The sequence below is a fragment of the Desmodus rotundus genome, chromosome 13, assembly GCF_022682495.2.
Source record: "Desmodus rotundus isolate HL8 chromosome 13, HLdesRot8A.1, whole genome shotgun sequence".
NCBI classification, from domain to species: Eukaryota; Metazoa; Chordata; class Mammalia; order Chiroptera; family Phyllostomidae; genus Desmodus; species Desmodus rotundus.
Window position 1 is genome coordinate 11,355,263 of NC_071399.1, and position 72,089 is coordinate 11,427,351.

The window sequence follows — 72,089 nt, forward strand, 5'->3', positions numbered from 1 at the left end:
AATTTTTAATTATTTAGTTTCTTATTTATTTTTGAAGAACTTAGTTATCTAGTTGGTTTTTCTTTCTCTTAATGTCATTACTGGAGTCAGATTTCAGGGCTTTGTAACCTCCCTTCTTAAAAGCTGTGTTAGTTTAGTTTGGCTCCTTTGTAGATTAATGGACTATCTACCATACATTTTTTTGAGTATTTAACATTCCCGGCACAGTATTCTTTGCGCAGAGCCCACAGAAGCTGTCACTAGAACAGAACGTGTAGGGACAGAAACTCGAGAGACGCCGCAGGATGGAGGGAAAACAACAGAGGTCTGAGAATCGGAGAGAACAGAGAGAATTCCAGTTTTTCCGTGTGTTAGCTTTGAGAAAATGGGAAGATTTCATCTCCCTACTGTCTTCTTCCTCATCTCCAAAATGGACTTCAAATACCTAATTTGGAGGTTTTAAAAATAATAGGTGGGGATAAAGTTTGCTAAATACTGAACTCAGAGCCTGGCACATATAGTTTGTGAATACATTAAATGCTACCATTTTAATAATTAAGCTATCAGTACTGCTTCAATGATAGTATTAACAATAAGCCAGTATAATATCAGTTAAGAACAGAGATTCTGCCTGGGTTGAAATGCCGGATCAATTATTTGCTAACTGCGACCTTGGGAAAGGTTCTCTGTGCCTCAACTCCTTACCTATAAAATGAAAACAAAAATAGTAATGGATACTTTATAGACTCCTTTTGAGGATTAAATGCATCAGTGTAAGTATTTTGGGTAGTGTCTATTGCATAGCAATCCTGAATAACTGTTTTCTATTATTATTAAGTAGCTAAGACTATTTTAATTATGACATGTTAGATTGTCAATAGACTAAGTTTGAATCCCAGCTCTTTCTTCCACTAACTGAGTGGGTGACCTTAAGCAAAAAAAAAAAAAAAAACCCACACATACACACACACTAAGAGAATTCCTGGTAATAAGAAGTATTAAATAAGTGTCAGCTATTATTATGAAAATAAAGACATAATTTTATCTGTGGAAACATTAAAGTCATAATATATATAAATTGAATCTCTCCCACAAACTTAAAGAAAATAAATTGCTTTATTAATGATAATTATAACAATGAAGTAGATAATTTGGCTTGTTTTTTGAAGCAGAGCCTTAGCTTCCTTATTTTTCTCCATGGGAAAATGTATTAAAAATTTAAATACAAATTTACATTCAAATAATTCCTTATGTTCAAGAGCAAATTCTCCCAGACGCTTGACAGGAATTAAGAGCACAGGAAAAAATGATTTCTTTAGGCTTAGCCCAAGTTTAAGTTCTGCCTGATTAGCGCACTGACAGCTGAATCCACATCGTCAGGTTGGAAAGCCAAGGTAAGCGTGGGGATTAGGAAACCGGGCTGACTGCCCAGCCTGCCCAGGAACCCCTCTCCCCAGGGAAAGACTCCGTCCTGCTCTGTGACAAATACCATACGCCTGAAGAGCATTAGCATAAGAAATACTGGATCAGGTTTCATTAATCCTAGGAGATTCCGGGGTTTTTTCTGAACATCAGAGGCAACCATGGCCCTAGTCCTTAGGACACAGCTCTGAACTAGACGGTGAAGAACAGGTAGGTAAAAGCCAGCACTCTGGAATTCAAGCCAAAACACTCATCCCGTGAGACAGGAAGCGGGACAGCAACCACCCTCCTGGCCTCGCTTGCTGAATCCAGTCCGAGAGTCTGAAGCTCTCAAATCTGAACAAGGATGGGTTTCTTCCATTGCTTGCTGTAAGTCAAAGTTTTAATCTTCCTTTCTTTAGCTTTTTAAATTTCTTACCTGAATTCTTATTTTGGGAACTCTAAGCAGGTTCAAAAATAGTTCTTTCTGGTAACAAGAACCTAAGAATAGAGACACTCAATGTGCCTGGAGCATCGTTACTACCTGGAGTGCAAATTATACCTGTAACTGCTCTGAAATGTGTATTCTTTTATAGAGATATGACTCAAAGCCCATCAGGTAATTGCTTTACTGGAGTAATTTTAAAATGCACAATAGTTGCCTCACAGACCTATTAAGACTTTTATGTTTTATTCTGACAACATAAATTATTATAATAAATTTTTAAAGCCTAATATATAATATCATCAAAAAGAATGCAATCCAACAACTAAATAGTTCAATAGATTTCATTCCTTTCAAAACTAATTGAACCGCCTTATTTTTTAACCACTTGATAAATATCATGATTCAATTTTGACATGAAAAGTTCTCCTCAAGCATCTTAAACTCAGTAGGTGTATGGAAGCTTTCATTTTGAAGTAAAAATTTCTAATATTTTTTTAATGGTGAATAATGATGGAAGATACAAAGTAAAAATATCTTAGCCTAAAAAGCTAAGAAACCCTAATAATGTCCTGTATCCTGCCTTAAAGATAATCTGACGTTTTCATGTCCAACAGGACCAGCAAGAACTCTGAGCTATAGGTTAAGATTGTAAAAGCGTAACTTCCCCAAATCCGGACAGGATACTAGTGATAGATTATTTAAATGGATGACAGGCAAATGGAGAGGATAGATGATAGATAGATAGATAGATAGATAGATAGATAGACAGACAGATAGATAGACAGACAGACGTACTGACAACAAGCTGCACCAGGGAACCTCTCCAGCTTTGATTCTGAGAAACGGTTTGCAGGGCAGACCTTCCCCAGTGTACCCGCGTGAAGGCCAGGCACATGGAAGGCTTCCTCCATGAGTCTCTGGGCTCTAGGAGGGTTACAAACACTGAGATGATACGAATTGGCTCTGGTTCTCTGATTCATGTTAGTTTGTATTTCTATGTGGTAACTATGGGAACAGTGTGAGCAGTAAGGACAGAAGTAGGCCCTTTTCAAAAGTCTGAATCTGGGTACCTGGGACAGAAGAGCACAGGCCCATGGTTGATCAGAGTAGAGAAGCCGGCCGTGAGAACAGAGACAAGGAATACAATTCTGCATGGGAGCAAACAGGAAATGTCAGATCTGGGCGTTTCAATCGGAATACAAGATATTTGCCTGGTGGCCCTATGTGGCCAAGGAGAACTACCGTGGCTTCATGCAGTGAAGGCGGTTGTGAGGGAACAGAGGGCAAGCGAAGCAGAAGCCTGGGTTCTCAACGAGCTTTAACAGGACCACCTGAGACTCAGTCTAAGGATCTGAAGGTTTGCAAAGGTGGAGGAGGAGCACTTATCAGACAAAGCTTAGGACAAAAACAAAAGTTACAAAAAGGGTTTAGGAGTGGACAAGTCTTCTGGAATAGATATGCAAGTTAGTAAAATTTTTTTCAGAATCCAGCAGAGCTTTAGGCAGTGACCTGGACTTTTTGCAAGCCTAAATTTGTCTTTAATCTTATTTTTATTTACCTGAATCAGAACACATTGTTTCTCCCTACCGAAATTTCTAGAAGAGGTACCCTCAAATCTATGAAACTCTTTATCTACAATGAGAACTTTCATGAGATAGTTACCTAGAGCTCAGAAATGTGAGCATATCCGAGCTGTCTTTTTTTGCACCGTCACTATTTCCTAGGAGAAATGAAACTAATTTCAGGGAAGGCTGCTGAGCCCTTACAACTCAAGATAAACGCTCAAGGAAAGATAGAATCTGATCTAACCTATAGGTGGTAGAAACAAACTAACAAAGCCTTGGGAGTTGTACTTTGTGTTCGTTTGTTTTCTAAAAGTCCCTAAAATAGATTTAACACCTAGGAAAAATGGTTTAAAATTATGGAGAAAGCATAATTGGTTCTCATTTCCCCTGCACATGCACAACACTGTATTTGGCATTTTCTCTGCATTAGTGCAGGACTGACCTGGAATCCATACATAGTCAAATATAGTCCAAATGGAATCATTTCCGTGTAGACTGTAATACACATACTTGCCATTTTCACAAAAAAAATTGGGGCTTCATCGTCATGTACATAGTCCTAAGTTTACCTTGAGATTTTTCTCAAAATCTGTTGTATAAATTATTTATCTTTTAAAGGAAGAAAATCTGAAGGACCTGGTGGAACAGACAATCTTTATGAGAAAGAAAAGGATTTGGCTCTTTTTGGTCCATAGTTTCGAAGTCCTCCGCACGACACATGGTTCTCGTTGTTCTGAACTCGGCTAACGGCACCCACACTCAAAAATGTAACAACTCCCTCCACATGGCAGGGAATACTCAGCAAGCCTATGTGCAAAAACGCTGTGTCAAACTACCGCTGACACCTCGTTAGCACGCCAGGCAGAAGGTAGAGTTGCCTCCTGACTCAAGCAAATGAAGTGCCCTTGGTAAAGCAGATACTCACTAAAAATGTGACTCATCGTGTGCCTTTTCCATTCTTTAATTGAATTCTCTTGGGAATCTGCCCTTTGTTTCATATAGAAGATACGAAATATTCAAGTGGAAAGAGCCCTGTTTGTATACTTCAGTTTTCCGTGTCACATCGACAAGCTTCTTAACCTCATATGTGAAAAGGGTAGTTAGAATGTGATCGGGACATCTGCTGTGTTGCCTGATCAGCACCCCTTTCCTTCCTTTTGGGTTGGTTGGGGCTGACCTTCACTCCTGACTGGTGGGAGTTCTTCCTGCTCCTGGCCAAAGAGACTAATGAGTCACACCTTGGACCTTTGCTGAAGCTCTCGGAGAAGAAGGGTTTTCTTTGCATCTCCAAGCTAGGTTTGCAAAGTGGAGAGGGTTGAGAGCCTAAAGTACTGGTAACCAGGCTTGCTACCACACAGAGCACATCACTGAGAATAAATGCAGAGGAGAAAACAAGAGGAGGAGGGAGGAGAGAGGGAGGGAGGGAGAGGGAGGAAGAGAAAGAGGGAAACTATGGCCTGGTGGTATTATTTAGCCTCTGAATCCACTCTGCCTGAAATTAGAAAATTCTCAGATTCTTGTAAAATTACATAAATTTCTCTTGACTTGAGCTGGATTTTCTTTCATTTGCAATATAATCATCTTCAGGCTAAAACTGATATCTACCACAACATATCATCATGAATGCAAATAATCTTTCTAAACTCTAAAGTGCTATAAAAAAGTGAGGGATCACTTCTCTAAAACAGAACAACTCCTGCTGCAGGAAACGGTAAATCCTGCCCCAGATACACGTTCCCAGTAGTAAGTATCACACAGTGGCAAACTCTGGCTTTGCATACAAGTGAGCAACTTTGTTCTGTTTTTCTTGAAATACTGTGTAATGCAAAATCCTAGTACTTTGCAATGGGCAGGTTTCTGTAGTTGTAGAATCGCAATAACGTTTCCTGGAGTGTTCCATCAAAGATCTTTTTTTTACAAAACTGACTCTTGTCAATCTCAGCTCTAATGTCTCCTCCTTAAAACATTCCTTCGAAGGGTTCTCTCCTGATGCGTCTCTCCCGCATTAGTGGGCTATGATTTTCCTTAGCACTTACCTCAACCTGAAATTCCCATGCTATCTATTTAGTTGTTCATTGTCTTCATCGTACAAAAGCTTCAAGAAAGCACTTAACAAATATTTGAAAAATAAATAAATATACTGTCAGACATACTTTTATCTGCACATATAGGGATCCCAGAAGTAAATCACCTAAACCTCCAGACCGGAAGAGTCCACACCACCAACGTGCAATTCTATTTTTAATTTTTTGAGGAACCACGGTATAAATGAATGCTCCTTTTACATTCCCAATAGCAACACCCAAGGGTTGTAATTTTTCCACCTCTTCATCAACAATTCATGTTTATTTTGGTTTTTTGATAGTAGCTATTGTAATATATGTGAGGTGACTGTCACATTATTTCAATCACTGGTGGTCTGGCACTAACTTCCTTCCAGACAGAGAACCAGGCCTTTTAATCTTTATGTTGCTAATGTCTAATCATGTGCCTAGAACATAACATATTTTCAAAAACTTCTCAAAGAACAAATGCTGCTACTGGTAACAACTGCTACAAAACCTCCAAAGAGCCTTAGTCTTCTTCAGGAATGGAAGGAGGAGAGGTGACTCACTGCCTCCTTTCCTCCAGCAAGTCAAGGAGCAGAGAGGTCACGGCTGAAAGCTGAAGAAGGCAGTGGTTAAATGAGGAGCAGGCAAGCCAGTCCCATGACCTGTTGGAGAAAAGTAGGACAAACACAGGGAGCTGACGCAGAACTGAGCAAAAGCCCTGAGAGTTTTTATGGGAAGAGAATCTTATCTGCCCATACTTCTCAGGCCCTCACTTTCAGGCGTCTCCATCGCCGCTCACCTGGGCATGCTGCAGGTGCTCCCACCTCTGGCCGTGGGCACCACTCACTATGTAGGAAGTGCGAACTTCGGTGTTCCTGGCACCCCAGGTCAGAGTACAACCAGAGAAACTCCACACAATTCCCTTTATTTAGATTTCAGGATCCAAACCATCTCGGAACATGGCCCAGGGGCAAAGTAGAGAACGCCGTGAACTTTGTTATAATTTTACATCCAGTAAAACCAAGATTCATTATGAATATAAACAATGGTGCCAGATCAAAGACTATATCCCAGTGGTCCTGATCTCTGCTCAATTAATTATCAAGCTCGGCCTTGCAAACTTTTTCAGCAATGTAAAGACCTGTTTTGCATATTTCATTGTCAAGCTGTTAATATATTCCTTTTCTGCAGGTTGGTTTTTCTCGGGGAGCCTAATTCCTTGCTTTATATTCCTTCTCTTATTTATTACTATAGAGCATGAGTTGTTCTGGGACTTCCTATTGCTCAGCGTTCCACGCTTTCAAAGCCCACTCTTCCATTCAGTATCTTCTTTAAATAATTACAGGTCTTTTTTTTTATAATAAACTCTTCCCAACTTGTTACCAGTCTACATTTTTATCTGCTTTTGGCTCTGCCTTTAAAGTTATTTCAGCAATACTAATTATAAAGAGAAAGATATGGTTAAATGGCTTTTCTTCCCACTCACAGCAGTTCGGAAAATGAATTGCAGCTTTCTACTTTCTTATTTGCGCAGGTAATGATGTATTCATCGTGGCAGTCTTCACAGATAATAAAAATTACATGCTTTTTTGTGGATGTGCTAATTATCTCTTCTTGATCAAGGAAAAAATTATTGAATCCGCTTCCAACTACAGTTTATAATCTACACCCATATATAATGTTGGCAAGAAGTGTGGGCTATTTGGTGCTACTTCATTTTTTTTTTTGGCAAGAAAAATAAAAGTATTCTGGAAAACTATTATTAAGACATGCTTAAAGCAACTAACATTTATAGCTGATTGTGGAAGGTCCCCACCAGTGAAGTTGGAATGTAAATACAGAGAACTGGTGAGGAGATGGAAGGACAGACAGGATGGATGGTTTGCCGCATCCAGTTGAAGCAATGAGGACCAATCCAATCTGCTCTGGACATGCAGAGATACTTCTGTTATTTAGTGATTATTTCCACCAGGAGGGAGCAACCTATATATTTTTCAGACATAAAAACCACACCATGTCCTGGTGACAGAAAGGGGCTAACATTTTCGTGGCACTCTATTCATTTATTTATTTACACTTGTACATCACTAAGACTAGAAGTGTTTACAATCACAGACTACGTTTACCAGATTCTGCTCTTTCTGATTACAGTTCATTATAATTTTAAGACAACCTATTTAGTTTTGAAATTTCCATAAGACCACAGTCTTGAAGGAAAAAGAAACCTTGGCTTTAACCTTAATTTACACATTTCAACCTCAAAGTAATCACTCAAGAAGATTTATTTCTATAATAATATCTTCAATATCATGGACTATTGCAACTTAAAAACCAAAATTATTTTCACTATCAAAAGAGAGAAGATGAGAGAAGGAAGAACTTTCTTTATATGTTTCATTTTGCTTTGCTTTGCTTTGCTTTGCTTTGCTTTGCTTTACTTTAGGGGGAACCAGATCCTCTTTAATTTGAACCAATGGATATTTTCAAAATAAACAGACAAAACTGGCTTGCCTTTGCTTCTAACTCATAAAAGTCATAAGCCAAGTAATCCACACTTCTCTCACTCCCTTTCTCTCCTCACCTTATCTGCGCAGACACACAGGCTTCCGTAAACTGTTGGCGGATGCTTACGATGAGCCCACTGCGAAAGTCCAAGGACTGCTGAGCCCGTCACTCCAGCTCAGTCTGCATATCGGTGCCCCTGGGTTAAAAAAAAAGATTAACATGAAAGTAAGATATGATGTTTGAATTAAAAATCGAGTCATTTGATTTCTGATGGAAAGTTCTTTTTACCAAAACACACTAGCTCCATGACCTTTGATAAGACTTTCAACTTTCCTGAGTTTCTGTGTCAATATCAAAATTAATATAATAACACTGACCAAACCTCTTCGTTGGGTTGTTTTGACATAACACTCACATTTACATGAAAGTACAACATAAAATATAAGTATATAATACTCTGCCCTTGAAAACAATAAATAGCACAATATCAAAACATTATAAATATGCCACTCATCCTGGAATGTGGACCAGACTTCCCTCTGAACTGATAATAGTAATAACTTAGGACAACTTCTATGGGGAAAGAAAAGTCACAGACTCATTCATGTGACTCAACATCCTTATATGTGGAACCCAAACATGTGAGGGGCATGATGTCCAATGGGGTGACACCTGACCCACAGATGATCACTAGCAGGTAAGTTCAGGTACCTTCCACTCTCTGGATGGACGCTTTTCCTGATGATATCCTGTGGGATGTGGCTGTGCCCAGCTCAGTGACAATACCAGTGTATTTCTATTCCCTCTGCCCTGCCTCACTCACTTTCCCCTAAGCTTTACATTCCTCTGATTGCATTCAAAATGAAGTGTAGCCCCTAATATTTGCCTCACACACTATTTTATAGGAAACTCAGGCAGAGACACTATCCAACTAGGAATAATAAAAAAGATTAATAACTCACGAAGGGCCTGGTTGAAGATAGAAATTATGGTTTATATTTAATAAGTAAAGCAATATGATTATTTCCCCAGCATCCCAGGAACAAAAGTAGAGAAACAAGGGGTGAATCTCATTTATTCATTTAAAAATTGAGTTTCTCCTAAGTGTCAGTCATTAAATTTCAAGTCAAGATAATTCAAGATGTTGGTGTAACAGCATTTGGGAAGAATCAAGAGGGAAGTAAAAAATGTTGAAACATTAGAAGACAAGGAGGGGTGAGGCCACTGAAGGTCCAGGTGAGATCGGAGGACAGCTCAGTAAGGAGGGGAACAGAGGCAACAGAAGTCAGTGGGAAAAATGTGGGAAAACATTTCAGATATTACCGTATTTTGCTGTGTGTAATGCACACCTACGTTTTTGGCCCAAACTTTCAGGAAAAAAATCTTTTGTTTTAATTTTTTAATTCAATTTTTATTACTTATATTTAGATACTTGTTTTCTGTATTATAAAGGAATTTTAGCATTCTTTTTTTAACATATTATGGTACAAGGAATTTTATGTAACACATAATTACAAAAAAAAAGAACAGAGTGCAAGGTGTTTTAGGTACTAGCCATGTAGGATGTGCATCCTTATTTTTCCCTCAAAAATTTGGGCAAAAAGTGCGCATTATACACAGCAAAACCTGGTAAGTTATTCCAGGGGACAGCAAAGCCCAGAGTATAAGCATGAGTGGTGATAATAGAGTGGAGAGGAAAACTATGCAGGCAGAGGAATTCGCAGACCTGTAAGACAGATGTCGTGTGTGATTCCTCAGTGTGAAATGAAAATTGATAGGCAAACAGAAGCTGTTATACTCCACCTTAGTCGTCACTCTCTCCTAAACTTTGCTGAGATAGGAACAACCTACAGCTGAGAAGAAAAAGTGCCAACCTCACCAATTGTTCAAATAAAACAATCTGCCTCCATCCAGTAATGGATTAAATATGATTTCACAAGCTCATTCTGGACGTAAATATCTTAACCATTTCCCTGCTGCTCAGCTGATTCCCATGGTGAGAAGTGATACAAATAAGAAAAACTGCAGGTGGGAGTGAAAAAAAGGAAGGAGGACAAAATGAGGAAACAGAACAGAAAGTGTATACCTGTATAACAAGTGCAATGAATGTGCTGGGAAGTGGAATCAGAGTGGGGAGGATCCCATGAAAAGCAGTTTTCAGAACACGGCCTTCTTCAGGTGACGAGAAAGTCAGCTGAGGGCCACCCCTGGGAAAATGGTAGGCGGGCCTTCCCATTCCAACTAAATTACACTAGGAACGTGGTACCATGCAGGGTTTAAGGTTATTGCTTTCTTTAATTATGCCATTTCCTTCTGTAAGCAATGCGAAATCCTTCAGACTGAGAGATACTTGACTTTATGAGAAGACTCAAGAGTACTCAGAATAAACCACACTGTGACTTCTTCCCTTGTGACCACACAGCACTGCCCTGCCCCCGGGCAGCTGCCCAGCACAAGTGCTGAAGCCTGGGAACTGCCTTCACCGGCATCTCCAGCTGGCAGAGGCCCATAATAGGCTCCCATGAAGGCTTTGGAATGGAGAAGGAGGGCAGATGCCTCTGGGCGTGGCAGGCAAACGTGGGCATATGTGAGGTTTTCGTGGCAGACACAACATTCTCCTGAAAATGACCTTCCTAAATGTCGGAGGAAAATATCATCGTTGGCATCTCTTTGCTGGGCCTATGACCCTTTGATTCTCCAAAAGCTTACAACACACCAGACAGTTCACACGGTTAGCCTGCCCTTCACTTTCCCGGCACCTCCTAAAGTTCTCAAGCATCTGATTCCCTGGACCACATGCCATCCTGTCTTAAAAACCTAGAGTGATTTCTGTTTTTCAGACAGTTCAGATTGATATGCCTTTTTTCTTCTTTACACTGCATGTCTTAATATGAAAACTGGCCATTTTTAGTGCAATAGTATTTTTTAAGACTATTTTATATATCCTAGAGTTATTTTTTACTACTTCCAGGGAAAGTACCAGAGAATAAACATTAAATATCTCTGAAATATTACACAGATCATATTATTAGAATGTACTGATATGCTATTCTTGCTATCACACAGTGAAATGAATTAATAATATACTTATCTTCTTGGGCTTCGTCCAACTTTACAAGTTTTGAACCTGATTTCCTCACTGTGTAACTTAATAGAAGACATGAATTTCAAGAACTGGTTCTTTTGTAATAGGGGAGAAGAAAGAAGTTAATGACTGTGCTGGCGTAGAAGAACACTTCCCACCTTCCTAGGGAGGACTGTTGGATTCAGGAGAAAATTGCTCAGTCACCTGATAAAGGCCATAGTGAAAAATCTTAGTTAATGTTATAATGTTATAATCTTTGTAATTTTAGGCACAATTTTACTCATTGCCATTACGTAAGTTGAAAAGTCCCAAATTATTCTTTAAGCATTTCTTTATATTTCTCACTTTTCTATTAGAAAAAAAAAGTTTAGCTAAATCACCATTTCTGATATTAAATAAAAAAGAGCAGTGATTTTTTTTCATTTCATAGCATCTTTAAAGCTTCAGACCAGATGAATCGTTCTACCCCATTCAAACAAGTGCAGTTCATTCCTTACAAAGATGTGAGCCGTTCACACGTAACAGAAACAGGGCCAGTCTTCAGCCTCTGGACTAGCGGTTGCCAAAGTAGACCCCCGGGGTGGAGGAGGCGCGGCTAAGAAAAACTCCGAGCTGCCTCCTGATTTCATGCTCCTGCTTGCATGACCGTCAGATCTCGTTATAATAGTCATTCAGCTTTCTGTGAAATAGTAAGAAAACCTTAAAGAACAAAGTGGCACAATGGGAATGGGGGAGAGACTGCAATAACCCTTATTTCATTTCTGAAGTTGAATCCATGAAATTCTGGAGACGGAACAAATGAGAAAGCAGCATGCTGACCGGCCATGGATATAACAGCCCTGACGCTGCCACAGCTGCTTCTATGAAAATGGTCAGGGCTCCCCACTGAGAAAATGAACCAGGGATTCTTGTGACTAGTTTTGTGTGCAATGCTGCAACCTGCAAAACTCTAAAAATTATCACGGGCTAAATTCAGTAAAAAAGGGAGAAGGGCTAATCACACAAGCGCATAATGGAAAAATTTCACCATCACTGTGTGTGGACACCTCTTCCCACCTCAAGGAACAGTCACTATGAGAGCGCTGTCATAGCAACGCCACTAGCATCAGTGAGCCGACCTCCCGGAGGTACGCTGTGCAACCAGACCAAGTGTCCAGAGTGAGGGTTTTCTGATACATGTTGTTGGGTTCAGGGTTCACCGAAGCGTCTGGGGATCAAAGATGGAAGGCAAACTTGAGGCAGGATCCTTTCTATGTTACTTAATCCATTATCAACCAAATTATACATTCCAAATTATATATATATTCGGTTGATTTAATATCAACCAAATTAAAACTATACAAAGGTAGTTTTAAAAGAGAATCACATTAACAATCGGATGCTCACTACCTTGGCTAAAGTAATCTCTAAAAGAATAAAAATATCCTGTAGAGACAGAAGCAAAGGGCTACCCCCCCAAAAAAGCAAACAACAGCATTCCATTTATGAGGTCCTTTTTTATTAAAAAAAAAAAGTCATGTGTAAACAATAATTCATCTTTTCACATTATGTAATTTCTATTCCGAAGTTAACAAGTCCCGGCTCTATGATACCAGCCTCCATCCCATGTGAAGCTGGTGGGTGGAGCTGAGCTGAAGGGCACCACCCACAAGCACAGAGGCGTATTCTAGAACACAGGAAGTTCTTGAAACTTACCATACAAGGTAGGGCAAAAGAAGGTTTACAGTCATGAGTTCATGAAGCACAGTTTATTCTTGTATTATTACGTATTAATTATTGCATACTTTCTACAGGAACAACTGTAAGCCTACTTTTGCCCTGCCCTGTATAAAGTACCTTTTCTAAAAGGTTGAGTAGGATAAAGGAGAGACAAGCTACAGAGAGTTCCTTAGGGTCTTAGTGAGTTTAGACACATGCAAGATTTTGCTCTCCTAAGTGATTAAAGGGATTAACTCAGTGGCTATTATCAGGAAGATAGAAGAAACTTCAGGAAACCAAGTATCAAAGGATATGGAGATTTTTCTTCCCTTAACTCTGTTTCAACATGAAGTCTCCCCCCCATAGCACAATAAACCATAAAAATATACATGCCTATAGTTTCATATTGTGCATTTATATTTAATTTACCTATGTTTTGCTCATGGGTTTTACCGTTGATTAAAATTCCTATAAAACTAGGATAAGATCTATTTTATTAAAATGGAACTCAGTACCTCCTAAAGATGAGCATCCAGAAAACATATTTGACTATGACTAAGAATATTACCCTGTGAGGTTTATAGATCATACTCAGCCTACTTGTCATCCCTGTCCTCAGCCCCCAGTCTAATTACCCAGCTCAGGCCCTCCTTTTCCTTAGCCCCTATTTCAACAAGTGTTAAATAGATAGAGAACTAGATGAATGAACAGCGATGTCCGCATTTTCCAATCCCATCCTATCCAAGCACTTTTTCTTAGACTGTTTATTTCTATGTTTAATCTGATATCCTGAAATAATTTTTGCTCCAATACCAAGGATATAAAACAGAAGTCTCCTATCTCTCAAAAGATACCCTAGACTTGTCTGAGATATCTTGTACTCACCATGCCTAAGCTCAGACCACCTCAAGCCATCACAGCACACTCCACTACATATTTTAATCTGGTTATTAGCTGGTAGTAAATCCCAAGCCCATAATAAACTTATTTTTTACAACTTCTATATCTGAAATATAAAAATTTTATGATTCTATTGCCTGACATTGTACTAATGAAGTTTATTAAACTAGTTCAACTTGCCTTTCCTTTAGAAGGATTGACAACAAATGAAGTTGGGTACACTTCTTTTCAATTCAGTGTTTAGCTGTCAGATCTGCTTGGCTTTCTGTATCTATTACTCTTACTGGGTACTACTCCATTTTGATTAGGTTCTTACATTTCAGTAGACTATATTAATTTAGAATATAAAATAGTTGATCCTATCTGAAAGATACAGATAAGAGTAAATATATAATTAGCCTCTTTAAACCAGTAGGACATCAACAGGCCATATTTCTAGGGTGACAGAGCAATTAAAGAATTTCAAAGATGAATAGGGAAGGCCAAAGTTAGCTAATAAATGATATTCACTCATTAGCAAATGGTATTTACAAATCATTCAAAATATTTCTCTTCCTGAATAAGTCACGGGCTATGTTCTTCTCTGGTACCGGTCTAAGACAAGGTGATGAAATCCAGATAAAGAGTTGCACCAAATCACGGTGATTCGGCACACATCTTTAGAAGGCTGAGAATGAGAAAGATAAAGAGAATTAATACCTGATTTACATATTCTGCTAACAAAGTGACAAGGTCTATGGAACAAACACACAGCTGCAAATTATGTAATTATGTATCTGTATGCAAATTTGCAGGCATCTCATAAATGCTGGAACATAATTTGCAATGCTGATTAAGTGGCTTTTATTGCCGCTGCATAATTTCTACATGTGATTCGGTTCCAGATGTCCCTGTAGCTTGTGAAACCTTTATTGCCAGGTTCGCTGAGGTAGCACACATTCACACCTCTCATAAAAACTCAATTTATAATTAAATTACTTGCAGTGACTTCGTGATTTTTCATCTTCCTCCTGCCCGACTCTATTACTCATACAATATGTAGACTGAGTTGCAACTGGAAGCTTGGGCCAAAAGAAATTTCTCTGTATCTACATTCCACATAACTGGCTAATATATTTAATCTCATTCACATAAACCAAGTTCAAGTGTCTAATGAGGGTGGGAAAGTTCAGATAGTAGACTGAAGCCACTATGGATTGTTGGCAGATGCCATAAGGTTTTATTTTAGCTTTTACAGCTGTAAGAAGTCTCTGCTATACAAGGTGTGTCCGGAAAATGTCTGGCCATTGTTAATATAAAGAGAATGGTTTGTGTGGCATCGATGTAACCTGCAGCCAAGGAGAGTGGACTGGAATGCACATGTGTGAACAATGATGACTTCACTGTACTACTCAGTGGGGGTGGTAGATGCCATTGAGTGAGCATGTGTACTGTGTGGCCGTCACATTCAAAATGGCCAAGTGAGTAAAGCAACAAATCTGCATCAAATTTTGCTTTAAGCTTGACCATTCCTCCACACAAACTATTCAGATGATTCGGAAGCTTTTGGGGATGATGAGATGAATGCTGCACAAACTGAAGTGTGGCACAAACGCTTCAAAGGTGGTCCAGAATCTGTTGAAAGTGATACCTGTTCTGGAAGACCTGCAACAAGCAGAACACCTGAGAATGTTGACCGTGTATGGGCTGCAATCAACAAAGATCAGCGACTGACAGTGTGAGAACTAGAAGCTGATCTGGGGATTCCAAAAACTATTATGTCTGAGATTGTGACACAGGATCTTGGCATGAAACATGTCGTGACAAAATGCGTTACGTGGCTTCTGCTCCCAGGGTGCAAGAAACATCGTGCTGCAGTTGCTAATCACTTGATTCAAACTGTTACCAATGAACCAGATCTCCTCAAGGTCGTAACGCTGAAGGGAACTGAGACATCATTGTCCTATGTACAATGTTGCTTGTATCTTTTATCTTCTTCAGTAAATGTCTCTATTGTTCATGGTGCATGGCTGGATATTTTCTGGACATACCTTGTGTTCTAATATCAGTATTTTAATAATCTGAAGAATTATTATTTCTTCATAATAATACAAAACATTTTGAAAATCATACAGTAGGGAATTGGTACTCTAAGTATGAAGAAAAGGACCATAAGAAAAATTGTATACTGAGCACAAACTATGTGCACAGCATTATGGGAGTTTCACAGAAGCATAATACATGGACTTTCAAATGGCTCATAAATAGTTGGGAAGGTAAGATATTAAAATATTTACAGTATAATACAGGAATATGAGACCTGATGGTTCACCTGGAACTAAAACATATAAATGAAATCAGAGATAATCCGCATAACTGTTTTAATTTAGTAAAATTTTTTGGCCTTTTTCCCTACCAAAACTTTCATCAGATAATGTCAGAGAGACAAACTGGTATTTGCAACTGCTCCTTTCTACTTCTTCTAAGAAGAATCAAAGAAATTATATAAGCAGCCTCTGATGTTTACAAAGCTTTTTTTCAGATGCCGACATTATGAACATCGTACATTCTAAACTGTTGTAAGCAGAACTACCCTACATGACAAGGTGCTAAGTGGGAACTTTCCTGGTTCCTGGAGATGTGGGTAAGGCCCAGAGTAAAACTAAGTCACTAATTAATGCCCTACTCTACAGAGGAGTGCCTGATAGGAGTGCCTTACTAGGAAGCAGCAGAACTGGTGGTCCTACACAGGACTCTCCCCAGACTACAAAAGGAAATGAGTGGGGTGGTGACTTTATGCATTGTTCCCTTGGAGAGCAGCATTCTCACTCCTGGTTTGGAGGAAGGGCTGGAGATCCAGGGACTGTGCACACATGGGAATGTGAGACATCAGTCTTGATACTGCACAGCTGGAGAAGTGCAGGGAGATCGAAGCTCTAGTTGCAAGAGGAATGAGTTTAACTCGTGTGTGAGCATGAGCTTCATGCGCTCTCTAAATTAACCTCAATTAAATTTTTATTTCAATGAACAAAAGTGAACAGACTCTTGAATATGTTGTGGAGGGTACAGGGGAGCAGATTTAATATGGGTTGTTGGAAAATATTAATGGAAAAACAATCATTTTATTTTATACTCCAATGATAGGAGAATCAAGAACACTGGACCTCCTAATTTTATACCTTCTGTTCTTTTCTAAACCTACTTCATCGCTGCCTTTCAAATGATCTGTATTCAAGCATAGCAGCAGTGCCCCAGCACTAGAAACCAAGAGAAAGCTTTGAAAACCAAAAGGCCAGTATACTTTTCTAAATAAAATTATCATGATATACTTCACATACTATAAAAATGACTCATTTAAATCTCACTGGTTTCACGTGGAATTGATGCCGATGGCCTGTGTTCATACCAAGATGTCTACACAGGGCATATTCAGGTTTTTCTCTGGCCGGTGTTCAACTTCAACTTGGCCATATCTCAGTGAAGAGAGAACAGCCTAGTTTTCCTTTGGCACCAGAAGTGAGTGGTTCATGTCACTAAGTCCTTGTCCCTGGATTGGAAGCTCCCTAGTTGGCAGCACTAGAGAAATACAGAATTCAGCGGTTTCAATACACTCACAGAGTGGTACAACCATCAACACCACAATCAGTTTAGAACATTTTTATCACCCACCAGAAGAAAGTCACACCCATCTGTAGTCACTGTTTTCCCCAATTCCCCACCCTCCACTTAGGGCTCCAGGCAACCTCTAATCTACTTTCTGTCTCTGTGAATTTGCCCATTCTGCACATTTTGTATCAGTGAAGTCATACTTTGTGCCTGCTTTCTCTCCCTTAGTATAATCTTTCAGGATTCATACTTACTGTAGCATATATCAATATTTTATGCTTTTATATTGACAAATAACATTCCACTGCATGTATAGATCACATTTATTCATTCATCCGTTAATAGATATTAGAGTTATTGCCACTTTCTGACTCTTCTGAATAATGACACTATGACTATTCATGTACAAATCTTTATATGGATATATGTTTTCATTCCTCTTGGGTATAAACCTAGGAGTAGAATTCCTGGATTACATGGTAATGGTGCTTAACATTTTGAGAAACTGTTAAGCTGCTTTTCAGAGTGGCTGTACTGTTGTGCATTTCCATCAGCAATGTATGAGGGTTTCCATTTCTCCAAATCTTCACCAACATTTATTGTATATTTTTGGCCATAGCCATCCTAGTAGGGATGAGGTGATATCTGATTGTAATTTTAATTTGCATTCCACTAATGAATAATGATACTGAACATCTTTTCACATGCTTATTTGTGATTTGTTTTCCTTCTTATGAAAAACATGTACTAAATATTTGCTCATTTTTAATTGAATTAGTTGTTCGATTACTAAATCACCAAGTGACAAATTAATATCCAATTTATATAAACTTTCATTTCTTTTTTGGACTCGTAGTATCATATCTAAGAAACTACTCCCTAACTTGAAGTAAACTGAAAGAAAACTTCCTCCTATGTTTTCTCCTACAAGCTTCATAGATTTAGCTCTTAAATTGAGGTCTCTGATTTTTCTTCTTTTTTGTATGGTGTAAGTTAGGGCTCAATTTCATTTGTTTGCGTGTGGGTATCAGTTGCTCCTGCATCATTTGTTAAAATGATTACTCTTTTCCAACAGTCTTAAAACCCTTGTCAAAAATCAATTCACCACCAATGTAAAGAAGTATTTCTATATTCCCTTTTGCATTCTATTCTATTCAACTATTTCTTTATGCCAGCACCATACTATCTTAAATAATATAGACTGCTTTAAGTTTCAAAATCAGAAAATGTGAGTAATCAAAATTTTTGTCATTTTTTAAAGATTGCTTTGGCTGAATCTCTTACATATCCACATGAATTTAAAGATCAGCTTCTTGATTTCTACAAAATAGCCAGATGAGATTTTGACGGAGTTTGCATTGAGTCTGTAGATCAATTTGGGGATTATGTTCATTTAAATAATATCATTCTCTAATCCATGAGTTTGGAATGTCTTTCCATTTATTTAGAAATTCTTTAACTTTTTAACAAGAACTTTTTAGTTTTCAGTGTGCAAACTTTGTATCTCTTTATTAAGTTTATTTCTAGGTATTTTATCCTTTTAATATTAATATAAGTGGACTTATTTTCATTAATTAATTTTCAAATTTTGTTGCTAGTATATACAAATGAGATTTATTTTATTAATAATGTTATGCAATATCACTGTGCTCACATATTAGGTCTAAGAGCTTTTTAGTGGATTACTTAGGGTTTTCTATATGCAAGATCAAGTCATCTACAATTAAGGATAGTTTCAATTTTTCCTTTCTAATGTGACAACTCAATTGCTTGTTTGTTGTTTTCTAAATGTTCTGAACTTTATGTTTCTAAAACTGCTATAATGTCGAATAGAAATGGCAAGAGCAGATACCCTTGTCTTGCCCTGATCTGGGGGGAAAAGCATCCAATCTTTCACTAAACGTTTGGTGTTAGTTGTGTGTTTTTCATAAATGCCCTTTATCAAGTTGAGAAGGCTCCCTTTTATTCCTAGTTGTTGAGTATTTTTTATTATGAAAGGGTTCTGGCTTTTGTCAAAGGTTTCTTTTTCATCTATTGGGATAATCATGCAGGTTTTGTCATTTATTCTATTAATATGGTGTATCATAATTGGTTTTTGAAAATTAAACCAGCCTAGAATTCCTGGGATAAACTGCCTTTGATCATGGTGTGAAATCCATTTCATATGGTGCTAGCTTTGGTTTGCTAGTAGTTTGTTGAAGTTTTTGTACCTTAATCCAAAGGGTCTACCCATCATTAACTGTCTTAATTTTGATACATTTTAAAGCAAGTTGAAGACTTCAGTAGATTTCACAATGTGTCATTTCAGAAGTCAGAAAAAAAACTGAATTGGAAATAGATGACCAAGTAAATATAGCAAAATGTTTACAACTATAGAATGTAGCTGGTAGACATGTGGAAATTATACAGATATATTCACTGTATCATTTTCAAGTTATTTTTATATTTTAAAATGTTCATAATAATATGTTGATAGAAAAAGAAAAAAAAGAGCCTATAGCTCTCTTTTCTCGTGATGTTTTGTTGGTTTTAGTCTCAGGGCAACTCTGGTCTTACAGAATGAGTTGGGAAGTTCCCTCCTCTTCTTTTTCGTGAAAGAGTTTATAAAGTTTGAGGTATTCATTTTTTTTTAAATTTAACTTTTATTGGATTTTTTACCATTTAGTCCCCTTATACTTCTCTCCCCTCAGCAATCACCACACTGTTGTCCATGTCCATGAGTCCTTTTTCCTTTAATGCTTTTTAAATGTTTTCTAAACTTCACTGAAGCCATCTAGGCCTGAGTTTTTCCTCATGACAAGTTTTTAAATTATTGCCTAAATCACTTTACTTGTTGTGAATCTATTTAGATTTTTCATTGCTTGTTGGGTTAGTTTCAGCAGCTTATGCCTTTCCAAGAATTTTTTTCATTTTTTCAAAGTTATACAATATGTTGGCATAAAGTTGCTCAGAGTATTCCCTTATAAACATTTGTATATCTCTAAGGTTGCCAGTCATGCTCCCTCATACACTTCTGATTTTATTAAGTTGATTCTTTTTTTTTCTTGGTCAATACTTCTTTGCATGGATTCAAGCAACCATGTAGTGTCCCTTCATTTGTCTGAAATGATGCCTGTATTATCTCTTGTCAGACAAGTCTGATTTCAATGGATTCTCTGTTTTTGTTTGTCTGAGAATGTCTTAACTTCTCCTTTATTTCTTTCTGTTTATTGATTTTTAGAAAGAGAAAGAGGAAGAAGAAGAGGGAGGGAGGGAGAAGGAGAGAGAGAGACCGAGATCAATTTGCCATTCCACTTATTTATGCACTCACTGGTTGATTCTTGTCTGTGCCCTGACCAGGGACCAAACCCACAAACTTGGTGAATTGGAATGATGCTCTAACCAACTAAGCAACCTGGCCAGGGCAATTCACCTTCATTTTTTAAAGAATTGCTTTGCTGAATACAGTAGTCTTAGTTGGCAGCTGTTTTTGCCTTCAGCATTTTGAGTATGCCATCCTATTGTTTTCTATTCTCCATGGTGTTATTCTCATTAAAGATGTCTTGCACTTGATGAATCACTCTTGATGTTTTTAAATTTTTTCTTTATCTTTGGCTTTCTATAGTTTAACTATGATGTGTTTATGTACGGACTTCCTGAGTTTGTCCTACTCAGAGCTAATAAAGTTATTTGAATATACAGATTAATTTTTCATTAAATTTAATAAGTTTCTGGGTTTTAATTCTTTAAATATTCTTTCTGTTCCTTTTGCTTCCTTGTCTTCTTCTGAAATATTCATTATGCCTACTTAGTATGCTTGATGAAGTTCCACAGGTCTCTGAAGTTCTGTTTATTTTTCTCTGTTCTTTTTTCTATCTCTTCCTCAGGCCAGATATTTTCAATTAAGTTATTTTCCAGTTTTTCTTTCTTCTGCTATTTTATATCAGCTGCTGAGCAACTCTAACAAATTTTTCATTTCAATTATTGAGTTTTTCAACTCAGAATTTCTATCTTTTAAATAATTTCTTTATTTATGTTGACACATGTATCCCAGTTGACACATATGTATCATACTTACTTTTAATCCTTTGGACAAGGTTTTCGTTAATTCTTTAAACATAGTTATAGTAGCTATATAGAGCCTTCTTCCTGTAAATCCAACATTATGACTTTTCAGGGACACTTTCTGTAGATTGCTTTTTTGCCCTATTTATGGCCTTTCTTTTTTTAATGGCTGATAGTTGTATTGTTTTTGTGTTGAAAACTGGGCATTTTGGCAAATACAATGTGGAAAATATATAAAGCAAAGACCCCTGCCCAGGTTTATTGTTGCTGTGATTTAATTTTTCTTATTGCTGCTGCTGTTTGTTTGGTGACTTTCCAGGACTAGTTCTGTACAGTCCGTGTTCCCTGTAACGTGAGGCACCTGAGGTCTCTGCTGAATGACCTAATTATTTTTCAGAGATTTCCTTGAATGAGTAAGTCTCCCAGACTTTTCAGAAGTCCCCATGTGTGTGTTGGAACATGCATTCGACATTCAGGCAGTTTACAGCTACACCTTAGTCTAGACATTCTGCTTATACAGAGCCTCGAGGTCGGCCAGGGGCAAAAGATTTGGGCCCTCTGAGGTCTCCTTGTCATGAGCACAGTTCTACACCTGCCCGTGGCCTTCCACAGCCCTGGGAATATAACAGAACTTTACAAATGTCCCTGTGGGCATCTCAGTCCCCAGATATTTTTTAGAGATTTTGACCAGGCTCTTGTTTATGCCAAGTGGTATCACAGACTCTGCAGCTGCAAGTTAAGCAATTTTGCTGATTGTTTTTTCACAAGTGCCTGGAGGAGAAGCCTTTTCCCACAGAGGAAACTTGGAGTCAGGTCAAATAACGAGAGAAGCCTGCAAATGAAGCTTTGCAGGGAGATGCTAGACAGGTCAAATAGTGACAGTCCTTTGGGAATGAGGCTTTTTGAGAAACTCCAAACCCAGTGTGACCCTTCAACTCACTGCCAGGCTGCTGGTTTTCAAGGTGACTGCAAAGCTGGGGAGAGGAGGACAGGATCAGGTTACAATGTCACAAAACTTGCAATTCTCACGGAACCTCCACAGTGTGTCAGAGTAAACACACTCCACGTTGCAAGCCTTTGGTTGACATCCACATTTCTGAAAAAGTTGGTGTTGACAATTTTTGCCACCATTTTCATTGCTTTTATATGGGGGCATATTTATGGAGATCCTCAGTTTATAAGTTTGAAAGTTCTGCAAGAGTTAATATAGGTTTAATTTGGGGTATAAACACTTAAATATTTTTTCTTTAGATTTCTCAGTTCACCAATTGTGACACCATAAGTTTGCATGTAAACTGCCTACAATAGAATCTTCTGAGAGATAAAAGGTAAAGTTTATAATTTCTAAAGCTAATTAAAATGAGATTTATGTTGGAAGGATATTATATTTTCATTGATTAAAATGACACATAATTATATATAATTTTATTAATTGCAAGGAATTTGAATTTACTGATTATTAACAAATATTGGATGAATACTAAACCGAGGCTATTTTATCACATGATAAATGAAAAGACAGTGGATTCAGTTACGACTGTATAACTGATTATCCACATATTAAGATTTTTCTGTCTACATTAGACATATTAGCCTTCAGTAATCATGACGTATTTGCCCCTCACTTTTGCTACCTATGTACATAACAAGTTGCTGAAATGTCAGCTGGGATTTTCAGACATTTATATAAACCACATAGAAGAGGGCATTTCCTTCTCTCCCCTTCAATATAATCTTTGTTTCCACTTTTCAAAAGGTTTACTACTACTTAGCTCTAAGGTAGTGAAGAAAAAAGATGAAGTACTTAAAGAAGAAAGAAAATAAGTGATAAATATACTGGTGAATATAAAAATTGAGCTAGTCACCAATTTAAAATAAGTGGAGGAATATCAGGGAAACTGCCCTTTGATATGGATAGTTGCATCAGCCTTATCATCCCTGGTTTTGGAATCATGCACACGTAGCAAATAATTTCGTAATACAAGACATCAATCCTAGGTAAGGACATAGTAACGCTGACCTGGGTATACTGCTTCTGTCAGAGGCATTGCGGTATGATTGTGAAAGAACCTCATTGGGGTTCCATGAGTTTGAACTCAAAAGATTAAGTTTTCTCGTGAGCGTATAGATCTCATTAATAATTTTATTTAAATTTTTCTTAATTCCATAGATATTTTAACCCTTTTATGAAGTAAAATTCAATTGGATTTTCACCTTAAAGTATTCATAACTCTTTTAACACTTAAATGCCAATATGTCTCAAATACGGCCCTTTATAATCAATAAGAATATGGGAAGCAATCATTTATTTTATTTATTTTTTTAGATTTTATTTATTTATTTTTAGAGGGAGGGGAAGGGAAGGAGAAAGAGAGGGAAAGAAATATCAATGTGCGGTTTCCTCTCATGTACCCCCCCCAAGGGGGACCTGGCTGGCAACCCAGGCATGGGCCCTGACTGGGAATCGAACCAGCGACCCTTTGGTTCACAGCCCGCACTCAATCCACTGAGCTACACCAGCCAGGCGCAATCATTTATTTAGATCCTGAGTTAAACATTCAAGGCACAAGCTTATCTATTGCTGCAAGAGCCATAATAAGGCCAACGAAGCAATATGCCAGGAGGACCAGGGAGTTACAGGCTATGCAAGCCTCATCTTCCAATCTCATTTCTACTCAGGTTCTATATTAATGCTTTTGTAACCATTACCTACCTTGCCCCAGTCCTTTCATGATGATGATGCTCTTGGGCAATGTACTAGATATTTGCTTGCTTATTGCTCTAAAACTTCCTTTCAGAGTACTGAACGGACTCCATTGTTCGCGGTTCTGGTCTAGGAGCGGTATCACTTACCGCTCCAAACTTTTCCATATACTGTTGCCTAAGTAACTTCCTCACAATGGTGTTTGATCTGCCACATACCTGCTCAGAAAGCTTCAATAACTCCCCACTTCTTGCTGTACCAATCTAAACGCTCCATGATGTTCAGTGATTTCATATTCATGATTGGATCCAAGTAATTCAAACTAATTGCTTCTACTACATAACTCACATCACCCAAAGGAGACAAACTGCTCTCCCAGTAGCCGCCCCCCACTCACCTTAATGTCATTCTTATTTATGGTCCAAAATAGTTTTCCCCTCATTACTCCATAAGTGCTGTTTTTGACATCATTGCTGGTGTGAATTTTACCTACCAATGGTGGATAAATACTGGGACCAAAAACTTTACTTTCCAAACCAGACACTTTCGAAAGTGAAGAAAGTACAATCCATGATACATCTGGATAAGAGGCATTAACTAGGGTACTCCAGGCACAATGGGACTGTCTCAAGGAAACAGGTCTTAGAGTCACCTTATAAGACAATTTGTATATAAATATTTAAGAATAATATTGAGCTTCTACAAATTAGAAAATTAATGACCAAGTTATAAATTACTTTCAACTCATATTTAATTGCCAAGCAAACAAAAAAGCAGCTATAATCTTGACAATTTATAGAAATGTAAACCTGATTTTAAAAAAGGTATTTCTCAGCTATAGATAATTCCCGTGTTTGGCTCATCCTAGTCAGCTACAGTCTTTTAAATAGATAAAAGGAGTTTAATTTGGACATTTAAAAATATAATTGAAAATTCATTATAAGAATCTTTATAGAAGCAGAAAATTTGCACTACTTTTAGCCTCATCTCATAAAATCTAGCGGCCCAGAGACATTCTTCAAAGCTCATGTCATAATCAAAGGTGGATCAGCCCAATGTTAAAATAAATTTACAGATTCTTAAAGGTTAATTCAATTAAGCAAAACTAATCTAATTCATTTTGTCTGTCTAAGTTTATTATACACCAATAGAAATCTCTCCCTAATTAGTACAGAGACATCAGGCATTGTTACCCCAGACAACTCATTAAAAAAGTAATTAGTTGAAGTGACAGGAAAGATGCCTACCTAGCTCTTTCCTTCCAAGCCATTCATACCAGAGAATTGAGAAAAAAGAAGGAAAGACCCTGGCTGGTGTGGCACAGTGAATTAAGCGCCAGCCTGCGAACCAAAGGGTCACCAGTTTGATTCCCAGTCAGGGTACATGCCTGGGTTGCGGACCAGGTACCCAGTAGGGGGTGCTCGGAAGGCAACCACAGATTGATGTTTCTCTCCCTCTCTTTCTCCCTCCTTTCCCCTATCTAAAAATAAATAAATAAGATTCACAAAAAAAAAGTAGGAAAGACTTCTCCAGGACCACCCAGCAGCGTGCTTCTGTGAAAAGGGCACATTAAGGGGACATGGTACTCCCCAGCTGGTGACAGACTTCGCTAAGGAGAAAGACTTCACCTCTTTCAAGGACAACATCCAGAAGAAACCCAACTCTCAGAGAGAAGGTCTGGCCTCAGTTGTAGTGCCAATAAACCTGCTAGTAAAAACAATACCACCAATAATAACTCGTTACCATTTATTAAGTACTTACTATACATCAGGCAATGCTAACCTTTCAGGGCTTCTGTTCATGATACTAATTATCATCTGAATTTTTGCTTTATTACTTCATACGTGGAGATTCTGTGATGAACTGTTTTAACAGGTGGATGGAAACGACTTACTGAGAACCCCGTGGAACACCTGTTTACACAGCTATTTAAACAGTGTACGTGATTCCGTGCCTTAGGCTTATTAGTCCCTGTCGGGTAGAGGTGTATTTTATAGAAATTACGACTGTGATGTAAAAGTACTCTGAGACACGTTATGAAGAGCCTGGGAGCACCTTCTGTTGTCACGCTGGCTGTGTGCCTTGTGTTGCTCTGTTGAGCTCGGCTCTTACTGGCTTTCATGCTCCAACAGATCACCAATTTTCCCTGTTGTGGTAGAAGTGACCAGGTGGGAAATACTGTTAATTCTTCATGAAAAGGAATTTTTATTAAGGTTTAGCTTTTAAAAGTCAATGCTTTATGTCCCTCTGGCCCGTCGCACAAGTTCTCAGCCTCCCCAGTGAAGAGGCATTTTCTGGAGCCTCTTCGTGCAGATCCATCCTTCCCAAGTGCAGCATGGCAGAGACACCCGCATTCTCTCTGCCGGCACACTGGCTTCCGTTCAAGGGAGCCGAGTCCCAAACCCACAGGATGGAGACCCCTCTCCTCCCAAGGCATCCATACTCTTTCTTTGTCCCAGGGTAGGTTTACTTCGAGGACAGTGCCTTCTATTTCATTCACCCAGCATCTTCTGAACTCAATGTGTGGCCTTGGACTTCATCGATCTCTGCTCAGGTCCTATCTCTTCATCAGGAATGGAAGAGGTTAGGAAACAGAAAAGGGAACCGAGATGGCAGTCACTACCGTGCTCTACCCCTAGGTCCTTTCTAAATTCACACTAATCCACAAAAAAGGCAAAGCCAAGGCAATCACAATCAGAGTTTACTTTGCATTGCTACCTTGGGAACAAGATTCTTAGAAACTGATTTGCATAGCTGTTCTCGAACTCTGGAAGAAACGAGTACTGCCGACTTCTTTGGCCACCTGAGAGGCGCACTATCAGCTGAATGTCCTAGACTCAGCCATGAAACACTATAGACGTGGGGGCCTGAGGAGCAGGACTGGACCCCCTGCTGAGGAGAGGAGGCTCCATCCATCAGGGCAGGGTGGGAGGAGTGGCCTGGTATTCAGCACACTTGCTTCCCTAATGCACCCCAGGGAGCTGTAGATAGGATTTCTGGAATCCTGACCACTCACTGGACGTCAGGGCACTCGGTAGCTCCACTGGGACCTTGCTAGGGCAGCCTCCCAGAGGGACAGGGATGGTGACCCAGGCACTAGCCTCGGCTAAGTGAGATGCCAGCGACCAGGACCAGAAAATTCATACTTCAACATACTTCCATGTCTAACAGCACCAGTACTTTCTGGCTTCCTTCTGGCACAAAGAGGATAATCCGCCAGTGCCTTACCCCAATAGGCCACACATGCAAGAGAACCCATACTGGTAACATTTGTTCTCACAAATACGAAGGTGTTCGGATCAGGATCCAGCAGCGACCACCTGCCAGGATTTAGGGACCCTGACACAAAAGTATTACTGCTCTCCCGATTCTAGTCCTCACTCCCTCTGGCTGCTGGAGGCTGCTCCTCCTGACGGCTCTGTCCCTGAAAAGCTTAGAAATGAAAGCCACAGGTTGCTTTTGAGAATGAGTAGATTTCCTTGATTAGCATCTCCCACCGTAATTCACCTCCCTAAGCTCTGTAACTTTCCATCTTCTATTCATTACTGAGCATCTATTCAGTGCCAGGCATGTGAGAGGAGCAGCCGATACAAGGAACAAGGAGGACAGACATCTCTCTTGGACTGTGTGGTGTAGAGGTAGAAGTACACAACAAATACACCAACAAACAAAACAGTTACACGTGATAACAAGAGCTGTGAATGAAGGAATAGAGCTCTGAAATACTGGGGCAGGGGCTACTCATGCTTTAGGTAGAGGGGTCAGGGGATGTGGCCTCCCTGGTAGTCGCGACTTAAGCTGAGACCAGAGAGATGAGATGCAATCAGCCATTACAGGAGGTGGGGAGAGGATGGAGCAATTCCAACTGGGAAAAAGGTTTGGTTCAGAGAGAAAAACAACGTGCATGCACAGCAGAACTAAAGGAGAGATGGCATTAGATGAAGTTGAGGGAGGAGGCAGGGGGCCATATCATTGAAGCCATGAGAATCTAGAAATTTGTTTTATACAAATTTGTATAAATTTATAGAAATGTGTTGTATAAAAGAAAGACACTGAGGGGTTTTAATGAGAAGAGGAACAGTATTAGGATAAATATTTGCTAAGTGGATAAAGGAATGAGTGAGTGGATTCACCTCCTCCCAAACCCACAGCTTCAGACATGGTCTGTGCCTCCTCATCCTGTTGTTCTCCTCCCACTCCCTCTTCTCGGTATTGCTGTCTTCATCGTCACTCAGGTAGTATGAAAGCCAACCCTTTTCTCTCCCGTAAAACTCACTTCTTTCCACATGCAGACCTCATTGGGAGAGGAGAGCCACATGCCAACATAGTTACTCTTTGAAAGATATGGAGACACACAGAACTGCTTGATAACTTCTGCGTTTGATAGAAAAGCTGTCAAATTTGCCATTTGCTTCCTCTCTGCTGCTGGTCTCCTCCCTAGCCGAATACTTATCTACTGGAAGGAAAATCCTCTGGGGAGAGATGTGCATCTTCTTTACTTCACTTCTGTGTGCAAATATGTTACCTAGCTCTGCAAACCCAGCTGAAGTGTGAAATCTGCCCTTCCGTGGCTGCTCACCTGTGCTTGCAGCCTCTGGCAATTTCCTTACACCTCTCGGAGCGAAAGAGCAACAAACCTATTCCAAGTAGCTGTCTTCACTGGTAAATAAAATAGAGGCATGCTAGTGGTGGTCTTTATAAGTATCAAATTCCCATAAAAAGAATTGGGGAGGACCAAAGGAAAGGGACTTAAGTCCTTATATCTTGAAAAAAATACTTTCCCTCTCCAGCAGGGGAAGGATAGGAACTTAACCAGAGCATTTATGGTTTTAATAAGACTTTTTTTTGACCCAAGTTTGTTTCACAAGATTGGCATGGAACTCTCAATGGATCCTAAGTTGTGTGCATTTTTAAAGCATCAAATCTCTGACTTGTCTCTCCATTGCCCAAGACAAAGCCCTGTGGCTTCTATCTCAAACAGTTCTTCATGCAGTGCCTATTTTGCATAAGTTAAATAGTTAATGGGTTGCTCAAGGGTTGTACAATGTTCTGCATTTCTTTTTCTTCCCTTTATCTTTTTTTTAATCTCTTCTAGGTGATTCATCAGGCATACCTCTTAAACCAGCTGTGAGAGATTAAGAAACGTTATTTGCATTCATGGGAAGAATTCTCAGGCCAGGAAGAATCTGCCTGTTGAATACATTCATGCAAATAGAACAAACGTTTTAAAGCTGAGCAAAACGAAAGCAACGGGCACATGGGAGGAGAAAAAAAAACAAACAAAACAAAACTACCTCTCAGCATGAACCAGGCAGAACTTCGATCATAACTTAAATGAGCCTAGGTCGCACACGTGTGAAGGCTCCGCATCCAGGGTTTCTGAAGCTCCAATTAGCGTTCAGGCTGGTACCAGCAACACTTCCCTTTATCTTTGAAATCCATCTCATAGCCACGGAAAATCCTACTTTCAGACACATGCACACACATCTCCAAGCAGACTGCAGGGTGTTAAGGAAGTGCAAAGGGGTGGGAAAAAACTGAACCCAGAGTTAGAAGACTGGGAGTCTGCTTTCAGCTGGACCAACAATAAACAGGGTCACTATTAGTAAGATGAAAACCCAAAGCACAATTTTAACAAGACGAATACAAGCTCACATTCATTAGGAAATTCATATATGTCAAACATTATACTAGGTATTTCAAAATACATGTTTTTGAATCACCCTATGTATCTTTTTAACAAATGAGCAATCTGAGAATTTGAGAGGGTAAGTGGTAAGTCCAGAGTATTTTGCTATGGGATTTTGATCAACCAATTAAAATTTCTGGACCTTGGTTATTTGGTGGTGGTGGTGGTGACTTTTAATCTAAAATTGCAGGGTTGGAATAAGTGAACTCTAATGTTCTTTCTAACTCCACCGTTATTTGATTCGAGAAGTTTTCTCAGCCCTAAAAGATAAGTCGTCTCTCAGCAACTGGAGTTCCAGCAAACCAGTTCTACTGACCCATCGCCCTGAGTGTCTATTGCCTGGACAAGAGGGAGAGAAAGGAAAGCAGAAGAGTCATGTTGCAGTGGAAATTCCTCTGAACTACAACTTCTTGTAATGCAGCACATGGCACAGAATGAGCGTTCTGTGCTGGCTCTTCCCAGCAGAGGCAGCGTAACTTTAGCCAACTGCTTCTTAACTTTCCACCCTGCTCCTAATTTCTTCATTTTCTAAAGGTGTAGGTCCAAATGATCTCTAGAGTAAGAATATATTCTAATATTTAATACCTAGGAAAACCAAAATGCCAAGCTGTAAAGTGTCGAAATAATTAACGTCGGGCTCAGCAGGAAAAATTTTCACTTACTCTGACTTTTTCCTGGTTCCTTCCTCTTTGCTTTGCTTTTGAAGGGAATCTACAAACCACATATGGACATCTTTGCTTTCAAAGCCCAAGATTAAAAAAATTTCAGAAAGTCATATATGCAGTTTGGAAAATTTTACTAATCAAGTAGAATTACTGAATGATCTTTGAAAGCTAGGCTAGTTGTGAGTTTACAAATGTGAGGATAAAGAGGAGCAACCGGTTCTCCTCTAAATGTCAGGGGATTGTAGGCACACCTCATCTGACTGCACTTCACTTTACCGCACTCCTCAGATGCGGCATGTGTTACAAATTGGAGGTTTGTGGCAACACCGCATACAGCCAGTCTGAGCTGGCGCCGTTTTTCCAACAGCACTTGCCCACTTCCTGCCTCTGAGTCACATTTTGGCAGTTCTCCAATATTTCACATTTTTTGTTAGCATTATGTTTGTCATGGTGATCTGTGACCAGCCATGTTTGATGTCACTATGGTCATAGTTTGGGGCACTATTGACCAAGCCCGTAAAGACGCGGACTTCATGGATCAACATTGTCTGTGTTCCGACTGCTCCACCTGCCAGCCGCTTCCCCATCTCGCTCCCCCTCCTCCAGCCTCCCTATTCCCTAGCACACAACAATATCAAAATTAGCTCAATTAGTAATGTTACAATGGCCTCAAAGCATTCAAGTGAAAGAAAGAGTGTCATGTTTCTCATTTTAAACCAGAAGTTAGAAATAGTTAAGCCTGGTGAAGTATCTTCTTTGACAACATGGTATGAAACTAGAAATCAGTAACAGGAGGAAATAAGGAAAATGTATAATACGTGGACATTGACACACTAATGAACAAGTAATGAATCAAAGAAGAAATCAAAAATCAAAAAAATATATTGAGACAAGTGAAAATGAAAACACAATATACAAAAACTTATGAAATGTGGCAAAAGCAGTTCTATGAGGAAAGTTTATAGCTATGCATAAAGGAAGGAAGGAAGGAAGGAAGGAAGGAAGGAAGGAAGGAAGGAAGGAAGGAAGGAAGAAAGGAAGGAAGGAAGGAAGGAAGGAAAGAAAAAAGAAAGAAGGAAGGAAAGGAGAAAAAGAACTTCATTTGAAAGCAGAAATTTCTTTGTACTTTTCTGGACATCTAAGGAAGCTATGATTTTGTTTCTTTGACTCTGAAACTTTTGTATATTACCAGATTCCCCCAGCAGTTTTTAATACATTCAAATCAAAAGAAATATACATTTTTTTGAAATTTCTCCTAACTAGCTAAATGAAGTAAACTTAATGTCTCTGTTCTGTCTTTTTCTCCCCATTTATCTCTAATGCTATCTCTAACTGTTTCTCTAGACCAAAGAAACAGATAAGTAACTCCGGGTACAGAAAAGTGAATTACTGGTCTACTGCTGACCTCATAATGGCAGTTTTTCTTTAGGTAGTCTCAACAACATCCAATGAAAAATCACTTTTGGTTGAAATTCAATCATCTCAGACTTTCAAGGTTTAATATGCTTTCTTTTGTATAATAAAAAATAAATACTGCATCAATAGTCATCTCTTTGAGCAGCTTTTTCAGATAAATACACACCTAACATCTCCATTCTAGTTGTACTCATAAAAAATTAAGTTGTTTGGACCTACATAATTAATAAACAGAATTGCTAGGTCTTTCTTTTGGCTTAGCAGCTCTCTGGGAAAAAAAAAAAAAAAGCTAACATTTTAAAGGCTTCAGAAACCAAGAAAGTTTGGGAATCTAAGTTTTAGAGGAAATAATAGGGGAAATAACATTTGTGACCTTAGGTAGGCCAAAAATTTCTAAACAGGAACAAAAAACACTGCACATAAAAAATTAATAAGATGAACTGCATTAAAATTAGGAACTTCTATTCACATAAGACACTGAAAGAAGGAAAAGGCTAGTCACAGACTTGAAAAAGATATTCCCAATACATATCCCTGGGAAAGAACTCATATCTAGAACATGTAAAGAACTCTTACAAATAAGAAAAACAAACATATCAATTTTTAAATGTGCAGAAAACTTAAGTACATAATATCTACTTGAGCAGATCAGATATTGAAATAATAAATAAGTATGAAAAAAAGAGGCATCTTCATTACTCATGAGGCAAATGCAAATTAAAGCTTCAGTGAGATGTTACTACACACCCACCAGAATACCTAAAATGAAAAGGACTCTTAATGCAACTCTTATAGCTACAAATGTGGAACAATGGAGACTCTAATTAGTTCCTGATGGGTATGTACTTGGTTTGGCCATTTTGGAGAATGTTGGCAATATACACTAAGCTAACATACACCACACGATGACCCACAGGAATTCCTCTCCTGAATACATACCCACAGAAGTGAATGTGTATGTGCACCAGAAAACACCTACAAAAATGCTTATAGCAGCTTTATTCATAACAGCCAAAACCAAGTCAACACAAATGTCTGTTGACAGGAGAATGAATAAATTAGTAATTGTATCCTCAACAGACAGCATAGAAAAGAACTAACTACTGTATCACACAACACAGATGATTCACAGGGGTGATGCAGCACAAAAGAAGCCAGGCATTACAGAGCACGTACTACATGAGTCTGCTTACGTGGTGTTCAAGATCTGGCGAAACTAACTGATGATTATTGAATTCAGAATAGTAATTACCTTGGAGGGAGAGCTATTGACTGGGAAGCAACCTAACAGTTCTATATCTCAATCTAGATGGTGGTTACTTATTTTGTGTATATGTGAAAATCTATGAGCTGCCATTTTATGCCTTTGTCTGCGTGTATATCATACCTCAATAAGAAAATGATCAGAACGGAGCATTTAATAACAAAATAAGACAATTCTAAACAAATTAAAGCATGATGTAATCTTGCTGAACTGTTAAATGCAAAGGCATTCAACCTAGTGCAGTTGGGAGCAGTTATTTACAGGTAAAATCTCCATCTTTTTATCCCCCACAATTTGATATCCCTCAATATACAAGTCAGTAAGTACAATATAGCATTGTGGCTAATGTACGTGTTCTTTGGTCCTAGCTGCCCACTTACTATTTGTGCAACCCTGATAAGTTACCTAGTTCCACTTTAAAGCCAAGTTGATAAGTTGCTATATGGGATGGCTGGGGAAAAAATTAAAGGGGATACTGTGTGTTTGGCAGAGGGTAAGTCCTAAATAAAAGTTATATTTATCATTATCAATATTTTCATTTGTCTTCCACAATTCTCTAATGAGCTTGAGTATGTTTTTCTAAACATTTAATGCATCTGCAACAGTATCATTTGAAGTATGGGCACAATTTCAGTTTCTCTGATTGAGATAATTTGAAGACAAAGAAACCCGATAGAAGTTGGGAAGAAAAAAAGGAGGTCGCATTGAATGGATAAGGATAAGCATAAGTACAGGTATCTGGAATACAGCTTTGATAAGGGGGTGGAATGCTTAGGGACAAGAATCCTCTTCCCTGAAACAACACCCAAGTGTCTGTGTGCAGGAGGGGCCTGAAGCCGTGGTGGTGGACAAAAGCAATGCAACCTCATGTACTGGACAAATGGGTTGAGAAATAGCTACTCCACTCAAGCAACATTATTCATCCTGAGAGTCCGAGCTGTTCTGTTTCTGATACCAAGATGGTACCAGACAAGTGGAGAAGAGTCATCATCTCAGAGTTATGAAATCCCTCTGGCAATGAACATGTGACTGACTGACTAGAGATGGGGGAAAATGGACTCTGAACATAATGTCTGTATGCAAGCCAAATTAATTTGTCAAATTTTTTGAAACTGCGGAGGGAGTCTAAAAATTTTCTGGTGATTGTTGGGTAATAAATGGAAGTCAACCATACAGTACTCATTAAATTAAGATACGTCAAATGTTTTTGCAATCACGGTGCTCTTTTGTTGATTTATATAAACAGGAAAATTATTTGCTTCACTTAAGACTTTAGTCTTTCAGTGCTATTTTGTGCTCACAATATAGGTTCCTCTGCTGGGAATTCTATTATTATATAATTATTTCAGAGCAACCTCTAATAAACAGGCCATAATACTTTAGCAAAACATTATCTTCAGTCAATACCTGCTACCCTAAGATTTCTAAGTCCACTTGGGGGTCTACAGCGTCTTTAATTCCTCATCTTTTGTATTGAAAGAATGGACCTGATGCTCATTCTCTTTGACTACTAATCAGGAAAACTTAATTTTTTCTGCTAGGTTGAACTATTTCATAATGGCCAAAATCCTTAGCAAGTGTGTCTGTCGACCTCAGGAGACATGAACATTTTAAAGAGATGCTTTGTTCATTTTTCAAAGTAGAATTTAATGAGTAGTAATGATGAATATGATCGACTTTTAGCTAAGGGCAGGTGAGAACGGGCTGGTTAAGTTGCCCTTTCAGATTTCCCCTTTCCCTTCCCCGTATCCTGGCTGCTTCATATTTGACTATTTTTTAGCTGTTAGCATCATACCAGTTAGAACTGATCTCAAAGGCAATTGTAGACAAATTAAAGAGTAAGAGGTCTGGAAGACATATGATACCTCCCTCATGAGCCCTCGACTCATAAAAAAAAAGAAAGAAAGAAAGAAAGAAAGAAACGTAAGAGACCAGCTCCTTGGAAAAGAATGTGAGGAGTGTTTGACATTGCCCAGGATGGCATGGCCGAGATGAACACGCTTGCTGTTCTGGAACCAGCAACCTGGGATTGCAGCCCAGCTGTGATAATAGGACTACGCTGACCTGAGCCTACATCTTGGCTGAATTGCAGGTCTTGAATCTAATCATGATGTTAAGCAGAGGTGTTGTGACTATGAAAGAAAGGCAAGTCTGGAAAAAGAGACACGACAATATGTTAAAGCCAAACTATAAGCTCAAATCCACAAATACATGTCATCCCACCTGCGATTTGTTTCTGCCAGACCTGTCACCCAGCGATCCAGAGGGGAGAAAGGGGGGCAAAAGCTTTCACAAGAAACAATACCGTGTGGTGTGCAACTGTGTCTGTTGTTGAAAGGCCACATTCTCGTGGAGCCTTATTTCCATCCCTTCAGATGGTGCTTCATGAACTTCAACTTCTACCCGAAAAAACACTGGTTCAGCAAGCTAATAGTATACGGATTTCTACTCTTTTCCTATTTGAATCAAGAAAGATGATGAAGCTGTATTCCTCGGATCTTGAGCTCTTTCATACACTGAGAACTATGTCCCACTAAAAATAAGCAAGTATTCTCCCAGGAAGGAGGACCTTGGTCTTATAAACATGCTTGGTAAATTCTCTTGCTATGTCAGTGTCCCCAGAAGGTGTCTAACACTGACCAGGAATAGCACTTGCCTCTAGGAAGTGGCAAGAGGAAACTGAAGAACTGGGAAACAGCAGGCAAAGGAGACTTACTAGGTGTACCTTCTCGCACTATGTGGACATCTTCCCACATGTACGTATGACCTTGCATCAGGCCAGAAACTAAAAATTATCATACCTTACATTTATATCATACTTTGCACTTCTAAAAGTCTATTTATGTCAGTTCTCCCAATTGAGACTCTGAGTTGCATGACTTTGTATTATTAGCACCACCTTACCAATAGGGAAATTTAAATCCCAGAGCTTTGGAGATTTTCTGTGAGTAAATATTGGAGGCCAGACTAAAATGCAAGCTTGCAAACACTACCCCTACTTCCCCTACACCATTTTACTTTCAAGGGAGAGGGGAAATGAGGGGAGGGGGAAAAAGCAAAATTGTTTCCTTCATTGGAGGGTAGTCAGAGTGATTACTTTTCAAGAATATTATCGATGAACGATAATATCGATGCAATACTACTGAGGCTACTTCAAAATCTAATTCAAATTATTTCAATTATTAGGCAATACGAAACTTCTTTCCTCATACTTGGTTCATCAAGCATAAATAACAACATAAATTTTAATTATCTGGGAACAATGAAGAATAAATTTCTCTGCTATGATTCATACACCAAATCGTATTTCTAAAGTGAAGCTGAATCTGTAAACTTTGTAGCAAAATGTCCTTATTATTAGTTAATTTTTTAAATATTTTTTAAATGTGACCTCCCAGCATCATCTATTAACAGGCTCTGATCTTCTCGTCAGTCATTGTCATGGTTCGGACAGCAACACTAACCCAGATACTGCAAATACAAAGGATAATTACTAATGGCATCTCCGCTCATTAACACAGACGGCCAACCACGTTCCTAAGCATGAGTGAGGACCCCATGAGCATCCCAAACACAGGGACCACATGAGGTCATTAGCCCTTGTCAGGCCAAGTGGTAATCTGATTTCCTTCCATTTCTTTCCCCGGTCCTTCAGTGTAATCCACATGACTTGTTAACACTGATGGTAAGAGCCCTGAGAGTAGGGCCCAGGTTCTAGTTTCAGTCCTTGTGTTGGTGCCCTTTTGATAGACCTGACATAGAGCCAGGTGCTAAACGGACTCACATGCGCACACCCAGCTCAAAGCGGGCCTCGGGAGAGACTGTGTGGGAAACAAGACAAGTCTATCTATGCATCTGGAAAACCACGCAGGACACAAGGCCAGAACAGGAAAGGTCTCAGGTCTACCACAGATACCTGAACTTGATTTTATGCAATTACCTTCTACCCTTTAGCAAGTTTCTCCTCTACAGTGAGCTAAGTGTTTCCATCCTGTTGGCAGAGCTTAATGCCAGGAGACTCACTTATTTGGGAACTCGGAGGATAGGACTTTCTGTTTTATTCAGAGTTATATTCCCAGCACTCCACGTAGGACCTTATCTATAGAAAAAATGCAGTATGTTTATCTTGAACAAGTGATTCTGGTTGAAATTAATATTTGAAGTGAGAATAAATTTAGAGAGAAAAGTATATACTTGACATATTTTAAATGGTTGAGATTATAAAATGGGAAAATAAAATTTTATAATTGAATGGGTCTCATAAATGTTTCTTGCATAATATCTAACTTTGTCTTTTTTACAGAGAAATCGAATCAAAACTGGTCTCCCTCAAAATGTCTTCCCAGATATGAAAACAAATTATTTTATTTTATAGTACTGCTTTCTCCTGCAAACTCCCTGCCTCCCTACTAAATATAATCCAGTGTTGAAGACTGTAGATAAAACTGCTCTGAAATTTCACTGAATATTATTTTCAAATACTGTGACTTAAAAAAAAATCTAGGCTTCCTTTAATTCCTTATGTCAGTAATAATTAATATCGCTGAGAAGTTTAAAGAGAAAACCCTTATAACACAGCAACGGGCTTTTAAACAACCACAGATCACAAATATAATAAGATAATAAAATATTAAATCTGTGTGTGCATGCATATCTTTATACCAAATATTGGAGGAGCAGATGTGAACTCAAGTGCTATCACTGACATCCTAGCACCAACGAGGGAAGACTGTCCCGTACATCACCTGTCCAACCCACAGGACTCACCGCACAGAAACCAATCATTCCCTTGACTCCCTTTGAATCATCCCAGAAAGTGCTTCAAACTCAAGCACGTACAATTGCTACTCATTTTGCACTAGTCATCGGGGGAATGACCTTACAAGGAACTAATGGGCCCTGCTTCCTGAGAATCTCTATCAGGGCGTGTAACATAAGATAAATCACAGCCCAGGATTTCTCCAAAGTTTCCTGATGAGAGAACCATGACCTTTTCAAGGGTAAAATGATGGATTGAATGGAGAAGGCAATTGTAGACTTTTAAAAACAAGGCTAGCAAAAATACCAATGACGGGTCTACAAAAGTTAGCTGGAACACCTCCCGGCATCCTCGGGCAGGAAGCAAAAGGAAAAGGTTACCTCTGTCTGAAACACAAGAACTCGTTAAGCAAGAACTGCACTTAAAACCAGGCTCACTGTGAGAAAATGTTATGAGGGCCAGTTCTTCATTACCAGCTCAAAAGTCTTCGGTGTTTCTGGAAAGGTGGGTGGCCAGGTGTCTATGGCACCTCAGGCTGCGGCCTTGGGATTGGCTGCTGAGTGGAGACCAGGTGAGGAGCCCGAAGTCCATGTCGAAGGTGTTGTGCGAATCCCTTTAGACAGCTCTCCGTGCTACGAATTTATGGAGTCGCGTGCAAACGATGACTTTAGAATCTGTATTTTGCCGAGTATACTGCACATTTTTCTGCCCAAATTTTTGAGGGAAAAATATGGTGTGCATTATACATGGGTAGTACTAATTTCATATCTGTATAAATATTTTTAATTCTTTTATTTATGCTTATGCATTAAAAGTGTAACTCTAGAAAGCAGTCATGATATCTGTATGTTCAAAAATAAATGCTAAAATTACTCTATAATACAAAAAAAGTATCTAAATATAAATAAATTTAAAATTGAATTAAAAAATTAAAATGAAAATTTTTTCCTAAAAGTTTGGGCCAAAAACATGGGTATGCATTATACACAGAAGCGCCTTATACACAGCAAAATATGGTAGCTTATTTTATGCACACATTACAAATTTCATTACATTCTGGCTCTTAAAGAGTTTTGTACTTGGAAATAAATAATACAAGTTTCTTAGTCATTACCTGACTCCAAATTCACTATCTTATTGTCCAGAGGGCAGTCTGAAAATATGAACTGAGTTTATTTCTCTACAGAAAATAAACATTCACCAAGGAACATCTGCTCTAATTTTTTATTCTTACACAGTTATTATAATTGTTGGTTGCTTATTTTTTTAACTTGCCCACAGGATCCAGTCACGGCTTTCTGCTGCATGCTGATCACCTTGGCCGTGAGCAACAGCAGACATGCCAACCAGACCCCGACAGAAACTGGAGGCGGGGAGAGGGTCTGCGCAGTGCCGACACACTAACTCTCTGATGAGTGAGGTCTTTCTACTAAAAGTGCCAGTATGGCTGCTCAGGTGAAATGAGAAGGCCACCCCGTGAAAAAGGTCCTTTCCTCCTGATGAACCTAGATCCCCTCACAGAAAGTAGCCCGGGGGGTCCTCAGCTCTGACTTTCAGAACTGTGCCCCGACTCTATCTTCTGAATGGACATGAACCTTCGGATCCCTTGGGGTTTGGTTTCCTGACTGAACACTCATCCTGGACAATCTGCTCACCCTGATTCTCTACCAGGCCCAGAGGACCCCAAGTCCATTTGCTCAGATTCCATTTGCACCTCTTCCTTCCCTTGTTCTGCTCTGTATCCCAGTGGGGGACACCTGCCAGCTATGTTTTCCAGGCTCAGCTGGCTCAGAACTTCTGGCTTCTGACTGGGTTCAAGCAAGAGATTGAAGAGCAGAAGGGAGGGAGATCAAGGGTGTTCCCCTCCCATCTGCACCCCCTGCAGCATCACTAGCAGCAGCTGTACAACCTCAATAGTTTCCAGAACAGGATGAAAAAACTGGAATTCTGGATCATCTCCTTGGTTGCCAAGGAATCTTCTCCTTGGACATGTGAATGCTCAGTATATTTGCATTTTCTCAGTCAGCTCCAAAGATTCAATGAGGATTCAACACCAGAAAAAACCAGTGGAGAAATATGACATCCCCAGTCCCTGAGAGCACACTGATCAGGATGTGGCCATCGTGATGCCACCTCCAGCAGCAGTCCAGCCCTCCAGGCATGCTCACACTCTCAGACCTCCCACGCTGCCCAGGACCTTGGCCATGACCACCCAGGGCATCTCCAGAGGGAACAAATCTCTGAGAACCAGGCATACGCATGTGCTCTTAACAAGTGCCCAACAATTCTTCTGCACAGGAGAATTTGACAATGACTTCGCATCTCCCTAGAGTCAGAAGCAGCCACAAATAAACAAAGGTGGATTTTTTTTTTCTTTCTACTTTCTGCATGCTCCTACATAACAACATACTGTCTCGGAAAAAGAAAATTGAAAGGTACATGTGTCTCAGTACAAGCATGGACTAGGTACCGATCCTCTCTTCTTTCGCTTTCAGGGGGAAGGACGGGGAGTAAAACAACTCCGATGTGGTTGAAGCTGGCCAGAAAGGACATTACCCTTGGGATAATCATAGATGTTCCAAAATTGCATCCGTATGCAGAGTTATTACTTAGAAATCATTGAAGAAAAAAAAAATTTTTTTTATTTTCTTGGACTTTTTAAAAGAAATGTTAGAGGAAGCTTTTAGTTATTTTTATTTTCAGCTTCCACAATTGTAAATTGATTGAAATAGTGTTCTACTTGTGGGATACTTTTATTTTAATGATATTCTCCTTTCAATTGTTATGATAAATATAGCTACTTACTACAATCAGCATGCCTCAGACTGAATGGAACTATGGCCTATATTATGCTTCAAACAAAATTGGCCTCTGGGAGAAATGTAGCTATTTTTTAACACAATCCACTTAAATCTAGGATGACGCTGACCGGCAGGGATGGCATAGAAAACTCCTTTAGAGTATCCCCTGCTAGCGTGATCCAGGTTTCAAAGTGGAACCCTAATTTTCATCTCAACTAGAGTCTTAATAATGACTGAGTTATCAAAAAAAACTTTTGATCTGATGCAAGACATCTGATAACTTGAATTGGGTTTTAATACTGATTCTGCCATGGAAGGTCTGTGTGAGCCACCTGATATTCCTGGGCCTCAACTTTCCCATCTTTAAGATGAAGTCTGAAAATTTAAGGGTACGTCCAGCTTGAAAGCAGATCGTGTCATGCAACAGAGAGGCGGCACATCAAGCAGACTCCTGCTCAAACTCAGATTCCCTCCTGCGCTTCATCAGTCATAAATGCCGATGCACACAACACACCGTGTTGCTGGCTACAAAGTAATTCTAGGTTAATTTCCATACTGAATAAGCTACTGAGCACCTAGCCCAGTGACGTGAGTACCTGATTAATAAGAAAATTCTAGGGCTTTTAAGAATTATCACTTGCTTGAGGGGTGGCTCTCATGCACCTAGATATAAACAGTTCCGCTTCGGACGTTCACCGAAGAGAAAGGCACTTAGAGCGCTTGTTGATGCTGGGCGCTCCAGCTTTTCAGGGAGCGCTCAGAGCTGTTGGGTTCTCACCTGGAGCTAAGAACAGATGTTCTGTGCAGAGAACCTTCAGGAGCCGAACCGGGGCCTAGTGCTGTCCCTCGAGGTTAACTCTAAAATTGCTCTACCATCCTGCACTCAATTCAACAATTTTCACACCAACAGAATACAGAATTTTGCATATAAATCCATTAACAGTCCTTCATGTCCATTCAGAAATACCTATTTGGTGATATGTGTTAACAGCATTTAAGCCAATATCTCTTTTCCCAGACTTCTTTTCCAGGATGGGGAGTGGAGGGATGGGAAGGAGTTGGAGGAGAAAGTATGTAATTCAGTTTTCAGACATTACAATGGCACTTAAAGGTGTCCAGGAACCTTTATTGTTTTAAATATCATTTTATTTGTGCTTGGGCTCAATCACTTGTGAAACACGTTAGTAAAAAAAAATTGATGCTTAAGCGTATTACTTCGATACTTATAAAAACAGCTACATTTCAACAGCCACAAGGACAAGAATAAGGATGAGATCATATGCCCTTGGTTCACTCAAACTTTGACTTCATTTTCCACTGGATATTTTATTAGGGAATCCGAAAGCTGAGAAGATCCTCTTCTGCATGTAAACTAAAAGCCACCCAGCAGATGAGAACTCGAAAACCACAAAGCCTGGGAAGAAAAATGAATGCTTTGAAGCATAAATTTTTCCATTAAATTATGCCAATAAACTTAGGACCTTGAAAGTCACTATAGCCAAATATTAAAGCAGGGGAGGAAATGCCTTTTGTCTACTTTCAAACTGGGACTGGAAACTGAATAAAGTAGCAAGATTTCTTAATCCTGCTGGGATAAATTGCTCAAATTATTACTCTTCTGTTAATTTAATACTAATTAGTACTAATGAAATATAAATTTATTAATGTAGGCAATGACTTCTCTAATTTTTCAATTTAAAAAAAGCTTAGGCATATTTCAAACTCTACCTTTTCTAAGCTTTCCAGATGAGTACTTGTTTTTCCACTGGTTGAATAAGAAAACCAAAGATGAATTAAGGCTGTTATATTAAATCAGAATAAGAGCTCCCAAGATTTAAAAATCACAGAAAGTTGCTGAGCTCAAGCCTATCTCAAACTAGTTTAAATTAGTGACAGTGGGGAAGCATGTATAACTTAAGTTTGGATTAAAGTGCAGGACGCCATGTTATTGCAGCCATATTAGGGTCCTCCTAGTCCTCTCCTAATTCAGGTAACATATACAGTGAAAAGATGTGAATTTATTGCTGTAATCCCTCTTCCCCTCATATCTTTCCTCTCTGCCTAATGGGTTTTTCTCTTTGTCTTTCCCCTCATTGAATAAAAATGAGATATTTATAGGATTCAATAGACATGCAATGGATTGATAATAATTAATAATGAGGGTGTGGATTTGATAATAATTTACAGGATTTAAGTTTTAAAACAACTTTTGTCAGGAATTGACAAAATAATCATGTAGTGACCTAATTTCACTCTCAATTATAGGAGTTGAAATGATTGATTTCTTAATATTTCTTGATTCTATATTTATAACTTACTATTGTCCAATTTCATTTCAAGAATGGATCAAATAGAAGAGAACAGAAAGCCAAATGGAATAAAGAAAGAACCTTAAAATTAAATTTGAGACATAATCCCAGTATTATCTTCAAAGATTCTTAAGTCCAGGTTAGGCTGTACACAGATTAATCTATGTAGACCCTCCTTCTGAGATGTTTTCTGTAATAGAGACACTGATTCCACTGAGACCTCTGTCTCTTTTGGCTTTTTGAAACTCACAAAGCCCCACCATGTGAACAGGCTTGCTCAAGAACCATGTACCCAATGAACTCTCACTGGTGTGGCAAAGGGAGAACCCACCTCTATATATAGATGAGTCCATTCTAAGCTGTTAATTTCCACCCTGCTATCACACTGCTACATCACCTCCCCACTCCTCTGCAATGGATGCCAATGCACAGCCCTCTCCTCCCACCCCACTCACACTTCTAAGCACACCCTTGCTTCTTGGTCATCCTCTGCTCAGTGTCCTATCCCTCTTCCTTACGCTCTCTAACCTGACCTGCACCTGTGTGCTCCAACCTTCAGCCTCCCCGGTGCCTATCACCCTTAAGAAATACTCACACTGAGGTTGTTATCCAGACAGCAGAATGTTCCATAAGCAAACACAGACATTCACTTTCTAGTAAGGCTACACTAGGAGTACACATTCATTGGAGAACAGTTTGAGAAGAAAAGGCCATGGAAACTGGTCAGTAGAAATATTCTAATTTTGGAAAACATGTCAGAAAAGGCAAGGAATAGAATTTCCAAACCTGCTGGTTAAGGCTTAGGGGGTTTTTTGCCATGTGTGGACTAAATATTCCTTTCCTAACATCGGTATCTGCAGTATCTGAAATACCAGTGATCTCACCTTGCAATCCTTCGTGCTCATCACGTCCAAAAGAACTTCAAAGACGGCTCGGCTCTGATACATTATCTGCCCAGAAAACCCTGGCAAAGAGCCAGCTTCTGAGGTCGTGGGACACAATTACCTTCGATCTGGCATTGCAGGTTGGGTTTCATTAGTTGCTTTATCACACTCTATCCCATTCAAAATTGAAAAACATAGCCATGCCAGTATCTTCAAAATAACACCAACTAATTTAGAAGCACAGTGGGCCAGTCCACTTTCTCAAATAACAATGAGAGTAAAATAAATAAGGCAATATGGTTTCCTATCTCTGGGAACATTACTAATAGTAGCAAAATCTTTTCAGGAAGGAGCCAAAAAGAACCCTAAAATATCTACGGCAGTCTTAACAACAACAAAGCCAACAAAATATTGTTGTTGCAATACTTACTAAACTCTTTCACCCTAATCATAACTGGGAGCATTAGAACCATATAGCAACATAATTTGGGCAAAGAGCGTATAGTCCACGCCCTTTATAAATACTGCACTAAGGGGAAGCACATTTTTTTCCTTCAAATCTTCTAAATCAGTTTTTTTATTTTATTGTTTATGCTATCAGCCACAATCACCACACACACACACACACACACCTTTTATAATGAACCTTCTAAAATCGTGTTTCTTATTGCAATTTGGTTAACTGAATGAGCAAATGGTTTGTCAGAAGGGGAATTTTTGTTTTCTGCTAGTTATGATATTCCTTCAAATGAAAGTCTTGATTAAAGAGGCCAGACAATACAATTCATGCTGAAGGCAGAAAATTTAGCTTCAGAACCTAATGGGAATGAGTTCACTCTGCTGTTTTTCCTGTTCTCATTACCGTCTGTCATAATAGATTCACACTGCAGCATTTTCAGCTCCTATTATCGTCGCAGCCACAAGCATGAAGTATTAGAATTGTAATGCCGAATTAGCCTGACCACAGAATCCTGCGCTGTTGTTCTCGTATGCTGCGGACGGGGAAGGACTCAGGTCTGTTCTCAAACCCCACTGGTCACCGAGCCGCCAGCAGAGGAGGGCTGGAACACCAGCCAATCAGATCGGCAGACTGGATGTTCTAAAACCGAAGAGCATATCATTTTGCCTCTTACAGCACAAAGGGCTATTTGAATTCTAATCACGTATTCTGTAACAAATGAGAACAATGAATGTTGGATCCCGGCACACACTCATAACCCAAACACACTGTAACTTCTGGAAGAACAGCACCCCGTGGCCCCTGGATGGGGGCTGACGCCGTCTTACTCCTCAGACCTGCACGCAGCGAACAGTACACGTAAGGCAACATAAAAAGACCACGCTTTTTTTTTGAAACCAGACATATTGTACAATGTACAGCTACTTTCTTTCCAGAGATAAGGTTTCTTTTTATCTTAAAGTTCAAAAACGTGGAACTCAATTCTGGCTTCATTAATTATTAGCTTATGTCCTCACCCATAAAGGAGAGATAACAGTATCTGTTTTGCATACTTTAGGGGACTTTGGCAAGAATTAAATTGTTTTATTTAATTCTTGCCAAAATAAAAGTGCCTGCAAACATTTTGAGAAGTACAAAGTAGTTTCACTGACATGATACGATCAGCATTAAATCATCTTTAAATTAGGCAAACACTGACTGTATGTAAAGCCCCAGTTTTGGATACTTATAAAATTTATAACTGGGGCCTCCAGGTTCCAGGCAAAGTGGTGGCATCAGCCTGCGGTACACCAAAATCACACACTGAGGAGAGGTGCGGGTATACCACAGGCTTTGCACATGCCTTTGGGTGTTTTCAGCTCATCCTTAATCCTTCACCGTGCAGGCCAGGCAGGTGCCCTTCTTATACTCTCTGAAAGTTCTCCTTCAAATCACCTCTTCTTCTCTGACACGGTTGACAAATGTGCAAGCTAAGGAAGATAATGCAAATCCTGCAACATTGTCACTTACCATCCTTGCCCACACTGGCACTGAGAAAATGAAATAGGGCCTCTGACATATTGAAACTTAGCAGCAACATTCCAGTGGGCGCCAGAACAGTATTTTTAATCCTCTCTGGAAAGATCAAATTAAATCAGTGGCGAGCTCTGCCTGCTACAGCTCTATGTCACAGACGAGAAGCCTGGAGAAGTCTGCAGCTCTGGACTCTGCAACCCGTGTCTTTCTATAGATATTCGGGGTGAGGGGGTGGGGGATAAGCTGTACGGCATACAAATTAGCCTCAAGCCAGTGAAATGGTGTCAGCAGGGAGGGGATGGGAACGGACGCACATTTTGCCTGGCATTTAGACTCAGCTAGAAGTCATCACATTTCCCAGGTGAACTTCGAACAAGACTCAGTGAGAGGTTTAACTTCTCTGTTCTTGTTGGCAAGGTAACTCATCTGTATATCTCAGTCTATACAGCTCTGTATTTTAGCAGTAAGATATTAAAAGCAGGTTCTATTAATCAATAATATTATGATATCATGGCTGTCTCCATTCAAAGTTCCTCTAAATGGTGGTTAAAACTCGAAAGCTGTGGTTTTCAAACTCCAGTGTGCCTAAGAAACATCTGGAAAGCATAAAATGCAGATTCTAGGCCCCCACCTGCAGCACCTCAAGAATCAGATCTGGAATGAAACCTCAGAAATTGCACTTTCTAACCAGCACCCCACGTGAAACTCATCCCGCATTCCTTCAGTCTGAATGGGATGTTTATAATCCCATTTAAAAATCTTTGAAGAAAAGAACAAAATGGAAGAAGGAGGTCAGCCCAAAATACATCTTGACAACTTTGTAGATACTCTTACTCTGGTTGTACGAGATTTTATTTTACAGCACAGTAATCCATAATATGAGCTCTGTGTTTGAACCACACAAATCCAGCAAACAAAAGGTGTGTTCCCAGAAAATTATTCAGCTCCCCCAATGTAAGTGTCTTTCCCAGGGGCTATTGCAAGGAGCCTGGTTTTTACACGTTCAAGTTAGTAGTCTTAGCCTCGGCACTGAATTGAAGCGTAAGGCTTCACGTGCTGCATTCCTTAGAGAGGACCCAAAATGGAAATACAGAAGTAGTGCGACCACAATGCTCAAATATCCATGGCGTATTTAATCAGCGGTGAACTATTACTTCAACATCTTTCCAAATATAAAGCTCGATACTTGCCACGGCCATACCCACGTTTATTTTTTGATTTTAGAAGTCTAAGACCTCAACTACTAACTTTTCATAATGATAGAATTGAGTATAGAAAATTTAATCAGACCAATGGTATATAACATAGAGCAATCACTCTTTTCAAATCAGTATCTTTTGTTTGGCAGAAATACTGAATTCTCCAATTCTGGACAACTTTCAAACCTGTGTGATATTGTTCGTTTTGTTTTTCTTCTTTGCACTTGAAATTGGCTTTTATATCCTCTTGTCCTTAACAGGGCTGGCTTCATGGGCTGCAACAGGTAGAGTCATACACGGCCCAGCATTTGGTTTAATGATCGACTGCCACTGTCGTGAAATGCTTAATAATTTTTGACCAAAATGACTTACATGTTCAGGTTTCACTGGGCCGTGCACATGACATGCCTAGCTCTGCTCCTTAATACTTATTAGGTGTGACTTTCTTACAACACACCTCGCAAGCACTGGTACACTGCTCCGTCGTGCCTGCCTATAATCCATTAACGCAGCTGTTCACTGCATGGTGGTCCTCCCTCAGGAACGGTTTCACCTTCGCAGTTTCAGAGACCCCGGTCGACCGAGTCAAAAAATGTTACATGGAAAGTTCTAGAAATAATGTGTAAGTTTGAAAATGCATGCAATTTTTAATATGATGAAAATCTCACACCATCCAGCTCCATCCCAGCCAGGACGTGAATCATCCCTTCGTCCGGCTTATCCACACAATATACACTGTCCACCTGAGAGTTACCCAGTGGCCGTCTGGGTTTTCAGATCCATTATCAGGTATGTTGAGAGAGTGAGAGAGGGAGAAAAACACCACATTCACATAACTTTTCCTACAGTCTATTGTTATAATTGTTCTATTTCATTATTGTTGTTAGTCTTTCACTATGCCTAATTTATAAATTAATGTTTATCACAGGTGTGTATGTATAGGGAAAACATAGTATATATAGGGTTTGGGTGTATTCATGGCATCAGGCATCCGCTGGAAGTCTTGGAACGTAACACCCATGGATAAGGAGGGCACTACTGTAATAAAATATATTTATTTTCAATCATTGGATTACAGAAAGGAATAAAGATTCAGTCCCAGTCCACACAAATTTCCAAATCCATTGGAAAAACTAATTATCTCTGTGCTAAATGCACAAACTTTTCCCCAAGAGTAGTCTTCCTGAATATATAATCATAATTTCATATAATTTGTTTATATAATAGCAGAAACATTGTACCTATTATTCTAGGAGAAAAAGGATTGGGACTACACCTAAAAGTCAGGCGATATCAGGTACTTCACACCATACGAAACAACAGAAGTGTTCGCCATTTACTTGACCGTGGTAAAGCCAGGTAGACACGGCTGGCAGGGCTCACCCTGCCCAAAATACACCATGGAAATATTCCCCAATAACACCTGAAGAGGACTCTGAGAGTTAGAAATCATTTTCTCTTCTTCTGCCTGATTACACATGCTGGTCTCTCCATTAACTGCATTCAAGAACTAACGAGACTATTGTCTGACTTGAGGTTCACATACACATGTGCTAATAATCTCCATACAAGCTTTGGGAGAAAGGGCAGCGATGCGACCGTTCTGGAAACTGTGACGGTCACGGAGTGCAAGTCAACAGCAGTTATGCTTGAAGCTTCATTTTAAATGTAAAAAAATAAAAAAAATACTCAAGTACATGGCAGCTCCGTATGTACTTCAAGAAGCAAATACCCCTAAATGAATCTCCTAGGAGTTTTCTGCCCTAGGAGTTAAAGGCTGAAGGACAGTATACACATATTAACTGAGGCTGGGCCCCGCCATGTGATACATTTTCTGGCCACACTTCCTTCCCTCCAGCCATGCCACTGGATTTTGTGTTTTTCAGCACAAAGCATTTCCCCAAGAGACAGAGACGTATTAACTTCCCAAATACTCTAATTGTGTTTTCACCACAGTCAGTCTCTGCCTCTAAAACTCTTTCAGAGTAAGTTATTCCCCACAGCAAAGATTTCCAGATATTTGAGGTATTACCATTTTATGTGCTAAGACTTCAAAGGATGAAAATCTTTTGTAAATTGTACTCTACCATTCTATATTTATATTTAATAGTCTTTGATAGAAAATATTTTAGTCTTTTGTTGATAACCCCTAAAAGATTTCTACTCTTAAGGTAAAGTAGATTTACCTTTGCACCTGAAACAAAACACAGAAAGACACATAACACAATCATTTTCAGGGCACTGAATCGGCTAACAAAGTATAGAAATCTTTGAGAGATGAGAAACAAGTAGGACAAGTCCTACAACTGCTCATCTTCCTGACGGGAGAGTTTCTGGGGGGCGATGCAGGGAGGTGAACGCAGACGGGGCTCAGCAGACTCCCTGAGTCGAGGGCCTGGAGCTGAGAGTGTAGGGAGCACAAGGGGTCCAAAGTGCTGGGGAAAGAGAATCAAAGGGAGAGAAGTCCCTTGTATTAGCCAGTGTTCTCCAGAGGAACAGAACCAGTAGGAGATACATACATACGACATACATAGATTTACTATTAAAAAATGGTTCACGTGATTATAGAGGCTGGGAAGTTCCAAGGTCTGCACTCGAGACCCAGGAGAGCCAATACTATAGTTTTAAGGCAACTGAAAGGACGGAGAACCATAGAAACAAATAACTCCAGTATCAATGCTGGGAGGCTCAAGACCCAGAACAGGTGATGGTGGTAAGAATTCTCTCTTACCAGGGGAGGGTCACATTTTTGTTCTACTTAGGCCTTTGATCAGGTGAGGGCCACCAAAATACGGGCAATCTGCTTTACTCAGTCTACTGAGTAACTGTTAATCTCACCCAGAAACATCTTCACAGATGCACCCAGAATAATGTTTATCCAAATGTCTGGGCACCCCTTGTCCAGCCAAAGTGATTCCTAAAATTAGCAATCACATCTCCCTAGAGTATTTAGCAGAATGCTGATTTATGCATTCATGTAGTAAAATAACCAAAAGAATTAGAGGAACAATACCCCACAATCACACTGGACATTGTGACAATAAGGACATTGTCTTTTCCCATCAGCCAGGATAGAAAACTCATAATTTATAAATTATTAGATAAAGGACTCAGAAGGCTCATGCCTCATTATTAGGAGTCAATTAGCCTTAGGCTAAATACTACTCCGTTGTCACCCAACAAATCTTGAAACCAAGACCTGAAAAGTAGTAACTGTTTCCAAATAATGTAACTGTGTCCCAAGACAAAGATCAAGAGTATAAAAATACAAAAATATTCAGTACCCCCAAAGGTAAAATTATAATGTCTACCATTCAATCAAAATTCACCAGCATGAAAAGAAGCAGAAAAATACGTCTCATAATGCACAGAGGAGTCAATCAGCTGAAACCAGCCCAGAAACTATACAGATGGTAGAATCACCAGAAAAGAACATTAACACAGTATCACTGATTTCCACACATTTAAAAGTTGAGATATTTAAAAAGCCCAAAATGAACTTCTAGAAATGAACACTGAAATTTTCTAACATAAAAAATTAGTAATTGCAAAAAAAATTACTAAACTTGAAAACAGGGCAATTAAAAACTATCTACAAGGCACAGAGAAATAAAGATAAAAAGTGACAGCTGGCCTCTCATTGGAAACTGCAAGTTAGAAGACAGCAGAGTAAAATCTTTAAAGGGCTGAAAACAAAAGAAAATCGACCTAAGATTCTCTATCCAGTGAAAATGTCTTCTGGAAATGCAGGTAAAATGCAATTTGCACACGGACAAAAGCAGAAATAATTTATTAGCAGCATAGCACATTACATGAAAAGTCATCAGTGACTGATCAATGTACATTGTCATCGAATTAATAATCGTGCTTTACCCTTAAACTAAATGGCCCCAGTAGGTTGATTTTGTTTTTGTTTTGTTATTCCTTAGTTTAGGTGCCTAATTTTACAATGTTATCATTTTCAGGCTTTCACCTATCAGTTCCCACATTTATTTATCACTAGCCTTTTCTGTAACAGTTTCTCTTTTCTGTCCTCATTGGCTATTTCTCATCAGTGGACCTAGAAACTAGATAAGAAAACTTAATAGACTTGTGAGTAAATGAGGCTAAAATAGCCTCATAAGCTTTCAGACATCAATTTTGTGTGGTATACTTAATCATTCACAAGCTTTTTTCCCCCAGCTACATGCTGGGGAAAAATAAGGTATCAATTATTGTAAGGGAAACTACTACATATTGAATGCCCCTATGTGCTAGTCATTATTCGAAATCCTTCACATATATTATTTCTAATCTTTTCCATAAACTGCAGAACCTCCAGTATCAGCCTCCAAAGCAGATAAGTAGTGGAATGATAAAGTGCTTTAGAATATCAAGCTTTGAATCCAGATACTCCCCATTCAAATTGCAGTGTTCTGCTTCCTACTGAACAGATCACTTGCCTCACATTCTTTATCTAGGCAATTCCAAAAGTCTACCTCTGCATTACCTGCCATTGGAAGCTGAGTATACAATAGAGCATTCAAATTATATGAGAATATACACATGTGAAGTATATATATTAAGAACACATATAAATGTATCTTTAGAATAATATAAATATGTGTTTAGGATATATATATTTAGAATTTACTTATCTAATGTTCATAAAATAAACACCACAGCACAAAAATTTACCATGGCACATCTAATTCATGTTCCTTATTCTTACTCCACCAAATCGTGAAGTCAAGGAAATAAAAACTTTCAAACACGTAAATGGCAGACCCTCAGATCTCAGGGATAACTAGATTGATTATTCACCTCTAGTTAGCTCCCGGAGACAGCAAGTACCACACAGTTTCCTTAAGCCAAAAAAATCAGAAAGGAAAACTGGACCCAATAGCGTGACAGATGGCTTACAGCCAGCCTGCCACTCCAAAGTATGCTGTCACAATACCCCCCAGAGACAGTGACTTAGCGATGAACCATAACTCAAGGAACACGACCAGCAGCCACACAGTTGAGATAACCGATTTGGGTCTGATCCTCAAGACTGTGAAGGGTGAACTGTGCACTTTTAAAGGAACATTAATTCTCTCGATGTTAATTCAGCATTTTACTGGCAGCAATCTGTAGGAACATTTCATGTATGCTTTTCAGATAGGTATTGAATTTATAGATGGCTTCTTTTCCAAATGATCAATGAACTCCAAAACTATACTCAGAATAAGAAACCTTTAGTCCATGAATAGACCTGACCCCCCCCCTTTGATTTCTGTTGGACCTCAAATTAATATTGCTCTCATCACTAACACTGCGGTCCATGAGTAATTCATACTTTGCAGGATTTTTATGACATCCTATTCCATGCAGCATCTCCTAACATTAAAAAATAAAGAGCAGTGACTTATCTATGAATACAGGCCAAAGAATTAATCATTTTAAAGCAGAGTGGGAAGATCTGTAACGCGATGAAGGGCAGGGGCCAAGTCAACACCTGAGGCCATTTTCTAACACTTTATACATGGACCACTCCATCAATTCTTACATTGGCTTCTCATCGCTCTTCCTGCACCTTTCTTTTTATCTTTTTCTGCCTTTGTATCTCTCTCTGTTCACCTGTCCTCAATTCTTCCTCTTCTTTCCTTTTCTTTTCCTTTTTCTCTTTATTCCTATTTCTTTGGCTCTTTTCACTTCTGTTCTTTTCCTTCATTCTTTTAATCACCTGTATATGATATAAGATTCAAGTTTAGCTGTTGTTATTTCTTGAATTACATTTTAGAGTTCCACTCTTAAAATCGGAACAAGTGAAAATGTTTACATCTTAAGAATTAAGCCACTTCCCACAATGGCTCTTTGCCTTGAATCAATGAACTTCGTACTGGGACCCACAAATCAGAAGCTATATTTTTTTCAAGGCCCCTGAAAACCAAGACTCAGCTGGTCTTCACTGTCATCATCAACCTCTTTCTGTACCTGCTGACCCATTCCTTCTGGTCTGCTGACCCATTCCTTCTGGTCTGCTGACCCATTCCTTCTGGTCTGCTGACCCATTCCTTCTGGTCTGCTGACCCATTCCTTCTTCCATCTCTCTGATAGAACCTACTACTTCCAAAAAATCAATTCTTATCTTTGGCTATATTTTCCATCATTTTCTTAATTAAGAAGTATGACATTTTTTAAATATTTATTTTGGAAATGTAAGTTCACTTTTGAATGATCTCTTTTGGTAATAGCCTGAAAGAATGCTTTGCTTTTCTGCTGAGAAGCTGATAAAGAATATAAAAGAAAAAGAAAAAAAAAAAACAAGATATGAGGCCAAGTAGTTAAATATGACTTGATACAACCAAGTATTCTTTAATCACATCAAAAATCCAATAAAGTTTTTGAAAAATGGGGTTGTGTATCATGTAGCCATAAAGGGATGTTTTTGTGGAAATAAGGAAATATCCATGGTCTTTACATGGAAATTGCCAGAGGACAGAAGAGCAAAGTTCAGTGGGGATCATGATATGTGATGAGGATTTGAACAAGAGAGTGGCTTAATGGAAGGAGGGAATGACATACTTAGAAACTCAACCAAAGTGGTAAAAACTGGAAAAAAGTGGGGGGATGGGTGAACCACAACAGCCAACTACTGTTAAATCCTTAAGTTAGTCAACAAATATATACTGAAAGTCTAATCCATACCAAACCCTCTGCCAACTGTTAAAGCATGCAGGAGTGTCCAAGTTGTAGCGGGTAGAAAAGAAATTAAAAATTGAAATGCAGCTTAGAGATAAGGCCAGGGTGCAGTGGAAACATTTAGCACAGGCGCCCATTTCAAACATCCATGTATAGAGATGGGCTCCTGAAGGAGGTGGCACCTATCCAAATTTCAAAGGGGACCAGGAGGTGGAGAAGGAAGGTAAGAACATGTTTGCAGCGTAAAGGGAATCAGGTACAACTACAGGGAGGCAGAGGAGCACAGACATCTGGAAACATTTAACAGGCAGCATCTGCCATCAAAGAGTTAGATTCCACAGTTTTCTAAATGTATGAAAACAGGTGAGTTCTTTCACTTCTCTCCTCCTCCATTTTTTCCATCTGTATAACGGGCTTAGAGTGAAGATAAAATGAGTAATCTAGATCATGCCTGGCACAGACTCTAGCACAGAGTGTGCCACATCATAAGAGTCCAGTACAATTGCATTTCACCTAATCTGGTACACCAAATCCGGTCAGATACATCATTATTTTAGGCAACACAGAAGAAAATGAAGAAAAAAACACTGCAATTAATATTAAGCTATAATCAATTGTAAGATGCATCCTAGTCTCAGAAAAACTACAATATGAGGAGAATTGTATAGAGTGCATGAAATACAGTTAGTTTATCCCTTCAACTGCATCAAGTATACTGACACTGAAAAAATCCAAGATAAGACCATTATCAATTATCAAAATGAATGTGAAAACTTAAAGCATGCCAGGAGGGTAGCTCTAGTGTTGTAGTTATCATTTCATATGTCAATGCATTTGCTTATTTCTTCTCGAGTCAATATAGTAATCAATCAACAAGTAATTATTGAACCATATTGCTGTAATACATCAAATGATATGGCACCAGCTGCATTCCTTCCCTCAGCTGATGCTATGCAGACTTTCAGGTAGGTAGTGGGCCGTTGGTCAGTATTTCAAGTCCCACAGATGAAAGAAAAGGAACTCTGGCCCAAGAAACAATGATAAAAATTGTCCACTTCACAATTCATCCTCATTCGCCCAACTCAAATATCAGCCCACACTTCTCTCAAGTAAGCATTTCCACCAAGCAAATTATATTCTACTTCTCTTCTAGTCTCAGACAAGACAAGACAACTCCTTTTGTCAGACGGCTTTATTAATCTGGCTAATCTCTTCTGGTCTCTAAGTACCCTATCTTGTTCAGACTGTAAGGTACAATCTAGTAAACTCTGAATCCACACTGTTCAAAAGAAAAACACTCTTCACACCAATAAGTGGTTACAATTCTGTTTAACTCCCTCTACATAAATAAGAGAATGTGCTTTGATTAATAACAATGAAAACTATTAGGCTTAGACCATTTGCCATTATATCCTAGGGCAGGAAATTTCTCGGCATGGCATTCACACAGAACTAATATTCAGACAACACTAAAGCACTTCCGAGAAGGAGAATTGTATGGAATTGCTGGAATCAGATGTAACACAAAGAAAATAGAACTATGGGAGAATCATGAAGCAGAATCAACAATAAAGGCCATGCTGCAGTTCAGCAAACAGAAGCATTGGCGCACAGAAAACAGAGAAATGAATTTAGAGGATCCAAGATTGAATCCCATATGGTCAACCTTGAACTGTGTGATCTTGCTAGTTCATTTTACATCTCAAGGTCTTTATTTCCTGGTAAACTTGGGATATCGACCTAGACCAGGGGTTCTTAAAATTCATTTGGGGGACTATGAACATAAATGGGGAAGGGCATCTTCATTTTCTCTAAAATAACTAAAATTTATAGCACTTCCTCCAACAATGAGCATACATGGCAGACAACAGTACTATTAGCCATGCTTATGCTTTGTTCCAATATAGATTATAGATATTTTCACATGACAGCACTGTTATTACAGATACCTGAAAACATTTATGACCACCAGTTCTTCAAGTTTACAGTAACCATCAAACTCAAAGCTATTTCATTATTTAATGCCTTAGGAAAGGTGTGCACACATTGCCGTATCACAACATTCTTAAAAGTGTTATGATAATTATATTGAACATAATTCATGTCTTTTACAATCACACATATGTTAGCTTGTGCTTTTTAAAATGTTCTGAGACAGGATTTACTCGACTGCCCACACGGTGCCCTGGGCTTGGCGGTATCTAAGGGCTGTTCCCGACAGCGGTGTAGAATTCTAAATCAGCCGGCTCAGAACCAGAGATGCCTCACTGGCTGGGACATGTATCAAGGACGAACAATCGCAGGAAACGGAGGTAACCGCCGTACGGCGAGTTGAGGTAGCAACTACAAACAACAGCACTGGAATTTATTGAGTGCAACTCGGGTCTTGTGGCATGACTAGGAAAGGCTAAGACAGAACAGAACGAGGTGGAGTGACCCTGATCGTACCAGCAAACAACACTGAGCAGGTAAATGTAGCAGCGGGTGGACTGCCCCAGGCTACTGAACAGCCCACCCTCCCAAAAAGGTTCAAGTGTGTGGTACTCCCCATACGTGTTGGCAAACATTTCCTCACGTGGGCTGTTAGTTTTTAGCAAGCAACAAGTGAAAAGACACAGGGAAGGTTATGGTTGCACAGGGTACCCTTGGATGGAAGCATATGCATCGGCTTTGATGAGAACTGGAAGAAACTGCATGCTCTCACATGTCAAGTTCACAGTCGTGGTTTGGTGCATAAGACAGAATTACAACAGCATGCTTCCATGCCTCCTTACTGATATGCACCTACTGGAGTGAGGCATACGAGAAATAAAAGGCTCTCCCCCAAAGAGAAGCAGGAGTGAGCTGAGGCAACTCCCAGCAGGGAAGTTGCGGAGTAGAAAGGGATGAGTAGGTGGTGTCTCTTAAACTTTAGCGTGCAAAAGAAGCATCGGGGTGTTTGTTAAAAGCGCAGGTTCTAGGGACTCCCACTAGAGATTTTGAATCACAAAATCTGGAGTGGGATCCTCCAAATTTGTAGGTAGCAGCCACCTGAGGTTTATTACAATGCAGGTGATCTGCAGACAACGCTTGGAGAAAAATTAGCTGAAGAATTTTGAGTAAAAGAAGAGCCAAACCAAAACACCATCTCTGAGAACCTGTATCCACTCTAACTCAGGCAGAGGGACAGAACCCTGCACAGGGGTAAAAGACCAAAACGGAGTCAAGAATAGGGTACCAAAGAGGCTGACGAGAAGTCCTTTACCTTCAGAACCACGTGGAAGATGCAGGCATACGGAGAATGGTGAGACAAGATGTGATTAGATAGTGGGACAGGCATTAAAAAAACTGCTCCCCCGTCAGCTAGCTATATAAAGGTGCAGCCTATTTAAAACGGTGTCTGCTTAGGGAGTAGTCAGCGGAAGCCTTCTAACAGGGAAAGGTTCAGATACACAGACAGAGGCAGCCCGGGGGAAAATGGCTGGATTCAAAGCCAAAGTGAAAATCACGCATCCCTTGTTGATACACTATCTATGGAACTGCACCTGCAAACAGGTTTACAGAGACGCTCAGATTCTAGGGCAACTTCACATTTCCCTACATCTCTGTGAACTCACAGGAGATAGATATGGTTTCGGCTACTTCATAGCTCCAGTTGACATGGTACACTACTGATCCACAGGCCAGGGCACCAGAATAAGGAGCCCACTAACAGAAGGAGAGTTGGGTTTGTCTCAAAGGGACTGCTGTCTCGGCCTGGCCAGGAATTCTCCCAAGTACCACACTGAGTCCATGATTAATCTTCTCTCCGTGTACCACCAGTGAGAGAGCAGACCTCCCCAGCCACCAGCCAAGCCCTTGCGCGCCACTCCCATTCAGAGCAAAGAGAAGAACTGCAGAAGAGGAGTCCTGGAAACAAATCCCCTGACAAACCAGCCCACGTGTGGCTCTTCCAGAACAGGACCTGCACTTGGAACTTAGAGAAAAGAGAAAATAATGGCCCTTCGTGTGAAGTAGATCTGAGGGATCACACCTTTGAATTTGAAAGTGATTGTTAGAAAACGACATGGAGCAGGGGCAATGACAGGAATTGATGTTCGTTGACGATCTAAGCATCAAGCTCCGAGACGAGTGTTTCACACACAGCATCGAATCTGGTAGCACTAACCGGCAATCGGGCTAATAGGACAGTCTAGACAGACTGAACCACGTCATCAGAGCTGGAAGGGCCCTCAGAGATCATCCCACCCAAGCCCCTAATTTTACACATAAGAAAACTGAGGCCAAAGAGGGACTAGATACTCTTTTCTGCTTCCTGTATCTTACCTCTTTCCAACGTCCCATGCAGCCTCCCATACAAGAAATCAGATGTGTGTCCTGACAGACCCTTAAGGAATTAAGCTTTTTGTTTAAAGTCAGAAAAATGTAGTAGACGCACACTCAGTCTACAAACTAATGTGGAAGTTCCTTTTCATTTTTAAACTCTTTTTTTTGAGCTTCTAATTCCATTGGATTAGAGAAAAATTAGTACTAGTCAATTTACTTCCCTTTCTTTTCTAGAAATGACAGCTAAGTTCCAGGGAGCCATGGTATGGGGGAAGCACATGGTCCTAGATATCATCTGTCCAGCCCAGCATCAGATGAGACGTGTGGCATCACGTTGGAGAATGACATCCCCACCCCATGTGCCTGTCACCACAGGGCACACATTTCTGCCCATGTTTGTCCTGCTGGTTGATGGGTCTCTTGACTACTTCTGTGCCATAGGTGGAGACACAGGATCTGCTCCTACATGTCAGTGCCACCGATATCGCAGGAAAGTTTCCCAATCTGTCGATGGCTCTCTCTGCCCAGACTCGCTCCACAGCTGTCTCCTTTCCCCCACCTCTTCATGGCTCTCCCCACACGTAGGTCCTCTCTGCTCTTCAATCCCACAGAGCTTTCTTAGGTTTTGCAGAGCCCAGAGCTATGTGGGGAGACAAAATGTAAGAATTCTCTCTCGTTCCAGTGGTAGCCCACTCTACCCAATCCAATGAGACTTTTCCAGTCTTGGTGATGAGGCAGCAGGAATCCCCCTTTTCTCTTTGCTTCCTGGAGTCCTTCCTGGTTCCCTAACCCCACAGATATTTAGATATAAAACCAAAAAAGACCAACTTCCTTATATGTTTCGCCCTGTCTTATCCGCTGACTCAGATTCAGCAGAGGTGAGGAGAAGAAGGGATGGAAATAAACGACTAAGTATGTTCACTCCTGCCATAGTTTATCACCACAGATTAAGGCAATGGGAAATGAGGAGGGGGTAAAGAGACTCCTAGGAAGGGCATTTGAAATTTATCAAGCTATGAAAAAATAATAGCACTTCCCTTTTTTGTAACTATATTGTCTCTAATGATTCAGAGCAAGATTTTAAATGAATACAAAGTTTTTCTTTAAAATCAGACCAGTGCTTTATTTCTTCAATTTACTTGCTGAACTTTTGTGACCCTTTTCTCACATCTGGTGTGCTTTACCTGCAGGCTTAGCCACTCTTCCTGACTCGACCTCCGGGAAACCACAGGTAAGTGTGAGGCAAATTGGTATGGATCTGTCCATTTGGCAACCCCCTGAGCACTGGAGATCCTTTTCCAACAAGTGGAGGGTCACTTGAATTAACTCCTACTCAACTCAATCTACGAGAGTGTTACATTTTCAACAATGAGACCGTATTATGAATATACTTCTGAATCCTGGAGTTTGTCCCAAAATTAATAAAAATGAATTTAAATTCTCCATTTGTTGTCATAAAAAATATTAAATGGCTAATCTTGGAGTGGTTTAATATATATTTGCCAATAAGATCACTTACAAAGGAGGGTATTAGGGTTTTCTGATGATATCTAGAATTGTGCCAATTACTTTAAAATATGATATTCATTTTTGTCTGGAGGTCAAAGTGGGCTTTGCAGAAGCATATTGAAAGCATGTCTAAAAGACTCACCTTGTACCTGCTACGTATAACAGCCTCTCAGAATGTCTATTGGAAAACCGGACCTCCCTGTTAACTTGAAGGTAACAACAAATTTTCAACCGACTCTCCATTTATCTGCATGAATCCTTTGCACATATTTTTAAAGGTGAAACGTGCGTGGTCTGTGACTTTTCATTTCCAGACAAGGGTTTGGTGGTGCTAATCATGAAGTGAAGAACCTAATTATGCAGCCCTCAGCCCCAACCCTGCCCCAAGTTGGAGAGGCAGGGTTTGAGGCAAAGTTTACTTTGCGCGGTTCCTAACTTCTTCTGACTATTGGATCTTTATTTATTACAGCAGATTTATCATGTGCTAGATAATTTCACATTCATGGCTTTCCTGGTGCTCAATTTATCAAGGAGAGCGGGGCCACATCCTCCTGTGTTTCATCGCGAGTGCCATCAAGGTAAAAGACAGGTTCTCTTTCTCCCGCAGTGACTTCGCCACTAAATCGTAATTCATAATGATGCATCTTCACCGGGTTCAGTTTTTAATGTTGTTTCCCTTTTTGGAATGTTTACATAACAGGAAAAAAAGAGGGCATTATATCTGAGTCACATCCGTATCACTCATGTGTTCTCTATTGGGAAGATGAAACCCGATAGCTGCAAATAGTCAGTGATGTCCAACTACTGGCTTTGGACATTTCTCTTTCTGAAGCTGCACACTTTTTCACTATCGAAGACAAGAAGCATGAGGAGAAATGGGATGAGAGCTGAAGTCATGACTTCCGCTTTCCTTCTGCGTTTAAAAAGTGAGGTGGCTAACAATGCCGCACATTGATTATGTGGTACACAGCCAGTTAGAATCGGGACCATATGGATTAGGGAAGAGCCGTTACCTATCAGCAAATGAAGCTGTTCTTTCTATGCTATTCTTCATGGTGTGAATACAGTTACTACCCATTTTCCTTTAGATTAATTACAGTAGCAGATCCTCTCACTTTCCCTTGAGAAGAATGCTTGTTCTTAATACTTCGTCCTCCCCAAAGCCCCCTCATTTACTTGCAGAGGAATTACCTATGCCAGGTGAGCACATGACGCAATTAACTCCTTCTTGAGACAGTAGAGATCCCCAGTTTCATTTCCATGAAAGTTCACGTTCATTCTCCACGTAAAGGCATTTCTCAGTAACAGCAGGAATGAGAAAGTAGTGAGCTTCCACAAAAGTTCAAAATGTCTCCTTCAAATAAATGACTTCTTAGTGACTATCAGAAAGCAACGTGCTAAGGTGTGAACGTCCATGGAACAAACCCACTCTGTGACTTTCAGTAAAGCGCTGCATCTCTCTCAGCCTCTGGTGTCTCCTCTGTGAATTGAGGACAATTCTTGTTCTCAATTTTTATGATTCCTTAAGTGATGATTTTCTGATCTTTATTCAATGGTTTTGCAAAAAGCCAACAAAATCGCATTATCTGTTTGGATCTGATGGCTCCTACTTCGATTAATACAAAATGTGTCTATCAGAATCCCATTCTAAAATCTCTGTCAAATTCATTTGTTCCCTTCTATTTGTACTTTGTGAGTATAGAGCTATACTATTTGAATAATAGGTCAACATTTTCCCCAAACGTTAAAGGTTTAAATAAAATGATAGTTTTATATCTTCAAGACTTGTAATGGATCAGTCCCTAGACTACTTACATAAATTCAGTGGCTTGTTAGTTTGGTGAAGCTTCTAGCATTGCATTAAAAAGTTAATAGCTGTTAGCAAGCATTCTGGAGGTCAGCTATTACCTACTTCCTCCACGTTATATTCTTGTTTCACTCTAACGGTGCCCTAAATTGCTCGTTGAAAGTAATTTGAATCCCAAGGTAAAAATAAACTCAGCATTACTGTTCTACATAAGAAAAAATTATAATAATAAAGACTAGATGACTTTACTATCATCCAATAGGTCATGGGTTTTTAAAAATAAGCCCAATAGATTAAGCTATAAAATCCTATTTTAACAGAAAAAGAAAAACCAGATGTAGAACAATCTAATATTTCCAAGCAACTTGAATGTGATGGACCAAAAAAAAAAAAATGCAGAAGTTAGTTGTTGTAAAATGGCCCCAAAACATGCTTTGGGCAGGAAAATGCTTGATATACATAGTGTACACTCAATAAATGTTAACGCTCATAAGCACAATTATTGTTACAGAGCCTGGGGCTCTGTTTTCCTGCTGGAGAAATTTTTAACACTGACAAATAGTCAATAGTCATAGTTCTTGTTTCTTGTCCACTCTGCCTTAAGAAGAACTTACTTCTGAGGAAGATATTCCCTTTCCCCACAAACATAAATGAAGTGGTATTCTGGATTTTATGGTCGTATTTGGTGTTTTGTTTTGTTTTTATTTTTTGTTATATTTTTTAATATACACACTACCTACCTAATTCCAAAACCAATGTGTTTCAATTTAAAACCAAAAGCAATTAATTATAAGTGTTATGCTGAGTACCATAGTATCCTAATGTATTATCATGTTCCTGTCGCCTTGGCTGGGCTTTCATCCAAAACAGGGGTCAAGGGAGTGGAAGGTGCTGTACAAGTATCCATTCACCATGACCAACCTCAGTACAACATCACGTGTGTGCATGTCTGTACATAGACGTGTATGTGTATATATAGCTATGTCTACGTACAGATCTACACACACAGGATATATGTTCAAATTTAAAAATTTTATGTCTAGGAAATGGGACTATTGATTATTTGATCATTAAAAGTTTCTGTTTTCTAAATTTGTATAAGGAATGTGCATCACCTCCATAAGCAGTGTAAACAATGAGCTTTCAAATCAAGTGTGTCTGGTGATGGTCCCACAACAGTGTGAATGGACAAACTTAATACCACTGCATTGTACACTTGGAAATGGTGAGGAGAGCAAGTTTATGTTGTGCATGTTTTACTTCAATTAAAAAAATAACAATAATAAAGTCTGTCTAACCCATAAAGAAAGCACAGTGCAATCACCAGTCTAGCACAAGGATAATTCCAGAAAGACCATCTGCCTCTTCCTCACTGATTACCTCTGGACCCCAATCTGGGGCCTGAGAGAAGGCGGTGGTACTGAAGGTCCACTTGCCCTGTGGCACCCACAGGGCCATTATCTGGAAAAGTGAGTTTTCCTAACCTGAGTCTGGCTGCAAGGCCACGTGGGGAGAGTGTGGACGGGTGAGAGGGGACAGTCCCTACAAAAAAAAATTATGTTCATCTGACAAGTTTGGTGGGTGTGTGAAGGTGAGTCACCGAAAGCCATATTACTGAAAATTATTCACGATTCATATTTGAGTATTCTTTCTACAAATTGGAGGTCACACTGTGCGTACTGTTTTATAGTTTCCTCTCACCGTGACACTTTCAATGTCATGAAGTATGTCTTAAATAACGATTGCATGGCTGCCTAAATAAGTATCAAATGACTTAACAAATACCTAATGCTTAATTCTTTAGATTATTTCCAATATTTCTCCATTACAAATAGTATTTCCATGAGCATCCTTATGCAAATATCTTTTTCTCCCATGGACGATGGCATTCTCCCACTTTTTAAAATTAATAAACATTATCTTTTTTAGCACTTTTCGGTCCACAGCAAAACTGAGTGGAAAGCACAGAGTCCCTGTTGCCCCCAGACCCCACGTGTGCACAGCCGCCCCTGCTGTCACCGGCCCACACCGCAATGGTACGTTCACTCTGGTCCACGAACCTGCACTCATATATCGTTATCACTCCAAGTTCATAGTTTACATTAGGGTTCACTCTTTGAATGTGTTTTATATCTCATGTGTCTTTCTGAAGATAAATCCCTTGAAGTGGAATTGCTCAAACAAAAGATAGGAACATGAGACAAAAACTTACTAGTTTATTTTGAGTGTTACTTTCTCACTATGCTTAAGCCTGAGACTTTCTCCCAACATGGCATAGTAATTCGCAGTCAGTCAGACACTGGTTCAAATCCCACCTCTGGATTTCCCAGCATGATGGCAACTTGTCCTCTAAGCTTCAGTCCTTCACACCGAAAACAGAGATAATAACAACCACTTCGCATGACTGCTGAGAGAACTAAATGAAATCATGTGAATAATATGCTTAGCACAGTTCCTAGTGTCCATCGCTATTTTGCAAGGATTTGTTGAGGCCAAAGTTGTACATTGAGTCAAAGTTCTAGAAGTCAGGGTCATTTCCTGACACTCTAGTGAGATACCCACATACAGAGAATCCGTCTCCTCAGAACACCCACTTTGATCTCAGAGATCATCAATTAGGATTCAGGCTCTCAAGTTAGGTGCTGGTGTGACCAACCTACCTGAATAATCCATCGTATAATCAATGCAATGATTCAATCCCAATTCATCCTTACCTCTTCATCCTGGCCAGGATTGACTGTGTGTAAACACACTTCCTCCCTCCACTGACTGGGAGCTCAGCCGTGTGACTTGCTCTGGCCAATGGCATGTGAGCAATTTAAAGTATACCAGGTCTACCCAGAGGCTCCAAGTGTGTGAGAGTGGTTAGACTCACCTTCCTGTGCTCCTCTCCTTTGTGCTGCTCTTCCATCTGGGCCCCAGAAACAAAAAAGGCATAGGAACAAAGCTGAAGTCCTCTGCAGCCAAGCCACACACCAACCTGGGAGAAATTAATGTTTGTCATTACAAGCCAATGGATTTGGGGGGCCTAGCTAGCTGATACCCATGGTTGTTTATTTCTCCCAACGCGGGCATGCTTGACTGCAGAATAGAGGCATCAAGGGAAAGGAAGGTGCCCCTTGAGGCATCTTAGTTCTCAGACATTTACTAAAAGCAGGACGCCATAATGACCCCACTCTCCCTTCCCCATAATAAAGGCAAGGTACCACCGAGTGTCAGCAAAGATAATACAAGGAACTAGAGCCAAGGTCCCAAGGTGGACAGGCTGGTAATGGAAATCTGCCTTGTCTCACTTTGGTTATTTCTCCCCAAGGGTGATTTACAAGGTGATAAAAGACTTCAAGCTGCAAAAGGTACTTAGGCTGTTAAAAACCAGCTTTTTATGATCCCTTGTTCTCTTTAGTCCATGTTGTTTCATTAATCAAATGCTTATTCTATTAGAAGTCCCCAACCTTTAAGATGGTGGGACATATCATTTTTATTGCCCCCAAGTGGCATTAAATTCCACATGCTCCCCTGCAGGCCACTGGTGAATTCTTAGCATTCAAGCTCTTTGTATCCTCTGTCGTCTTTGCTCTGCGTCAGTAATTGGAACAGATGCTGAAAAAGTTAGCCAAAGACCTTTTCCTTCCATAGCCACGGGTTCTAAGTCTGGAGACAGTCATCCAGATCAGGATCAAGCACGTGGGCTTGGACCACCGGCCACACCTTCTCCGGTCTGAGCTTCAGTGGGCTCTGTCTCATCCACAGCGGGTAAAATAGCTGCTCTCACCCACCCAGAGGCTCAGCCCAGGGCGGAACCTTCAGGTTGTTCTCCCCCTGCTCAAAAATGGGTTTTACACTGGAATCTCCTGCTGTGCATTTTCATGACCAAGGTAACTAATCTGTCACTCTCTACTTTTCATTTTTAGACTACTCAGAGTCACATATAATTGTTCATAACTATTCACTCACAATTTGTAGTCATTATATAACAACCACCTCAAATAGTTTTTCAGAAATGCATGAAATATGTATTGGATGGGTATATAGAAAGAGAAACTGATAGAGCATAGATCAACCCATATGCATAATATTTTCACTAAGTTATAATTTATAAGTACATCAGAGCCTTTGCAAGAGGTTTTCAGACAAATGCAAGCCTGTCTTATTATTACCTTGACTATAAAAATCAAAATTAGAGGATTTTCTAAAGAAATGGCAGACTCTCAACTACTAGAACAGTATTTATTAATAAACAGACCTTACTGAGAGGAAAGAAGGAAGGAAGGGAGGGAAGAAGGGAGGGAGGGAGGAGGGAGGGAGGGAGGAGGGAGGGAGGGAGGGCTTCTTATCTGCATGAGAAAACAGAAACTGGGAAGAGAGGAACAACACTGAGAACGACAGCACCCCTCCCACAGGCAGGGGACCCCACTTCTGATGAGCGTGTTGCACACTCTCTGAAGGTGCTTAGCTGTGTCAGTCTCTTAGTATCTTTTGTTTCTTCCCTGTACCTTTAAACAGGCACAGATCTCCCACGTTAGAAAAAAAATGTTTATTTGGCGATATTCTTCCATATATTTCCCCTTTCCTTCTACAAGAAAACTTTTAATGTTTGCAAATCTGACTTTGACCCACACGTTCTAAAAGTAGCTTCTCAAAGCTAGCAAGGCATCATGAATCCCAAATCTAGGTGCTTCTTTCTATCCCCCTCCTTTGAGCTCTCTGTAAGATTGACATGAACTGTACATTCATTCTTAAAACTCTGCTCTGAGTTTACTTCACATCCCTCCTATAAGGCCATCCCTGCGCCGTCTGCTTCACTAGCTGTGTCTCCTCCCTTCGCCATCTAGCTATGGCATGAAGCCACGCTCTTGGCCATCTCTCTGTCCGCTTTCCCTTTGAGCACTCACTGAATTCATGTTAAATAAGAGCATAATCTTAAAACATCTGTCCCTAAGCCAGACCTCCTGCCTATGCTTCATCGCCCGTAATGAATTTCTTCTGGGATGAATGTATGCCCGTTTCACCTCGAGTCCCAATTCTCCGAACATTTACTGAGTGTCTCTTAGGATCATACCAAGGCCTCTTCCTCTCTATTCTGTCCAATCTTAATCCAATCCTGTCGCCCATGGCTGCTTCCCCTGAGCCCAGCCTTTCCCCACTCTGCTCTACCATGAAGACAGGTTGTTTCCAAAACAACTGTGGGCTTAGAATCAACAGTGTTACCTATGACACGTTTATTTTAATTGTAAAGCATGCTCCAGGTCCCCATACATAAATACGCTTGTTTATCTGGTCTTAGGTGGGGCCCCCAAATTTATATTAAGCACACACATAGGTTGTGTCTGTTTCCTAGGGCAGCTATGATAAAGAATCACAAACTGGGGACCTTGACCCACAGACATTCACCATCTCGCAGTTCTGGAGACCAGAGGTCTGAAATGAAGTGTTGGTACAGCCATGCTCCCTCAGAAAGACACTAGAAAAAGATCTGTCCAGCCCTCCCTCCCAGCCTCTGGTAGCCACAGGCATTCCTTGGCTCATAGATGAGCATCTTCTCCCTCTGTCTTCCCATCATCCTCCCTCAGGGTGTGTGTATCTCTGTATCCAAATTCCCCTTTCTATAAGGACACCAGTCATATTAAGGGCCTCCTAATGACCTTATCTTAACCTGATTACCCCTGTAAAGACCCTATTTCCAAATAAGGTCACATTCTGAGCTACTGGATGCTAGGAATTCAATGCATTTTTTTTAAGGGGGGAAACAGTTCAACGCATAACACAAGTAATCCTTATCGCAGTATATACTTGTGAACCACTGAGAGACACCAAGGGCCAGCAAATTACATCACAGGTGGCAAACACAAGGCCCACGGGTTGAATCTGGCCCTCCGCGTTGTTTTATCCAGCCCAGCACCCTGTTTCTACCCAGCGGCAGCACTGAGCTCCTTGCCCCTCGTTAAGGGGTAGTTACGTTTATACAGTCCTAACATTACATTCGGCCCTTTCAAGGCAACCACAAGGCTGCTGTGGCCCCCGGTGAAAATGAGTTTGACACCCCTGAGCCACATCCTACAGACAAATCTGCCTATTCTCAGAAAGGAAGTTTTATGGGGACACAGCCACACCTGTTGGGTTATGTCTGACTGTGATGCTACAACAACAGAGTTAAATATTTGTGACTGAGTCTGTATGGTCCGCAAAGCTCAAAATAATTACAGGAAAAGTTTGCTGGTCCCTGCTTCACACAACTGATACCTATTGAGGGCAAGTCATACTGACTGATAGAAGAGGAGATGATGTTATGTGGCATCCCAATATGGAACCAAATAATATCTAATCATATAGTGAGAAACGTAGTCCCTACTTAATTTTCTTTCTATTGCTATGCTTACATGAAGGAGATTTGTTTTGTTAAGAATCTTTATTGCTTTTTTAATACTTGTTTATCTGTGCTTATAACAGACAGCAAACAGACCTCAGACTTAGAAACGGGCAGAAAATAGTATCAACCTAGAATTTGACATTTTTTCCTTGTGTTCATTTTTTTACATTTATTTCAACTATTGACAAGTGGTATTTGTTTGTCATGTACAGCAGGTAAGTAATTTCCTTTTAAAACAGATCATTTAGGAGTAGCCAAAGAACTCATACGCATGAGCCATGGCCAGGAACAATGGTAGGGGATTGCTTGAGGGAGTGGGGGTGCTGGGCAGAAGGGAGCAAAGGCGGGGGGGGGGGGGGGAGGAGAAATCAGGACAACTGTGGTAGCATAATCAATAAAACATAATTTTAAAAAATCAACAAAGAATTAAAATAGACCATTTAAATAGGAAAGTCATTTAAAGAAAAACGTGAAGTAATACGTAGTAAAACTGGCATTCAAATATGGGAGGGAAAAACCGCAAAGGCACTCACTAATGACTGGAGCTTCAGAAACATGGCCCTGTGTAAGGCTGCAGCCTCCCGCCCCACCCCCTCCAGCGGGCTCCCTCCTCACCCGCCGAGGCAAGGCCATGCACTCCCTGTTGTTGCCTGCCTTCTGCAATTTCAGGCCACCCCCGCTCCCACTAAACACACACTGCCCATGAGCCACGCCCTCTGGTCTGTCCTCCACCACCGATCACATCTTTGCCTTCTCATCTCTCAGTCAACTCAAACATTGTTCCAAGTTTTCACACCATTTTTTGTCTTCCCTTGTTTTCTGCTGTTTCTTTCAGGACCAAGTTCAAACCCTACTTACTGGGAGATAGCTGTCACCTATGGTGAGACTGCCTCCCAGACCTCTAAATGCACTTCACTCTCTGATACAAACCATCTTTTCATTCACGCACTGTGTACAGAGCCCCTGCTGAGCTCTGAGCCTTGCCCCGGACACCAGGAAGACAGTAGTAAACATGAAAGATGCCAGCCTTGTCCCCCCCCCGGGCTTACAGTCCTTGGAGAAGGGGCAAACAAATCCCCCTGGCGTAGTAAATCCCCTCAGTGGAGAGATTTAGGACTGTGTAAATGAAACTACTCCTTAACTGTTAAGGAATTGAAATTACATTCGGCCCTTTGAAGGCGACCACGAGGCTGATGTGGCCACCCAGTGAAAATGAGTTTGACACCCCTGGCCTAGAACATGGCGTGCCCTAAATACACGTTTGTGGAATTTGCAGGTGAAGCTACAGATGGGTTCATAGGAGCTGCATCTACGGTAGCAAAGAATGATACTGAACACCCAGGGTGCCGTCTACCAGTCAGGAGAACTGGGTTCTGGGCCTAAGTCTATCACTAAGTTACTGTGAGCAAATCTCTGCACTTCCAGGGTCTGAGGTTCAAGTTCCATTGTTCTGTATTGTCCACTCTATACCTCTCCCACTGAGCATCGGGGGTTCCACTGATGCTAAGGCAGATGGGTGCTGAGAGCAAATGGCCTATCAATTCCCTTTGACAATGCACCCCTTATCCACTGTAGAACAAAAGTAATTGTTACCAAACATCACGCACCTGCCAACGTGTTATTAGATGCACAGAAGATGGATTCTCTCCTTTCTGAGTAGTGTTTCTACTCATTATTTTGGCCAATGAGCAGTTTCTAAGGGTGAGTGACTGTGATTAATTGCCAAATGGTTTTAATCTATTATCTAACGCCATTCTGCCACTCCTAATGGAAAGGGGAGAAATGAATAAATCCGTCACTAATCTAAACCTAGCATAAATAATAATTAATTTTTTTAAAAGGCTAGCTTTGCTGACTGTATGGAGAGTATGAGCAGGAAAATAGAACATGACCCTAACAACAAACAGATGGCATTCTCCTTTCTGTGATTATGTACACTTTTGAAGTTTTAAAGGAACTACAAAACTCTCATGCTTTCAATTATTTTTCCAGCTAACAGAGGCAGACACCAAATGTATTTTTTTTTTCTTTAGAACTGATTGCTCTACCATTCCAGTTCATGTGTCTGAGCTGGAAATCCACCTCGGTGAAGAAAGAGAAATAAACCTCAGCAACCTCTTGGCTTGGTACCCTCCAAAATATTTGACTAAATTTAAATCATCATTTGGCTAGGTCCCTTCCCCCACTTTTTTCTTCAGACAAAAATAGGGAAAGGGAACTCAAAGAGATGGATCCAATTAAACTAACTTTGTCTTTTCTTTTTCTGTTGGAAACATTTACTACACTGGTAAATATTAAGTGCACATGGATTTTTTTTTTCTTTTGTTTCTTCTCCTTTATCTTCTTGTCTGTATCTTTTCTGCTGAAACTGAGGGAACATCCACAGACAAAGATGAGGCATGTTTACTATTCTCGTCCAAAGCATTCTAAATTGGGCATATTATCTGTAGCATTTTTTTTCTGAAACTGGGGAGAAAGTAAAGAATAATACTACAATTTGAAATATGTAAAAAATTCAAAGTGGTTATTAAGATAAAAATCTCAATTAGGTTCATTTATTCATTAATTCAAAAAATATTTATGGAGTGCCTTCTACGCCCCAATACTTGTCTAGGGATCCCGCATATGGGATTGAGAAAAACAGACAAGATCCTGTTTTTATCAAGCACCGTATATGCTGCTAGGAGAAGAGAGACAATAAACAGTAAGCAAACACATAATCATGGTGATTTCAGGTGGTGGGAGGAGCAAATACAAAAGGTGATGTGATAGAGTGGCTGCCAACTTAGCGAGGGTGGCTGGGAAACCCTCTTACCAGAAGACACTTGAGTTGAGAGTTGAATGAAAGAGTCAACCATGCATACGGCTGGATGGCCTGGAGGACACAGAATCCCAGGCCCTAGAGAAAATCCAAGACCCTAGAGTGGAAAGAACTTTGTGTATTTATAGGAAGCGCATTAAAAGACGATGCTGTTTGTTTCCACACATCACTTGTTTAGGTACATAGCGCACCTGCATCCCTTAAGATTTCCTAACATCCCCATTGCACAGGAGTTGAAACTGATAGCCAGAGAGATGTAGCTTTCCCGAGTCGCTAAGGAACTCAATGACAGGTTGAGAGTGGGACAACTTAGGTCAAACGTATGCTACGTTATCTGTCGAAATGACACTTCAGGTGTGCACTGTATACAGCTACCGGACCAAGACTCAGCCAGTGGAACAAGTTTGACTGTGTTTTATCCAACTGGTATTCTGGCCCAGAACCCTGTGGCTACTGAACCACGTGGCCTGTCTGGTTTCTCTGTCTCCTTCCACAGCACCAGCTCAAACGACGGTCAGACTCTGCTGATCTCAGCACACTGGCCTCCCCAGGCATGGTGGTAAAAAGCAGACCCCCCTGGCTGAGGAAGGGTTCAAATGCCAAGGCCTTTTTCACAGGTACATTCTGGCCTTCATTGATTATGCTTGTGGTTCTTAACGTAGTAAAAGGGGTTTAAACCATTAAGCCAAGAAAAAATAGCATGCAAAATTTTTTTATTTGAAATTATGCACTGAAACCCCTCGAACTCCAACACAGGGAAATAAGCAACATTTAAGACGACAGCCCATCCTAAGAGGGGTGCATGTCCGGTCTGCCACGGTCCTAGGTCATTGCCCTTGGCAGGGTTGCCAGCACTGACCTACAGTACCTCCCTCCTGCTGATTCCTGACTTACCCCACAAACACTTCTTCTTTCTAAATCTTCCTAATCATCAGGTGTACTGATGAGCAATTCATGTGACAAATATTGTATGTCTCATGCGTGCATGTTGCCGTAATAGCAAACATAAGTGCACAGTCAAATGAGAACGGCCCAACCCTCAGGAAGCTATGGTGGGAGAATGGTGTTATAAAAAGGGTCTTTGTTTAATTATGGTAAATGCTTTGGCAGGAAAAAGCGCCAGGACCCACGAAGACACCGAAGGGGTGGGGGGACCACTGCTGCATACCATCTCACCTTCCTGTCATCGCATGTGGCAGTCTGCTACCTGCCCTCTCGCCACCCCTGTAATGCGTGCTTGTTGAGCCAAACTGCCCCAGAACAGTAGCCATTGTGGTCCTCAGGGATGCTTACCATATTACCTGTAGTGTCTGTTTCAATGGCTCTTCATCTTTAATTCTTTGCACAGATTTCCCATATATATCATGTTTGCTTCTAACAAAACAAATAATTAACATGAATTAAAAAATTGTCCTTAAAAAGTGTCCTGTTTTAGATTTTAGATTTTCATCTCTGAATAATCTTTTGCAGGTGATTTCCTCTTAAAAGCCTTCCTAGCCATTGTTTTACCTGACTTTATGGTTTATTAGTCCACCAATTACAGAAAAAAGTAAGCATTTAGTGTTTCTAAAGTGAAAATATATATTAACAGTCACAATGGACCCAAATAAGCAACTATTTTGTTCAGGATGCGTATAATCACAAAGCATCATCTCTGTGGTTTTTACCCTGTATTTTAATGTCTCTGA